The sequence below is a fragment of the Ovis canadensis genome, chromosome 4, assembly GCF_042477335.2.
Source record: "Ovis canadensis isolate MfBH-ARS-UI-01 breed Bighorn chromosome 4, ARS-UI_OviCan_v2, whole genome shotgun sequence".
In the NCBI taxonomy this organism is placed as follows: domain Eukaryota; kingdom Metazoa; phylum Chordata; class Mammalia; order Artiodactyla; family Bovidae; genus Ovis; species Ovis canadensis.
Window position 1 is genome coordinate 14572444 of NC_091248.1, and position 72089 is coordinate 14644532.

A 72089-nucleotide genomic window follows, 5' to 3' on the forward strand; every position below is an offset into this window, starting at 1 on the left:
TGCTTCACTGGGGCTGCGATTGCCCCTTCCAGCCATTATGGCTCTGGCTGCCTGTCACTGGAAAGGGATGGTCTGCAGCCAGCTATTTCTGTTCCATCCTTTGTTCTGTGTGAAGTCCTGGTGGTGTCTTATGTTAGAGCTTTTTGCGTGGTAGCTATCCCACAGTCTGGTATGCTAGCCCAAGTTAGTTCACTCTGGTTACACTCAGGGCATTCTGGTCCAATTCTTAAAAAGCACTGCAGCCCACGCCTCCCTGCCGAGCCCCCACTTGCTAGTGGTGGATGCAGGCATCTGTGCTGCTTCTCTGCTGGGGGAGTTACCATTGGGCTCGTAATCTGTTGGTTTTAATTATTTATTTATTTTTCTTCCTTGTTATGCTGCCCTCTGCCCTTCCAAGGCTCGCCACAGACTCAGCAGTGAGAGTGTTTCCTGGTGTTTGGAAACTTCTCTCTTCTTAAGACTCCCTTCCCGGGACGAGACTCCTTTCCCAGGATGGAGCTCCCTCCCTACCTCCTTTGTCTCTTTTTTCATCTTTTATATTTTTTCCTGCCTGTTTTTGAAGACAATGATCTGCTTTTCTGGATGCCTGATGTCCTCTGCCAGCATTCAGAAGTTGTTTTGTGGAATTTACTCAGCGTTGAAATGTTCTTTTGATGAATTTGTGTGGGAGAAAGTGGTCTACCTGCCCTATTCCTCCGCCATCTTAGGACCGCCCCTCCACTCCAGTACTCTTGTCTAGAAAATTCCATGGATGAAGGAGCCTGGTGGGCTTCAGTTCATGGGGTCACAAAGAGTTGGACATGACTGAGTGACTTCACAACTCAGTAACTAAATATGTTGAGAATATTTTCACATGCTTGTTGGACATTTGTAAATTTTGTGTTGTATCTGATTTGACTTTTTGTCTTTATTGTTTCTTTTCTGTACCTTTTCTTTTCACTTTATTGACAATGTTTTTAATATAAAAATATTTTAAATTTTGAGGAAGTTCAATTTAGCAATTTATTTATTTATTTATTGTCACTTATGTTTTTGTTTCCCTATCTAATAATCTACTGCCAAATTCAAGGCCATGAAATTTAAGGCCTGTGTTTTTCTTTTAAGAGTTTTATAGCTTATGCTCTTTCATTAAGGTCCTTGTTCACTTTCTGAGTTAACTGTTGTATATAATATGAGGCAAGTGTCCAATCCCATAATTTTACTTGTGAAATCCCAGTTGTCCTGGCATCACTTATTTGAAGAAGAATCTATTCTTTCTCCAATGAATATTAAGAGAATCGTAACCTCAGAAGCACTATGATGATGGTGAGGTACAAGTTGGGAGAAATCAAAGCCTGTATAGGGCACAGCTACATAGTCAAAATGTATTTTGAATCTTCCATTAGTGAGAAATAAGCTTGTTGTTATTGTGTTATTGTTGTTCAGTCACTAAGTCATGTCCAAGTCTTTGCCACCACATGGACTGACTGCATCCAAGAAATTAAAAGACACTTACTCTTTGGAAGAAAAGTTATGACCAACTTAGTATATTCAAAAGCAGAGACATTACTTTGCCGACTAAGGTCCGTCTAGTCTAGTCAAGGCTATAGTTTCTCCTGTGGTCATGTATGGATGTGACAGTTGGACTGTGAAGAAGGCTGAGCACCGAAGAATTGATGCTTTTGAACTGTGGTGTTGGAGAAGACTCTTGAGAGTCCCTTGGACTACAAGGAGATCCAACCAGTCCATTCTGAAGGAGATCAGCCCTGGGTGTACTTTGGAAGGAATGATGCTAAAGCTGAAGCTCCAGTACTTTGGCCACCTCATACGAAGAGTTGACTCATTGGAAAAGACTCTGATGCTGGGAGGGATTGGGGGCAGGAGGAGAAGTGGGCGACGGAGGATGAGATGGTTGGATGGCATCAGTGACTCGATGGATGTGAGTCTGAATGAACTCCGGGAGATGGTGATGGACAGGGAGGCCTGGCATGCTGCGATTCATGGGGTTGCAAAGAGTCGGACATGACTGAATGAGCTGAACTCAACTGGACTGGAACATGCCAGGCTTCCCTGCCCTTCACTGTCGAGTGGAGTTTGCTCACACTCATGTCCATTGAGTCAGTGATGCCATCTGACCATCTCATCCTCTGCTGCCCTCTTCTCCACTAGCCTTCAAACATTCCCAGCATCAGGGTCTTTTCCAGTGAGTCAGCTCTTCATGTCAGGTGGCCAAAGCACTGGACCTTCAGCTTCAGCATCAGTCCTTCCAATGAATATTCAGGGTTGATTTCCTTCAGGATTGACTGGTTGTATCTTGCTGTCTGAAGGACTCTCAGGAGTCTTCCCCAGCACCTCAATTTGAAAGGACAATTCTTCGGCACTTTGTCTTCTTTATGGTCCAACTCTCACATCCATACCTGGCTACTGGAAAAACCATGGCTTTGACTATGTGGACTTTTGTTGGCAAAGTGATGTCTCTGGCTTTGAATATGCTGCCTAGTTTTATCATAACTTACTCCAGTACTTTGGCCGCCTCATGCGAAGATTTGACTCATCAGAAAAGACTCTGATGCTGGGAGGGATTGAGGGCAGGAGGAGAAGGGGATGACAGAGGATGAGATGGCTGGATGGCATCACTGACTCGATGGACATGGGTCTGAGTACACTCTGGGAGTTGGTGATGGACAGGGAGGCCTGGCATGCTGCGATTCATGGGGTCGCAAAGAGTTGGACACGATTGAGCGACTGAACTGAACTGATCCCACGGAGCAAGTGCATTTTAATTTCATGGGTGCAGTCACCATAAAGCAAAGATTTTGGAGCCCAAGAAAGTGAAATCTTTCACTGCTTCCACTTCAGCTCCTTCTGCATCAAGTATTATTATTCTTAACCTGTGTCCTTAAAGCCAAGATGGGTATTTACCAAAATTAGTGAAAATATCATCCTTTTCATAAACAGATATTTTTAGAAAACATATCATCCAAAAATTCTTTTTAGATTCAGTAATAAATATAAACATCTGAGCATATTCTATATTTGAAAAGCCAATGGAAGCTGTTTTCTATCAATAAAATCAATAGTGTAAATATAAAATAAAGTTTATAGTGCAAATATTGTAAAGTACCAAATAAACAGTATAACTATAGTTTAGCAGCCATATGTTTAGAAACATAAGAATATATATATATATATACCTTCATAGGAAAATTTTAAAAATTAAATACAGATTAATAAAAGTAAATATATTGCTGTATAATTTCCCCTTGTTGATTTATGTATTTTATATCCACATAAAATATTTTTAAATGGTATTGTTTGTTTTTTAAGATTAAATGTGTAAAGTTGATAATACAAATGCCCTAAAGCTTTAGGGAAATAATATACAATCAATATACCACCTGGGACAGAGTTCAGAGTTAAAATGTAATTAGTTGAACTGCAGTCATCAAGGCAGCACTTCAGTCATATTCTCTAGTTTTCATACCCTTAAGGTCATGATGGCATATATTTGTGATAAAGTTTGGTGACAGGATTTACTTTTCAGGCTTGATCTTATCTTTGGTATCTCTGAGTTTTCTCAACACGTTGGAAAATCATAAACTATGAAATAATTAATGAAAATAACTGGGCATTTTTACTACCCTTTTCAGGTGTGTTTCTATTAAGTACTAAGCGGCAGCATTGCTGGAGTTCATTAATCTTAGTAAAGAGTTCTTCACTAAATGACTCATTCAAGTTCTTCTCTATCTACATGAATTGACTCATGTCTCTTTTGTTTTACTTTAAAAAGAGAATACAAAGATCCAGTAATCTTTGTGGGAGACAGACACATGTGTAGAACAAAGTGTCCACAAAGAACCACTTTTTGGCTGAGAAGGTTTATGGAGTTATATCAAATTCTTTCTTTCAAATAAATTTTATCCTAATTTTCTCATTGGATATTCACCATAAAGTCCAAAACGGAGAATTCTCCTTTTGGCAAAAGGGAAGATTATAACAAAGTGAGCCTTGTCTTCAAGATTTTCCTGTAATTTTCTAGAAATAAAGTGACATTAACAACAATATTTATAAATATTAGGAATATAACCTATAGTAATTGTGAGTGATAAATATGAAAGTTCATCTGTGTACAGAGGGGATGAAAAAAATAAGTCATGTCTATAAAAGTAGGTGGTAAAATAAAGCAAACATCATAAGAAAAAATAAAATGGGGAAATAAATTATAAAGAAATAGGCATGTACTACATAGCAGAGGTTGATAAATCCACCTTCACTAAAGAAGGATGTATTAACTGATAATGAGGTTGAATTTATAGATCCAAGCAGTTTTTGGAAGAGTCATACTGAATAATGTTAATGTTATGCATTTGCTATTAATATTTATTTGGAACCTTAAAGTCACTGTTATATTAAACAATCTTGGAAAATTATTCTCATAACCTTGCACAGAGCATTTTAAATTGACAGAATGTGGCTGGAATAATATAGTCATAATCAATATTTGCAGTGGTGCTGAGACCTTACAAACTATTGTTACAGAGGATCTGTGTGGGGCCCTAAATGGGAAACCTTAAAAAAGAAAAGAGAAGGGCTACCTTTACTGTCGGAAACTAAGATGGCGCCTGGAGGAAGAGATAGGGGCGTGTCTATGTAGTTTGTCAAAACTTTTGATTGGCTCTCTTGATTTCCCTACACATGGACAGCGCATGATCACCATAGACTCCTGTTATAATGATGGCACATGATGATTTGACCTTTAAAGCGATTGGTGCAACTATGGAAAGTCCCTCACATCACCCCCCACCCCTTGCCTTTATAAGCTGGGAGCTTGCGAGAATAAAGCGGAACTGCTCAGATGGAACACCTGTCGGTCCGAATGTTTCTCGCTCACTGAGGGGCTGGTTTGGCGGACAGCAGGCTCACTTTTCCTCGGGACCCCTCAGCTCTGCTGAGGGAAGTTCCACTGCTTCTCTCTTTCTGCGGAGCAACACCCCCCCACACACCCCCCCCACCCCCCGCCGCAGATCTGTTGTGGACATGGTCTTCGGAAGATATCTTTCTTACAAGTTCATCATGTGGGAATCAGAAAACTATAGTGTTGTGAGAAAATCTACAGGAAAATAAGGAAACATGCATCTTAAACCAAGTGTTCTAATGAAATTGTACAATGTTTCTGTTGTGTGGCTTCTAGAAGAAGGGATTTCTGCATTGTCTTCCCCAATGTGTCTACCAGTTGATAGATGTCCATGCTGTGCTGGATTTTCACAAACATATCAGGTGTTTGAAATAATAACAATTATTCATAATTCTAATATATAAAAAGGTAAATATCTGTTCTACCATGTCTTACAGCATTGGAATTCATTATTGAAGTATCTAGTTCCAATCTAATGATTTATAATTTATATTAATATTCTTATCTTACTATAGAGGAAATACATTGTGATCAGTAATAATCAAGAAATATTCTGGTGTCCCATTTGAAATAGGTGTTTTCCAGCCACTTTTCTTTGGAAGAACTAAAAAGTTAATTCAAAATGGCAGAGTATATATTTGATCCATTCTGAAGCCTCTATGCTTTCTCCAGTATTTTCACAGTTCTTATTTTTGCCACCCAAATTCCAAAATCTGCTACAATGGAAAAAAATAAGAGTTTTCTGTTCAATATTGTTTCAACTATGGTCATAGGAAGCATAGCACATATTTTGTTTTGAAACTTCTGGTGAATAACACATGAAGAATACATTTAAATATTTTCAAAATTAATTCAACATAAGTGAAAAAGTTTAGTATGTCTTATAGCATAGCTGCAGAATGGGTTGAGAATTTGGAATAACTAGGAATAAGAAAGGAATTGAAAGGAGATAGAACAACCTAAAGAATATTATATTAACAATTTTTTCAGAAATGTTACCATTATACAAATTAGCATATAAGTTAAAAGTCTCATAGCTCAGGACGTGAGGCAGGTAAGAAACTGTGGAACCTAATGACATGTTTTTCTCCAATACATGTAATTGGATTGTCATAGCAGGTGTTTTCACAAAGCTCAGATTCATGCAAATGCCATGTCTCCTGAAAACAGCTGGTAATAATGAATTTTATTATTTGAAATAAAGCAGGATCTAATCTGTTTTATTTCTTTGTTTCTGAAGATCATACACAATGAGAATTATTATTGGCTGTATAATTGACATATAAGTGAACATTAGCATTTGAAATAAAGCAGAAATATAGCATTTGCAGAAACACTGTAAACAGAGGCCCAGTGAGCTTCTCAACACATTTTCTACTCTTCTGCCTATTTCAAAGTTTAGTTTTACTCTTCTGGATGAAAATTGATATTTTCTCCAGAGGAACCAAATAAACCAGAGTGCTGAGATCACTTTCATTCTCTTGGGCTTCTCAGAATATCCTCAGCCCCAGCTGCACCTGTTCCTGGTCTTCCTGACCATCTACACAGTCACTGTGCTGGGGAAGCTGGGCATGATCCTGATCATCAAGTCCAGTTCCAGGCTCCGCACACCAATGTACTTCTTTCTCAGCCCCGTATCCTTCATTGATTTCTGTTACTCGACAGTAGTTACACCCAAGCTACTAGAAAACTTGGTTGTGGAAGACAGAACCATCTCCTTTACAGGATGCCTCATACAATTCTTTGTGTATTTGTGGTAACAGAGACATTCCTGTTGGCAGTGATGGCATATGACTGATTTATGGCCGTTTGTAACCCTCTTCTGTACGCCACTGTGATGTCCCAGAAGCTTTGTTCCTTGTTGATGTCTGCATTATACTCTTGCAGTAATACATATACTTTTTATCAACATTATCCTTTTGCGGGCTTAAGACTTTATTAATTTCATAAGAAACACTTTGACTTTTGGAAGATTCCCAGGCAAACAAAGACAAATTTGAAATATATTTAACTTAAATAGTTCATAATATGGTATAGTTTAAATATAATTGATAATATAACCAGATATAAATTATTTTCTATGTGCTAGTGCAAGAAAATAATACAAATGTTGGAAATATAAAGTATACCTATCACTTAAGTTTTTCCATGTACATCATTGTGGTTGTACATTTTAAAATTTATTTATCTATCTCTTTTACTAGAAATTTTACTTAGGTAATTTTCAATTCATTTTAAGTTACAGTATCTTTAAACCAGTTCTCCCATGTATAGTATAATATAACGACCAACAAATTGATTATGATTTAGTGTACAGATTTCATTAAAGCATTAGCTATTTATGATGAAAAAGAAACATTTATGAACTCCAGTAGGTTGCAACAACAGCTATTTTTGAAATAGTGACTTTACTGAGGCAGCTCTGATGATATGAGACAGGTCACTCGATGTTCAGAGGTGAGCTAATCGGACCAACTAATCTTCAGCCTACAGACCTGTATGTAAATCATCCTCCTTGGACCATTCTTATGTTGGAAACAATCAAGTCCCTGTTTGGGTCTCATCTATGTTTGGGTCAAAGTTAAAAAAAAAAAAAAAAAGGCTAAACTCAAAGGCAAGGTTTGAAAATCTTTGCTTCTTGTAGAGCTGTTATGTCTTATGTCAGGGGTATAGGGTGACATGAAGAAGTTGGCTCAACATTTGTGCATGTGTGATGCGTGCCTTCTCAGTCAGGTCTGACACTGTGATGCCATAGACTGTAACCCCTCACTCTCCTCTGTTCATGGAATTTTCCAGGCAAGAATACTGGAGTGGGTCACCATTTCCTCCTCCAGGGGAACTTCCGAAAGCAGGAATCAAATCCAGGTCTATCAGGATTGAACCAGAATCTCTGGCGTCTCCTCCATTAGCAAGCAGATTCTTTACCACTAGCACCACCTGGAAAGCCCTGGCTCAATATTCACCAAAGATTAATTAAAACATTTACCTCATCAAAGATATTCTTTCTTGATAATTCCAGGTAATTCTATAGCAAATAGCAGAGAATTCATGCCTATGACTTGTTTTACCTAAGGTTTTAATAATTCATGGGTCACTGGATTGCTTTAAGCAAATGACTGCTGCTAAGTCGCATCAGTCGTGTCCGACTCTGTGCAACCCCATAGACGGCAGCCCACCAATCTCCGCCGTCCCTGGGATTCTCCAGGCAAGAACACTGGAGTTGGTTGCCATTTCCTTCTCCAATGACTGATTGAGATTAAATATAAGAATTTGCCTTTCCTATTTGTGTCTTACTAATGGGGCTTCCCTGGTGGCTCAGACAGTAAAATGTCTGACTGCAATGCGGGAGACCCAGGTTCATTCCCTGGGTTGGGAATATCCCCTGGAGGAAGAAATGGAAACCCACTCCAGTACTCTTGCCAGGAGAATTCTATGGACAGAGGGGCCTGGTGTGCTACAGTCCATGGGGTTGCAAAGAGTCAGACACAACTGAGAGACTTCAGTTCACTTCACTTCACTTCAATCATGATTAAGGTTTATAAGCAGAAAGTAGGGAGGGACCATGTGTTGTAGTTATAATTCAACATATTAAATATTATGTTTCCTTCCATGATTTATTAGAGTTTTCCATGAAAATTATTTACCATAATTATTTATACTAAATCATATGTCTTTTATTGTTTATGAATATACAACAAAATTCCCGACCCTCTTTATTCATGGCAATAGAGATAGAAATTTAACTTTTGTTTGTCATCCAAGGGTCATAACCAAATGTTCCTATCCAGTATAGGGAGCCCAGTCTGGTGGTCTGTGATGACCCAGAGGAATGGAATGAGGAGAGGAGAGGGAGCCTAGAAAGGGAAGGGATGCATGTATAATCATGGCTGATTAGCATTGTTGTACGGCAGAAACCCAGAGAAGGCAATGGCATCCCACTCCAGTACTCTTGCCTGGAAAATCCCATGAATGGAGGAGCCTGGTAGGCTGCCGTCCATGGGGTCGCTAAGAGTTTAACATGACTGAGCGACTTCACTTTCACTTTTCACTTGTATGCATTGGAGAAGGAAATGGCAACCCACTCCAGTGTTCTTGCCTGGAGAATCCCAGGGACGGGGGAGCCTGGTGGGCTGCCGTCTATAGGGTTGCACAGAGTCGGACACCACTGAAGAGACTTAGCAGCAGCAGCAGCAGCAGCATGGCAGAAACCAGCAGAGCGCTACAAAAATTAAAAAGAAAAATCCGAAACAAAAATAGTGTGCTGTGTGTCTCTGTGTAGTTTAATAAAGATCTGTTACTAATACAAAAATGATTTAGAAAATTTGATAATGCATCATGTAATGTCTGACAAATTCAGTATTGTTTTAAGATAATAATTAAAATACACTGTTTTTTAAAATTTTTATTTTTACTTTATTTTACTTTACAATACTGTATTGGTTTTGCCATACATTGACATGAATCCACCACGGGTGTACATGCGTTCCCAAACATGAACCCTCTTCCCACCTCCCTCCCCATAACATCTCCCTGGGTCATCCCCGTGCACCAGCCCCAAGCATGCTGTATCCTGCATCGGACATAGACTGGTGATTCGTTTCCTACATGATAGTATACATGTTTCAATGCCATTCTCCCAAATAATTCCACCCTCTCCTTCTCCCTCAGAGTCCAAAAGTCCACTCTACACATCGGTGTCTCCTTTGCTGTCTTGCATACAGGGTCATCATTGCCATCTTTCTAAATTCCATATATATGTGTTAGGATACTGTATTGATGTTTTTCTTTCTGGCTTACTTCACTCTGTATAATCGGCTCCATTTTCATCCATCTCGTTAGAAATGATTGCAGTGTATTCTTTTATATGGCTGAGTAATACTCCATTGTGTATATGTACCACAGCTTTATTATCCATTCATCTGCTGATGAACATCTAGGTTGCTTCCATGTTCTGGCTATTATAAACAGTGCTGTGGTGAACACCGGGGTACATGTGTCTCTTTCAATTCTGGTTTCCTCGGTGTGTATGCCCAGCTGTGGGATTGCTGGGTCATAAGGCAGTTCTATTTGCAATTTTTAAAGGAATCTCCACACTGTTTTCCATAGTGGCTGTACTAGTTTGCATTCCCACCAACAGTATAGGAGGGTTCCCTTTTCTTCATACCCTCTCCAGCATTTACTGCTTGCAGACTTTTGTATCACAGCCATTCTGACTGGTGTGAAGTGGTACCTCGTTGTGGTTTTGATTTGCATTTCTCTAATAATGAGTGATGTTGAACATCTTTTCATGTGTTTGTTAGCCATCCGTATGTCTTTTTGGAGAATATCTATTTAGTTCTTTGGCCCATTTTTTGATTGGGTCGTTTATTTTTCTGGAATTGAGCTGCATAAGTTGCTTGTATATTTTTGAGATTAGTTGTTTGTCAGTTGCTTCATTTGCTATTATTTTCTCCCATTCAGAAGTCTGTCTTTTCACCTTGCTTATATTTTCCTTTGTTGTGCAGAAAGTTTTAATTTTAATTAGATCCCATTTGTTTATTTTTGCTTTTATTTCCAGAATTCTTGGAGGTGGATCATAGAGGATCTTGCTGTGATTTATGTCGGAGAGTGTTTTGCCTATGTTCTCCTCTAGGAGTTTTATAGTTTCTGGTCTTACATTTAGATCTTTAATCCATTTTGAGTTTATTTTTGTGTGTGATGTTAGAAAGTGATCTAGTTTCATTCTTTTACAAGCGGATGACCAGTTTTCCCAGCACCACTTGTTAAAAGATTGTCTTTAAGCAATTAAGGAAACAATTCCATTCACCATTGCAACAAAAAGAATAAAATACTTAGGAATATATCTACCTAAAGAAACTAAAGACCTATATATAGAAAACTATAAACACTGATGAAAGAAATCAAAGTGGACACTAATAGATGGAGAAATATACCACGCTCATGGATTGAAAGAATCAATATAGTGAAGATGAGTAAACTACCCAAAGCAATCTACAGATTCAATGCAATCCCTATCAAGCTACCAGCGATATTTTTCACAGAGCTAGAACAAATAATTTCAAGACTTGTATAGAAATACAAAAAACCTCGAATAGCCAAAGCAATCTTGAGAAAGCAGAATGGAACTGGAGGAATCAACTTGCCTGACTTCAGGCTCTACTACAAAGCCACAGTCATCAAGACAGTATGGTACTGGCGCAAAGACAGAAATGTAGATCAATGGAACAAAATAGAAAGCCCAGAGATAAATCCACACACCTATGGACATCTTATCTTTGACAAAGGAGGCAAGCATATGCAATGGAGTAAAGAAAATATGCTGTTTTAAATATCAAATTTGAAGTTATGTAACTTGTAATTTGGTTCTCAGATTTTTATATTAAGTAGAAAGAAAACAAAATAGAAAAGGATTAAATAGTTGCAAAATCTTTTTAGTATAGATTATTTTTGCTTGGTAAATGCTCTTGAATAGGCAGTTTATTTATATAAATGCAATGCAAACTTTCTTCCAAAAATTCTTAGGTTTCACTTTCAATCTAAAAATAAACATTTTAACTATGAAGCTCAATGCATTGATATATTAGATAACATAGGTTAGTTCACTAATGGTTATATTAAGTAACATTTATGAACTACTGTTTCTATAGATGGATTTACATGCTACTTATCTTTAAAACTTTTGGATGTAGCAAGTATAAATATAACTTTTCTTCTTTGAAAGACCATTACTAAATGGTTACTGAGGATGCATACAATACTGCCATGAATTTTACAGTTTAATGTTCACTTCTTTCTGGAGCAATAATTATAAAACCTGGATCTGGTGCATGATGTATACATGCCAATGTTAATAAGTTGACTAAGTAAAGAAGGCAACAGCCAATATACTGATTGATACTAGGCACGTATCTTACTACATTATTCTATTACAAGACATTTTCCTTACATAACTGAAGTTACATAGCTAAAGTTACATAACTAAAGTTTCTGTACGTAACTAAAGTGTGTTAGGGGCTCAGTTATGTCCAACTGTTTGTGAGTCCATAGACTGCCGCCTGTGCTTCCTCTGGTGACCTGCTATACAGAGGACACAGGAGACCTGGGTTCAGTCCCTGGGTGGAGAAGATGCCCTGGAGAATCCAATGGACAAAAGAGCCTGGTGGGCTACAGTCCACAGGTACACAGAGTCATACACGACTGAAGTGATTGAGCATGCACACATGGACTGTAGCCCGCCAAGCTCCTCTGACCATGGAATTCTCCAGGCAAGTACACTGGAGTGGGTGGCACTTCTCTTCCCCAGGTGATCTTTCCCCATTGGTCAAACCCACATCTCCTGCATTGAAGGTAAATTCTTTACCTTCTGAGCCACCAGGGAAGCCCTTACATAAGGGAAATTCAGAATCAAAAATGTAAAAAGTTTAAAAATATAAAATCTACTAGATTTAATAAGAAATCATTAAAACAGCTTTTGATTCATGTTTATAGAAAGATAGTTTCTTGATCTGTGATACCTATCTGCATTCCTCCATATTCTACTAATATAGCATCCTCCAGTCCTAAAGATGGTACTCTTCCAGTGTGATCATTACTGTGAAATATCTTGATTTATTTTTTTTTTTTTATTTTGTTAAAATCAATACTTCAATACTTGAAAAGAAATATTTTCCTACTATAACCTTCTAGTCAGGTTTATGTTTTCCCAAAGAAATTCAAGCAAGAAGTGGTAATTTGGGGGAAGACTTTCAAAGATGAGTATTTGGACAATATCTTAGCCTTAAACACAGACCAAGCATCATGTGAATAGAAAATTGGATTCCAATAATCAATGGTCTGTAGTAATATTATGATTTATAAATTATCCTTTGTGGATGACTATAATAGAGTGTTCACTGAATCAAATATCTTGAAAAATTGGGTGTCTGATGAAGAATAATGCCATGAAAGTTGTGGTGATCACAGGAAATGGGAGAAAATGAGGTATGGGTTCTTTTGATTGTCCTGGGGAGCTTGCAGTAGGAAACGACAAAATTTTGGGCATCAACACTTTGGCAAAAATTACTTTGAAAGAAGTTGAAATATCTTATGGTAGCCCTAAAAGATGGAGAAGGAAACAGCAACCCTCTCCAGTACTCTTGTCTAGAAAATCCCATGGATGGAGGAGCCTGGTGTCCATGGGGTCGCAAAAAGTTGGACACGACTGAGATACTTCACTTTCAATCTTTTTCTTCAAGCCACTAGGAAAGTTCCCTAAATTTCTCAGTGGGAATACTGTGTGTCAGGGACTATATAGTCCTCAACATTATAAAATAATTTTTTTATCAAATGATCTGTGGCATTCTGCAATATTGTTGGCATTCCAGTCTATTTTGATATTTTCTCCCAATTGCTTGTTGATGTCTGTTAGGATACAGTCTGATTTTGTATCAGACAAAAGAAATACTTCTCCCTTTGAAAAACTTTTTTCAGCAATCTGCCTCGGTACATTAACAATTTATTTTAATATCTCTCTGGCATAGACTCTTGAACCTTAACATTTCTCTGGCAAATATTTTTCTGTAGTTTAACTTGTTTCTTCACATTTTTCGTTTGTTTTTCTTTCTCACTGTACTTGTAGTTGTTTAAAAATAACAAATTCTGTAAATAAAACCATTTAGTCATTTATTCTTTAAATGAGCATTTGGCATTTACCACTTTCACAAATCTTTAAGTATGAATTTTAAATAATTCTGTTTTTTTAACAAAAAAGATACCATATCACAAATATTTAAGACATCCATTTTTTAAACTATATTTACATAATGCAATCCCCAACCTCTCTGTGGGAGCATACACAATCTGGGCTTCTCTATCTAGAAGCACTGTCAAATTTTATGAAATTAAGATCTTCAAGCTTTAACTTAACTAAATATTGGAGGATAAAAACACTGTTTTGAACCCTGGTCTGGGAAGATCCCACATGTCAAGTGGCAACTAAGCCTATGCACCATGACTACTGAGCCTGTGTTCTGGAGCCACGAGCCAAAAATAAATAAATAAATATTGAAAAAAAGAAACAAGTTAGTATCATATACACAGTCCTTGCTTTAACTAAAACTAGCATGCAATACTGAACAAAATTTGGAAGAAAGGAATTTAAAATTACAAAGTAATACTCTATAGAATTAATAAACTTGTTGCACTAATTATCTTTGGTCTACATGGACTTCAACTATCTTTATCATTTATATTTGACTCACTAATAAGCATACTAAGAAATCTGTAAAATAGCAAAAAAATAAAAAATCAAAACCTTCTATTTCAAATGATTCTCTTTTAAGATGTTCCTTTGATTGGATTTACAAGCATATTTGTTGATTCCTTCCCTGACAAAGCTTCAGTTGAAATATCAGGCCAACTGCATTGATGTGGTGACAATAGATGCTCTAACAAGTAAGTAGATATTTTCTTTATTTCTTAGCCATATATTAAAAATAGCTTACATTTGTAAATTGGAACCTCAATTAGCTGGTGAGTTATAGGTTGCCCATTTGGCTAAATCTTCCAAAATTAGCTGCACCAGATTTGCCAATCCCTTCGAATAATTTGTAATCTTTGTCTTCCAATGCCCCTACATATGTGTATATCAAAATTTCCTACACAGGAAACTGCGTGTGTGTGAATGAGTATGTCCGTATGTTCAGTTGTGTATTACTTTTTGAGACCCCATAGACTGTAGCCCTCCAGGCTCCTCTGTCCATTGAATTGTCCAGGTAAGGATACTGGAGTAGTTGCAATTTCCTCCTCCAAAGACTCTATGTAGTATCATCTTATTGGGTCAATATTTTATATGGCCTTATTTTTTCTTTCTTGATACATATGTCACATAGTTGTGACATAAAGGAGTAGGTGCAGGGATCACATGGATGAATTAAAAATATTAGTGCTATCACCTCTGTGACTGTAGTACAGAAATATAGCTGGATCTATCAGCAGTATCATCAATAAGTCAGTCAGTTCAGTCACTCAGTCATGTTTGCCTCTTTGTGATGCCATGGGCTTCAGAATGCTAGGCTTCCCTGTCCATCACCAACTTCTGGAGCTTACTCAAACTCATGTCCATTGAGTCAGTGATGCCATTCAACAATCTCATCCTCTGTCAGCCCCTTGTCCTCCTGCCTTCAATCTTTCCCAGCTTCAGGGTCTTTTCCAATGAGTCAGTTCTTTGCATCAGGTGGCCAAAATATTGGAGCTTCAGCTTCAGCATCAGTCCTTCCAATGAATATTCAGGATTGATTTCCTTTAGAATGGACTGGGTGGATCTCCTTGCTGTCCAAGCTAGGATCATGACACCTAATCAATATCCACTCTACCAACCCACAGCTGATGGCACTCATACTCAGAGCATGACGATTAATAAGCCTAACTGGCTAAATGCAAAAATATGTATAGTATAATGTTGTGTGTTTTGTACAGTGTAATGTTGTGTGTTTCCATATCAATATATGTGGAGATATATAAGACAAAAAGCACATTGTATCAGCCATAATTTGGGTTACGTTCATTGGAAAATATACTAACATAATTTTTTATGATTTTAAAAAGTATAGCTTCTGTATGGTCTTCCCAAGTAGCACTAGTGGTAAAGAACCCTCCTGCCAATGCAGGAGACATAAAGAGACAGGAGTTCAATTCCTGAGTCAGAAAGATCCCTGGAGGAGAGCATGGCAATCTGCTCCAGTATTCTTGCCTGGAGAATCCCATGGACAGGGGAACCTGGTGGGCTACAGTCCATGGAGTCACAAAGACTCCAACACGACTGAAGTGACTTAGCATGCACAAACACAGCCTCTGTATGGAGGTTAATTATTTTTAAAAACATCAGAAATAGGTCAATGACAAAAGAAATCATACTGTAAATTACAGAAGAGGAATTTTCCTTTAGTTATTCTGTCTATAGCTCATGACAATAAACTCTGTAAGAATTCTTCAGGGTTTGAGTCCCTAGGCTTAGGTGGTTAGATATAAAACAAATTAAAACACCATCAGGAAGCATAATTTCTAGGTCTGCCTATTACTCAAGAACATGTTCATTCTCATTCTGTAATTTCTTGACTGTTGCAAAAATTACAGATTATATTTCTTGCTATTGTTATTAACTATATTTTGCAAGAATCATCAACTTTCTGATTCAAGGACTGGAAACATTTAAACAAACATTTCAATTTTGATATAAAATTTATATGCAGCATATTAATGTTAGCAAGGAATCCATCATAGAAATACACCAAGGATATCTGGCATTTGGTGAGTTGATTTAACCTAGGATCATCCTTTCACTCTGATCTGAGGGATATGGACCCAGAAGAATTTTGGCAGAGGAAACCTATATGAACTGAAAACAGCAATATACAGGCTAAATTCTATTTTTATTAGTCACAAGACCATCATACATGTGCAGTTATATGTTAAACCCCAGAGAAATTTACTAAAATATTTTTCTTTATATGTTAAAAATGTTTAATCTTTCCCAGGCCAATTCTGCTGTTATCATATGACTGCCATAACCCAATCAATGATTTGTTTAGTTTTTTTTTTCTTTTTTAGTTTCCTCTATGTAGCCTGTGTTCTCATATAATTATATTCTATCTTGGGGATATTTAATACTCTAAGCATTATACTCATTCAGGAATCATTTATATACAATACTACTATTGATAAATACTATTCTTTCTTATTTTCCAGATAAAGAAACTAAAGTTCTAAAGAATAAAACTAATTTCCCATAATCAAATTTACTCAAGTTGTCAAGCTAAGACTTCAACCTGACACTTCATAACATTCCTGGGTATACGCTGATCACACTGCCTTCACTAGCTTAGGTTGAGCAATCTTGGACTTCTTTCACTCCACCTTCTCATGTTTCACTGCTCAATTTTAATTCTTCTTTATTTTTATCTTTTAAATCAAGATCCATGGTTCTGAGTGAAGGAAATCAGAGCTCTGTGACCATGTTCATCCTCTTGGGCTTCTCAGAATATCCACACTTCCTGGCACCCCTTTTCCTGCTGTTCTTGACCATTTACACAGTCACTCTGGTGGGGAACCTTGGCATACTAGTGGTCATAAGGACAAGTCTCAAACTCCACACACCCATGTACTTTTTTCTTAGCCATTTATCCTTTTTGGATATTTGTTCTTCCAGTGTATTTACACCCAAACTCCTAGATAGCTTGGTAGTGAAAGACAGAGTTATCTCTTTCAAAGGATTCATGGCACAGTTTTTCTTTGGCTGTACATTTGTGATTATGGAGATGTCCATGCTAGCAGCGATGGCCTATGACAGGTTTGTGGCTGTTTGTAACCCCCTGCTTTACACAGTAACTGTGTCTCCTAAGCTCTGCTGCCTCCTGGTCGCTGGGACTTACACGTGGGGTGGAACGTGTACTTGACAATCACATGTTCCCTTTGGGAGCTGTCCTTCTGCAGTTCTATATCATACATCACTTTGGCTGTGAATATTCTGCCATCATCTCTGCTTCCTGTTCTGACACACATTTCAGTCAGCTGATGTGTTTCATCATTTTTACACTCAATGAAGTGTGTAGCTTCCTGATTATCCTCACTTCCTATGTTTTCATAGATGTCACAATCATCAAGATGCCTTCAGCTACTGGACTCTGAAAAGCCTTCTCCACCTGTGCCTCCCACCTGACCACCATCACCATTTTCCATGGGACTGTCCTGTTCCTTTATGGTGTACCCAACTACAAAAGCTCATGGCTCCTCGTCAAAGTAGCCACTGTGTTTTTTACTGTCACGATTCCTATGCTGAACCCTCTTATCTATAGCCTTAGGAATAAAGATGTGAAAGAGACAGCCAGGAGTTTGATAACTATGAAACTGCTTTCTCCCTCAATATAATTCACAAGTCCAATAGGCAGTTGAATTAAAGTCAAGCTGTGAATAACTCAAATAAACATGTTTATGTTCATATTATGCCTAATAATTTTCTTATATATTTCTGATGCTAGTTTACCTTTAAGTAAATATATGATTATGTTTCAAATAAATTGTGTGTTGCATTTTAAATTTTTTTTGATGGTCAGGATGAGCTACAATGATTTCTGAGTTAATATAGAAATAATACATTATGAAACTCAGAGTGATGAAATATATATATTATTAGAGACTCATTCCTTATGCTACAGTTTATGTTGTGATTTGTAACACTGCTGCAAACACAGATCATAACTCTGTTTAGTGTCAGGGTTAAGGTTAGGGTTAGGGTTAAATTTGCACTCAGGTTCTCATAACTAACTCTTTTGATTCAGTTCTATAGAATGGAACGTTTAACTTTTCTCAAAACTTTATTTTACTCCAGGTAAAATTAAGACTTTTGAGTTTGCATTATAAATATATTACCTGATTTTAAGCAAGAAGATCCTGAAAATAATAGCTAGTCTCTGTATGCATCACTAACTTTTTGAATACCAGTATAATATAGTTTAATAAAAGATGTTTAAGATGATACTGAATACTGAGAAAAAGTTAAATGTATTTCTAAGGAGATATAATGATTACTCAGTGATAAAGCCCAAGTTAAGAATTGCTCTATCTTCTCTTCTTCTAACATATATATTCATTCATGTCTCAGCTTTGCACTCATAATGCAAACAAGAAGAAATGCTATTTATCAATAATGAAGTATGAAAAAATTATAATAGATTAACAGAGATGTTTTTGAATAACGACCTAATCATGAATCTACCTCATTCAGTTTCATAAGTCTTTCTTATATTCCTTTGAGGTACCTACCATTACCACATATTCTTTATGATAACTTTGAAGTAAATCTCACTACCCATTACAGCAACTTCTGACATCTTTTCTTCCCTGTAAGTGGATCCTGTTTATCCTTGACCATTTCATTTTCATATAGACTTCAGTATTTATTTTGTTCATTCTTTTAAACCCTGAGACTCTTAGGGGCTCTAAAATTTATGTCACTTGTTCTTTAGCTCTGCATGATAAAGCATGCTCAACTATAGTCATGGTCCACTGGAGAAGGGAATAGCAAACCACTTCAGTATTCTTGCCTTGAGAACCCCATGAACAGCATGAAAAGGCAAAATGATAGGATACTAAAAGAGGAACTCCCCAGGTCAGTAGGTGCCCAATATGCTACTGGAGATCAGTGGAGAAATACCTCCAGAAAGAATGAAGGGATGGAGCCAAAGCAAAAACAATACCCAGCTGTGGATGTGACTGGTGATAGAAGCAATGTCCGATGCTGTAAAGAGCAATATTGCATAGGAACCTGGAATGTCAGGTCCATGAATCAAGGCAAATTGGAAGTGGTTAAACAGGAGATGGCAAGAGTGAATGTTGACATTCTAAGAATCAGCGAATTAAATGGACTGGAATGAGTGAATTTAACTCAGATGACCATTATATCTACTACTGCGGCCAGGAATCCCTTAGAAGAAATGGAGTAGCCATCATGGTCAACAAAGGAGTCCAAAATGCAGTACTTGGATGCAATCTCAAAAAAGACAGAATGATCTCTGTTCGTTTCCAAGGCAAACCATTCAGTATCACAGTAATCCAAGTTTATGCCCCAACCAGTAATGCTAAAGAAGCAGAAGTTGAACGGTTCTATGAAGACCTACAAGACCTTTTAGTGCTAACACCCAAAAAAGATGTTCTTTTCTTTTTAGGGGACTGGAATGCAAAAGTAGGAAGTCAAGAAACACCTGGAGTAACAGGCAAATTTGGCCTTGGAATACAGAATGAAGCAGGCAAAGGCTAATAGATTTTTGCCTAGACAACGCACTGGTCATAGCAAACAGCCCCTTCCAACAACACAAGAGAAGACTCTACACATGAACATCACCAGATGGTCAACACTGAAATCCGATTGATTATATTCTTTGCAGCCAAAGATGGAGAAGCTCTATACAGGCAGCAAAAACAAGACCGGGAGCTGACTGTGGCTCAGATCATGAACTCCTTATTGCCAAATTCAGACTTAAAATGAAAAAAGGATGGAAAACTACTAGACCATTCAGGTATGACCTAAATCAAATCCCTTATGAGTATACAGTGGAACCGAGAAATAGATTTAAGGGACTAGATCTGATAAATAGAGTACCTGAAGAACTATGGAATGAGGTTCGTGACACTGTACAGGAGACAGGGATCAGATCATCCCCATGGAAAGAAATGCAAAAAAGCAAAATGGCTGTCTGGGGAGGACTTACAATAGCTGTGAAAATAACAGAAGCTAAAAGCAAATGAGAAAAGGAAGGACATAAGCATCTGAATGCAGAGTTCCAAAAAATAGCAAGGAGAGATAAGAAAGCCTCCCTCAGTGATCAGTGCAAAGAAATAGAGAGAAAAAAAAAAAAAAAAAAACAGAATGGGAAAGACTAGAGATCGCTTCAAGAAAATCAGACATACCAAGGGAACATTTCATGCAAAGATGGGCTCGATAAAGGACAGAAATGGTATGGACCTAACAGAAGCAGAAGATATTTAGAAGAGATGGCAAGAATACACAGAAGAACCATACAAAAAAGATTTGCATGACCAAGAGAATCACGATGGTGCGATCACTCACCTGGAGCCAGACATCCTGGAATGTGAAGTCAAGTGGGCCTTAGGAAGCATCAGTATGAACAAAGCTAGTGGAGGTGATAGAATTTCAGTTGAGCTATTTCAAATCCTGAAAAATGATGTTGTAAAAGTGCTGCACTCAATATGCCAGCAAATTTGGAAAACTCAGCAGTGGCCACAGGACTGGAAAAGAGTCTTCATTCCAATCCCAAAGACAGGCAATGCCAAAGAATACTCAATTGTACTCATCTCACACGCTAGTAAAGTAATGCTCAAAATTCTCCAAGCCAGGCTTCAGCAATACGTGAACCATGAACTTCCGGATGTTCAAGCTGGTTTTATCAAAGGCAGAGGAACCAGAGATCAAATTGCCAACATCTGCTCGATCATAGAAAAAGTAAACGAGTTTCAGAGAAACATCTATTTCTGCCTTATTGACTATGCTGAAGCCTTTGACTGTGTGGATTACAATAAACTGTGGAAAATTCTGAAAGAGATGGGAATACAAGACCACCTGACCTGCCTCTTGAGAAACCTCTATGCAGGTCAGGAAGCAACAGTTAGAACTGGACATGGAACAACAGACTGGTTCCAAATAGGAAAAGGAGTACATCAAGGCTGTATATTGTCACCCTGCTTATTTAACTTCTATGTAGAATATATCATGAGAAATGCTGAACTGGAAGAAGCACAAGCTGGAATCAAGATTGCCAGGAGAAATATCAATAACTTCAGATATGCAGATGACACCACCCTTATAGCAGAAAGTGAAGAGGAACTAAAAAGCCTCTTGACGGAAGTGAAAGTGGAGAGAGAAAAAGCTGGCTTAAAGCTCAACATTCAGAAAACGAAGATCATGGCATCTGGTCCCATCACTTCATGGGAAATAGATGGGGCAACAGTGGAAACAATGTCAGACTTTATATTTTGGGTCTCCAAAATCACTGCAGATGGTGACTGCAGCCATGAAATTAAAAGACGCTTACTCCTTGGAAGAAAAGTTATGACCAACTTAGATAGCATATTCAAAAGCAGAGACATTACTTTGCCAACAAAAGTCCGTCTAGTCAAGGCTGTGGTTTTTCCAGTGGTCCTGTATGGATGTGAGAGTTGGACTGTGAAGAAAGCTGAGTGCTTAAGAATTGATGCTTTTGACCTGTGGTGTTGGAGAAGACCTTGAGAGTCCCTTGGACTGCAAGGAAATCCAACCAGTTCATTCTAAAGGAGATTAGTCCTGGGTGTTCCTTGGAAGGAATGATGCTAAAGCTGAAACTTCATTTCTTTGGCCACTTCATCCAAAGAGTTGACTCATTGGAAAAGACCCTGATGCTGTGAAGGATTGGTGGCAGTAGGAGAAGGGGACGACAGAGGATGAGATGGCTGGATGGCATCACCAATTCGATGGACGTAGGTCTGAGTGAACTGCGGGAGTTGATGATGGACAGGGAGGCCTGGCATGCTGCAATTCATGGGGTCGCAAAGAGTTGAAGACTATTGAGTGACTAAACTGAACTGAACTGACATATAAGAGTGTGGGCTTCTCTGGTGGCTCAAATGGTAAAAAGTCTACCTGCAATGCAGAAGACCTGGGTTCAATCCCTAGATTGGGAAGATTCCCTGGAAAAGGGAATGGTCAGCCATTCCAGCAGTCTTGCCTGGGGATTTCCATGGAAAAAGGAGCCTGGCAGACTACAGTCCATGGGGGCCCAAAGAGTCAGGCATGACAGAGTGATGAACACTTTCACTTTCTTGTTAGAGTATAGAATGTCAGAAATAGGTTATCATTGTGAAAAATATGGACTGCTGACCATGAATACTAGAAATGGATTGCCTTTGGTGTAATTAAGGTATTCAGGGATTACAGCTTAGCTATCAACAGTTTATTGATAATCCTTATCAGGAGACCTGTGTTTGATCCCTGGGTCAGGAAGATCCCTATAGAAGGAAATGGCAACTCACTTCAGTTTTCTTGAGTGGAGAATTCCATGGACAGAGGAGCCTGGCAGGCTACAGCCCATGGGGTTGCAAAGAGCTGGACATGACCGAGAGACTAACACATACACATACATGCGTGCATGAGTAAGTCTTGCAAATTATACTTTAAAAAGTCATTTTTATTTGCTACCATTAGAATACAATGATGCAATTAATATTTTTATATATACTCATTTATGCAACACTACTGCATTCTGTTATTATTTTTTCATATTTTGGTTGCAGATTCCTTATAATTTTCTATATACAGAATCTAGCTGGCAAATAAAGACCGTTTTACTTTCTAATTTCCAGTAATTATAATTTTCTTTCCTCATTCAGCAAAAATTTAAAACAAGATGTTGAATAAAAGTGGTTGAAGACATTATTTTTTTGGTTGTTGTTATACACAGGGTCAGTAGAAAATTAAATTATTTTACTTTATGTAGAATTTTTTTTCTATTTTCTGTTTTTACATTAAACATAATGCTAGCTAGAGGTATTTTTGTAGATGATCCTCATCAGATTGAAGGAATTTTCTTATATATTTTGTTTGCTGCTATACAGGTAATTATTTTGGTCCCCCCCGTCCCAAGTCATTATTTATTTTTCTATCATATACTGTGATATTTTATTTTCTAATATTTTATTCAGTATTTCTGTAATGAAGTACATTATTTATCTTGATATTTTCTCTCTCTTTTTTTTTTAAACAACATTGTCTGGTTTTGTTGTTGATGGTTGTTGGTTAGTACTAAGTCATATCTCTTTTACAACTCCATGGACGGTAGCCTGCCAAGTTCCTCTATCTATGAGATTCTCCAGGCAAGTATACTGGAGTGGATTGCCATTTCCTTCTCCAGGGGATCTTCCTGATCCAGGGATAAAACATGTGTCCTTTGCCTGGCAGATGGATTCTTTGCCTCTGAACCACCAGGGTAACCCATGAAACACCAGAGATGTCCAAAAACTCAGAAAATGATCAGAAATATTGGTGGTGGCCTCTCCTCACTGTAGGGGACACTCACATCCTTTCTTTTCTGGTGTGCCTCTCTGCCTTGCTTCGATCATAACTAAACAGTTTCTCTGCCTGCTCTCCCACTTGTGCTATATCTCTAAAATAAACTTCATACCTTCATTTAAAATTTTTGCCTCATTGAGAAATGTATTTTTTACTGGGAACAAAAAAATATATGTATACTGATGATTGCCAGTAACCTGCATGTCAGCTATCAGTTTTTAAACTAGAGAGTTATGATTCACACATTCTAAGCTAATTAATCATTTTCAGGTTTTGCACTTTGTTGATTGAATTGTCTTTGCCTCTTCAACCAAATCCTTATCTCCCGAGGGTCAGGAAGCAGGCAGAAGAATTTTATCATTGTGCTTGCACAGTGCTGGGTTCTAGATATTTGTAGCTGAAAATCAAATCCAGAAATCTTTGGTTTCTATCATAGAGGTTTCTTAGAACCTCTGTCAGAATCACCTAGAAAATCAGTTGAACTCATGGATATTTGGCAGAGAAACCAGGAATGTTCATTTTAAACAAGCCTCTTAGAATATTCTTATGTACATAGATGTTTGGGAATTAGAGAGCTGTCACGTACAAATAAACACAATCCTAAGTACATGTTTCACACAAGGTATAGGCAAGATAGTAACAGCATCAAGTTTAAATAACTTGATTTCCAGTCTTCTTTCCTCTTGTAGCCCCTCCTCCCCTTCCTGTCTGAATCATTCTCCTGGAGCAAAATTCTAATCAAGTCCTTCCTTCAACCAAAACCTTTCCAATTGTGAGACTATAAAACCCATGATCATAAGCTTATCCTTTAAGAATCTTTATGGCCCAATTGTAATCAAATGACATAACTTTTTAAATAAGAGCACAAATTCTGGGGCCAGACCGACTGAATTCAAATCCCAGTGCCTCTAGTTTGAGTATGATCTATATTAATGGGATGAAGAAAAAGTGTTGCATATATCTCTTATTGCTCTGTTTATTCAAATAACCATACATTTTTTGTGCTGTTTATTACTTAAATGCTTGACAGAATTTACCATTTAATAATATGTGCCTGGGGTTCTTCTTGTGGGAAGATTTTTAACCGAAAATTCAATTTCATAAGAAGATAGAGGCTATTCTTATTTTGTATTTCATCTTTGGTAATTTTATTTGTATGGTTCAAATGATTTTTCTACATCAACTAAGTAGTCAATTTTTTGGAAGAAAATTATACATAATTCTCCCTAATTATTTTTTCTACATTGACAGAATCTATAATGAAGTCCCATTTTTTTTTCTTGAGTAGCAATTGTGTTATCATCTGTTATTTTCAATCAATTTATCTAAAAGATGATTTATTTTATGTATCATTTTAAACATCAGAATGTTAGTTTTACTCAATCCTTTATTTGTATTTCACTGTCCATTTTCTATTTTTGATCACCATTCTCATCTTTTCCTCCTTCTATTTATTGTGAGATTAAAAACTATGTTTTTTTTATCTTCTTAAGATGGAGTCACAGATCATCAAGTTTCTTCTCTTAAGTGAAACATTCAAGCAAGTAGGTGCTATTTTAATTAGAATGAGGTATTAATAGAGATATTACAAAAATGTTGACCTCATGAGTGACGAGTAGAACTCTAAACTAGTTCTTAAGGTTCCCCACCATTTGGTGTACACATATCTTCAACTAGCCATTCACTTATACATTAATCCGGGAGCTGCTAGCAAATAATTTTTAATTACAACTAGTTTTAAATCGGTTGATTATAAGAAAAGAAGACTATCCTGATCGGTGTGTCTCATATAATCCAATGATTTGTTAAAAATTCTTGAATCCCTCTTTAAAGAGATGTACGGGAGAAATATCCATAACCTCAGATATGCAGATGACACCACCCTTATGGCAGAAAGTGAAGAGGAGCTAAAAAGCCTCTTGATGAAAGTGAAAGAGGAGAGTGAAAAAGTTGGCTTAAAGCTCAACATTCAGAAAACTAAGATCATGGCATCAGGTCCCATCACTTCATGTGAAGTAGATGGGGAAACAGTAGAAACAGTGTCAGACTTTATTTTTTTTTTGGGGGGGGGGCTCCAAAATCACTGCAGATGGTGACTGCAGCCATGAAATTAAAAGACGCTTTATCCTTGCAAGAAAAGTTATGATCAACCTAGATAGTATGTTCAAAAGCAGAGACATTACTTTGCCGACTAAGGTCTGTCTAGTCAAGGCTATGGTTTTCCTGTGGTCACGTATGGATGTGAGAGCTGGACTATGAAAAAGGCTGAGCGCTGAAGAATTGATGCTTTTAAACTGTGGTGTTGGAGAAGACTCTTGAGAATCCTTTGGACTGCAAGGAGATCCAACCAGTCCATTCTGAAGGAGATCAACCCTGGGATTTCTTTAGAAGGAATGTTGCTAAAGCTGAAGCTCCAGTTCTTTGGCCACCTTATGTGAAGTGTTCATTCATTGGAAAAGACTCTGATGCTGGGAGGGATTGGGGGCAGGAGGAGAAGAGAACGACCAAGGATGAGATGGCTGGAAGGCATCACGGACTCGATGGACGTGAGTCTGAATGAACTCCAGGAGATGGTGATGGACAGGGAGGCCTGGCATGCTGTGATTCATGGGGTCGCAAAGAGTCGGGCACGACTGAGTGACTGAACTGAACTGATATATAATTTATAAATATAAATTATATCACTTTGTTTCTTCTAACATTATATATATTTTATATTATATATTGGTGGCTGAGACAGTAAAGAATCTGTCTGCTGTAGACCTGGCTTTGATCTCTGAGTTTGGAAGATCCCCTGGAGAAGGGAATGGCAATCCACTCCAGTATTCTTACCTGGAGAATCACAGAGAAAGCTGGTGGCCTGCAGTCCATGGTTTTTCAGAGTCATACTTGAGAAAGCAACTAACACTCACTTATAATTTTAGATATATATCCAAAAGATTTAGCTGCTAAGTCATACTGGAGTGGGTTGCTATCTCCTTCTCCAGGGGATCTTCCCAACCTAGGGATTGAACTCAGGTCTGCTGCATTGCAGGTGGTCTCCTGCATTGCAGGTGCATTATTTACTGTCTCAGGCATCAGGGAGGACCACAGCAATACTGGGGTGGGTTGCCATTTCCTTCTCAAGGGAATCTTCCCCACCCAGGAATTGAACCTGTGTCTCCTGTGTCTCTTACACTGAAGGTGGATTCTTTACCATTAAGCAACTGTGGAATTCTTTTTGTGTGTGTGTGTGTGGGTTTATTTTTTAATTTTTTTTTATTTTTTAAATTTTAAAATCTTTAATTCTTACATGCGTTCCCAAACATGACCCCCCCTCCCACCTCCCTCCCCACAACATCTCTCTGGGTCATCCCCATGCACCAGCCCCAAGCATGCTGCACCGTACGTCAGACATGTTGGTGATCTAAAATTACATGTACAAATAATTAATATAAGTTAATTAGATTCAATTAATGAATGAAATGTCAATATAAATGTCAATATAAAAACCCAAAAATTATCCCAGGAGGCAGTGTAAACTTAATGGAGTCTTTGATGGAAGGTACATGATTATTTCATGAATAGGATTCCATAATTAATTTAAGCACAAGATAGAAGGCATGAACTAGTTACAATTTAAGATTTATGCCAGTTTACAAACTTTGTGGGTGCTTAATTCTTTAATATGACTAGAATATAAAAATATTATACTGAGATTTATATGGCACTTTTACACATCATGTGATCTCCTTGATCCTTTGTGTAACTGTTAGAAACATAACATAGTACTCTGCTTCTTTTTGGCATCTCAAAATTTTGAGATTTACAATTTCTTTTGTGTTCCAAATGTATATTTCAGTTGTATATTAAAAATACTAAGAGTTGAATTTTAAATGATAGCATGAATAGTATGTATTTTAGTGGTTCTCATAATTTATCATGCATCAGAAATCACCTGGAGTGTTGGATAAATCACAAATTGTGGGCTACATTCCAGAGTTTTTGATTCAGGCAGTTGGAGATGGGAGTTTAGAATTTGCATCCCTAGCATATTTTTAGGTGTCCCTGCTGCTGCTGGTTTGAGGACCATACCTGGAGAAAATATACCAACTCCACAGAGACATATGAAATTTCTGCCTTCTCTGTTTCTCTGTTTTATTCATTTCTATTTTTCAGGAATAATGCTTGGCCCTTTGTTCAACAGGAATCATGCTGCTATCAGAAGGAAATCAGAGTATCATACCCACACTTATTCTCCTGGTTTTCTCAGAATACCAGAACTCTGGGTCCCACTTTTCCTTGTTTTCTTGTCTATCTACACAGTCACTGTGGTGGGGAATTTAGGCATGATCATAATCACCAAGGTCAATTCAAAACTCCACACGATCATGTACTTTTTCCTTAGTCACTTGTCCTTTGTTGATTTCTGTTTTTCTACTGTAGTTACACCCAAACTGTTTGAGAATTTGATTGTGGAGGACAGAACCAACTCTTTCTCTGATTGCATTGTGCAATTTTGTTTTGCTTGCCTATTTGGTGTAGCAGACACTTTCATGTTAGCAGCAATGTGCTATGACCACATTGTGGCAGTCTGAAACCCCTTGCTCTATACCTCTGCGATGTGTCCGAAGTGGTGTGCTCTCTTGATGGCTGGGTCTTACTCATGTGGTGTAGTGTGCTCCATGACACTCACATATTTCCTTTTTGCATTATCCTATTGCAAGTCTAGCACCATAAATAATTCTATCGGTGACCACTCTGTAATTGTTTCTGTCTTTTGCTCAGATCCCTGTATCAGTCAGATGTTATGTTTTATTATCACCATATTTAATGAGGTGAGCAGCCTGGTGATTATTCTGATGTTCTATATATTCATTTTTATCACTGTTATGAGGATGCTTTCTGCAAGTGAGCACTGGAAAACCTTTTCCACCTCTGCTTCCCACCTGACAGCCATCAGCATCTTCCATGGAACCATCCTTTTCCTTTACTGCATTCCTAATCCAAAAACTTCTTGGCTCACAATCAAAGTGACTTCTGTGTTTTACACAATAGCGATTCCTATTCTGAACCCCTTGACCAACAGCTTGAGGAACAAAGCAGTAACAAATACATTCACAAGGTTAGTTTTCTCAAAACCACTTTGTCACTCCACATAATATTTTTTAATTCATTATTTTATTTCTGAAAAAAATTGATATCCTATACTACAGATTGTTCAGTTCTTGTGATATAACTGATGATTCAAATCTTTTGATAAATATAAAGCTTTAAGTTAATATATCTATGGCAGGATAGAATTTTATTGATGATTATTGATTTTTGCTTACATCAATGTTTAGTAAAATAGCTGTGCTGCTGCCGCTGCTAAGTCACTTCAGTCGTGTCCGACTCTGTGCGCCCCCATAGACAGCAGCCCACCAGGCTCCCCCATCCCTGGGATTCTCCAGCAAGAACACTGGAGTGGGTTGCCATTTCCTTCTCCAATGCATGAAAGTGAAAAGTGAAAGTGAAGTCACTCAATTGTGTCCGACTCTTAGCGACCCCATGGGCTACAGCCTACCAGGCTCCTGCATCCATGGGGTTTTCCAGGCAAGAGTACTGGAGTGGGGTGCCATTGCCTTCTCTGAAAATTGCTGTAAACCATATGTAAATCAAAAAAAAATTTTTTTTTAATTTAAACCTCTATCCATTAATAGAGGAATTTTATTTTTTATTTAATTTTTAATTTTTATTTTTACTTTATTTTACTTTACAATACTGTATTGGTTTTGCCATACAATCAAAAATTTTTAAAATGACTGCTTTTTGTAGTATTTATAAATTATTTTTGAGTGAATTCAAATGTACTAAAAGTTTATGGGTATATGATGAAATAAGCTATTTTTTTCTGCTTTGGCCAGTTGGCATGTACATCATAAAAAAATGATTAAGGAGAAAGTTCAAGCTTCATACGAAGAAGGCATAAAACTGTTCATGACATACTCTTAAAAACACAAGTCTGGGAAAATTAGACAGGAGGGCAACATGGACTCCAAGAACTAATCAATCAAACACACAGTAACAATAAAATATGAGTAACCAATCAACAACACAATTATTCCAATCATACAATGACCAAGTATTGTCTTAGACTAAAGTGTTTAGGCATGCATGACAGCAATCTGTTCTTCACTATATCATAGAGTTTGCTCATACTCATGTCCATTAAGTCAGTGAAGTTATCCAACTATCTCATCCTCTGTTGCCCACTTCTCTGCCTGCCCTCAACCTTTCCCAGCATCAGAGTCTTTTCCAATGAGTCAACTCTTCTCAACTGGTGGCCAAAGTGTCGGAGCTTTAGCTTCAGCCTCAGTCCTTCCAATGAGAATTCAGGGTTGATCTCCTGTAGGACTGACCTGGTTTGATGTCTTTGCTGTTCAAGGGACTCTCAAGAGTTTTCTCCAGCACCACAATTTGACAGCAACAATTTGGCACTCAGTCTTCTTTATGGTCCAACACTCACATCTATACATGACTATTGGAAAAAACATAACTTTGACCATATGGACCTTTGTCAACAAAGTGATGCCTCTGCTTTTTAATACACTGTCTAGGATTGTCATAGCTTTCTTTCCAAGGAATCATAGATGAATGAATCATAGATGTAAACACAAAAATGAAAACTGAAAAATATTTAGCATAAAACAGAAAAAATCTTTCAAAAGTTATGATGATAATTCTTTGAACGAACATAAAAAGGATGGATCTTTAAAAAACAATAAAAGGAGCTTCATTGCCATCAAAAATGTTTGGTAAAAGATTCTTAAGCATAAATGACAACATTAATAAAGTGAAAATACAATCCATAGATTGTGAGTAAGTATTTGCAAAACTTATATTTGATAAATGATTTCAATGTAAAACATACAGAGGAAGTCTTTATACTCAATACAAGAAAAAAAGCCTACTTAAAGTTTTGATGAACTATCTGAGCACACATTTGACAAAAGAGAACACACAAATAAACACATGAAAAAAATAGTAAGTATAGCTAGTCATCAATGACATTCTTATTAAAATTAAAACTTAAACCATGAGGAGAAACTACTATACTCCATTTAGAATAGCTAAAATAAATAATAGTTTCAAATACTGGTGAAAATGTGTAGCAAGTTAAATGCTTATGCATTTCAGATAAGAGTACAGGGTTAAATAACTTTGAAAATAGTTTACCAGTATCTTATGATGTTACACAAGCACGTCCCAGACTATTATGCTACAGAAACTGTGATAGCAGTTTAAGCCTCAAAGTTGGTGGCAATTTGTTGTGCAGCATGGAAAACTAACATCCAACAAGGTTGCTAGCTCTGGGTGACTAGGGTGTAGATACTGGCTCCAAAGTTAGTCCAGAGTACAGAGGTGTCAGCAATGGGAGGAAGATGTATTGTGGAACTCAAGCCTATCTCAGTGAGAGAATAACCATGCAGACCTGTGGGATTTTGGATCAAGACCATACTATGTACAAAAATTCTATGCCTGGTGGGAAACAGCCTCTAGTGTGTTATGGCTTCCTGTTAGAGTCTGGCAAGTGTTAGTCAGGTTGTCAGGAGCCTAGGGGAAGCATTTGTTGCTACTGTTTAGTCGCTAAATTGTGTTCAAATCTTTTGTATATCTACAGACTGCATCCCACCAGGCTCCTCTGTCCAACAGATTTCCCAGGCAAGACTACTGGAGTGGGTGGCCATTTCCTTCACCAAGTGTTATTCCCAACTCCAGGCAAGGATAGAACCTACATCTCCTGCACTGCAGATGAATTTTTTTTTTTTTAACCACTGAACCACCAGGCAAGTCAGTGGTCTAATTTTGTGATATTTCACTGTAGTAGAACCAGTAGATTGATTGACACTCCGAGGTTTTAGAGACTTAAACATGTTTCCAAAATGCATTTGCCATTTTTAAGACGCTGTGTTATTTAATTGTATTAATGCAAGCTAGGAAGTGTGCATTGCTTATTTTTAGAAGAAAACATAATTTAGTTTCAGTAAAGAACATCACTGTTTCTGGAGACAATAATATTTACTTAGGTTAAGCAACAAAATCAGAGACCAAGGTATACTGCTTATACATCTCAAAACACATGTACTTCATACACAGAATGGGAAAGAAAAATCACACAGTAAATATATATAATAGCAGTTAATATCTCTGAACAGTTTCATTTTAGCTTATTTATCTTTCGTTTTGGGTTTTACTGTAGTCATCAAGTTTTCTTATTCAGTTCATGTATTTTTTGTAATTAATTTTAAAAGAAATTCATGAAATAGACTATTTGAGGTGTCATCTCCAGTGATTCAGGAAAACAACAACAACAACAACAACTACCGTCTTGCAAATTGCCACATAAAAAAAGCATTCTAGATAATTTCTTGATATGTGATATAAAAACAAGTAGCTCGAGCAATTCTCTGGGGTCTAAATCCCCAAGGTCATGGAAGCATACGTAAGCTCTACATTTTGTCCAGAGAAATCAGATTCAGCTTCCAAATCTCTCTGCTTCTTCCTTTCTCTGAGTTTTTCTGGATATTCAGAAAGAAGTATATTCCAGTCACATTAAATTTTTGTGAGCTCCTGCTATATTGATTAGCTCCTTAATGTTTTACATGATATTTGAATTCTAAGTGGGAACTGCCCTGGAGACAGTTAACAGTAGGAATGGGATCTTCGAGTGAGTTGGTTTCAGGTGGGATGATATATCTTGTTTCTTTTCTCTCCTTTGGGGAACTCTGACATCCTGAAACCTCTAAAGCAGTGGACACTCTTTGTCAGTCTTTGTGTGATAATGTCTCCTGAGTCCATTTCCCTGAGGGTGAGCTTTGATATCCTCCCCCTTTACTCGGGTATCCTCCTGATTTTTGCTCTGAGGATATCCACACTGTGCTTATCAGAGTAGTCACAATGAAATTTTTAAAAAGAATGTTATAATGCCTGGTAATTCAAGACCTCAAAATTGAGTCGAAAGAAGATAAGAATCATAAGTATAAAATAATAATAAACACCATAATATACAATTCCATTTTTTTGAAAGTAATGTCTGCAAGTATGTCAAGGGTGTGGAAAATATGGCTGAAGTGAAAAGGAAAAGTGTCCTCGTGATAGTAATTTTCATGAAATGCTTTATATATTGTTCAAGTGCTTCATCAGTATGTAAAAAAAAGAGGAAATTACAGGCATTATATTCTGAGATTACTGACATGAGCAGAGAAGGTTGAAAACTGGAGAATAAAGCTAGGATAAGGGTTTAGGTAAAACTGGAGCAGAGAAATTTAGATTTGATAAATTAATTAGTAGGGAGAAATTAAAGTTTTTAAGAGTCAGAAACTGTCATAATAACCACAGTAATCAAGAAAAGAAGAAATTGATTTTCTCACAGTGCAGGTTAGCAGCATCACAGGGAAGTTGGCTGAGCCTAGGTGACCACAAGCTTAAAAAGGGATGATTAACAAAAGTCAGATAATTATGAGAAAACACAGGGGAAACAGAGACAATTTATTGAAGGATGGAGATCGATGAATTAACATGAACAGGGCCAAGAAGCAATTCAGAAAAAGAGCTGAGCTACTCTTTGACATCACAAATTGTTCCTGCAGTTTTGTTGCTGCCAACTTCGAAGCTTGATCTTTTTTTAGATTGTTTAAAATAATATGTGTTTAAAAATAACACCAATTATTCAGAGTATTAAGAATTAAAATGGATGAGGGCGGGAAAGCCTATATATTCTGAACCGAATAACTGTCAGACTTTGGGCTAATTATATTAATGTCATTTCCTAACTTAATACTTATACACCTACAAAATATATATTATCATGTCATTATTACTGATAAAGGAGTTGAGGCTCATAAAATCTGAATGATTCACCAAAGATCATATAGTAAATGCCAAAGCTTGGAACTGAATTTAAATCTGTGTTTCCAACTCCTTGCTTCTTTCATTGTGTCAGTCTGTCTGTCACTAACTCTTTTTCACTTCCCACCCATCCCCTTTTCTGCATACAGGAAACACATTTTTTGAGTGTCAAAAGTACCATAAAGCTATTCAAGAAATAATGAATTATTTCTCCCTTCACATGGTCATATAGAACTAAAATTGCATCTGTGTTTATCAGAGTCGAACTAATAGTCCCTTTATTAATGAATATTTCAGATGTGTGTTTGTTATTGGTTAACTTATTTTAAAATCTTTGCTAAATAAATATATTCTGTTGTTATAAACTGCTTACCAGTACAAGATGCTTTTGCTTTCTCAAAATAATGTATACAAATAATGATTATATAACTCAAAGCAAGATTATTAGTTTTAATCAAACTCAATATTCCTGTCACCAGAACTTTCGAGACTGATAATTTAACCACTTCTGTTTATTAGTGTATTCTCTGATTTTCTTGAGAAACAGTATAGAATGTGAAAGAGTTGAGCAAAATATATTTAAGTTACTCTGTAATTCAGATTTTCTATAAGCATTTAATGCTATAATGTTCTTAATAAATTTATTAGGTTAAAAGTATTGATAGCAAGTTAAGAGATATTGATCAAAGAATGTAAAAGACTATATTGACAGCATCAGTGGCACTATGTGAGAAAAACGATAAACAGTCAAACAGGAAAAAAAAAAAAAACAGTGAGGGTGCTATGAACTATAATGCAGCGTCATTGCTTCACCAGGTCGCTGCACTGACACAAAGCCAACAATTTCAGCATCAAACTGAAATCTTTGGAAAACTTGAAGATAGGGCTTTATTTCCTTCAGTGTTCATTTATGTTTTCCAAACTGTGAAAATTCTTGTGGTGACTCATGACCTCTTCCTTTCCGATGATCTTCAGTTTGAACATAATGATAGAAGCACTATGGCCTCTAAAAATATTACTCCTGTTTTTCTTAAAAAAAAAATTGAGTGTTATGTTTTCATTTATTGTTATGTTACTCCCGCTAAACAGCACAGACCTTCAGAATGGTGGAACTATGAAAACCATGTTTTCTTACAACACTATAGAAAATATTTCTCTCTCACTCTACATTAAATTCAATTTCTGTCACTCATGATCAACTTCAAACCTAACTCATCACTAGCAGGCTGCGTTAATTCAAACAAGTGTCTTAAATCATATGTGCTTCCATTTCCTTTTGCAAAACATGAGACTGGTTGTTTTGAAATTCAAAGTTTTATTTAGTGGTCAAAACTAATGTACCAATATTTTAACACAATGCCTGCCACACAATAAATGTAATATCCATGGATTGTCATCATTATCATTGTTATCATTTTATTATCACTGTCTCAGATTTTCTCCAACAACAATATGTGATTTGCTGAAGGAAATCAGAGTGCCAGGGCCACCTTCACCCTCTTGGGATTCTCAGAATGTTTTGACCTCCAGGTTCCCTTGTTCCTGGTTTTCCTCACCGTCTATGCAGTCATCGTGGTGGGGAACCTAGGCATGATCACCATCATCAGGACCAGTCCCAAACTCCATACCCTCATGTACTTTTTTCTCAGTCACGTGTCATTTGTTGATTTCTGCTATTCCACCACAGTTACACTCAAACTCTTGGAGAATTTGATTGTGAAAGAAAGAACCATCTCTTTTACGGGGTGCATCATGCAATTCTTCTCGGCTTGTATGTTTGCAGCGGTAGAGGCATTTATGTTGGCAGTGATGGCCTATGACTGATTTGTGGCCATTTGTAAGCCTCTACTGTACACAGTGGTCATGTCCCAAGAGCTCTGTGCATTGTTAGTGGCCTGTCCCTACACGTAGGGTGTAGTCTCCTCCCTGGTACTCACCTGTTCTCTCCAGACATTATCCTTCTCTGGGTCTAACATCATAAATATTTTTTCTCTGTGAGCACTCTGCCATTGTCTTCATCTCTTGCTCTAACCCCTTCATCAGCCAAGTGCTCTCTTTTGCTATCGCCATATTCAATGAGGTGAGCAGCCTAGTAATTATCCTCACTACTTATATTTCCATTTTTGCCACTGTCATAAAAATGCCCTCAGCTGGGATTCACTGAAAAGCCTTCTCTACTTGTGCCTCCCATCTGACCACCAACACCATGTTCTATGGGACTGTCCTGTTCCTTTACTGTGTACCCAGCTCCAAAAACTGATGGCTCATGGTCAAAGTAGGTTCTGTGTTTTATACAGTCATTAGTCCCATGCGGAACCCTCTGATCTATAGCCTCAGGAACAAAGATGTGAAAGAGAGTGTCAGGAAATTAATGAATCACTTAATACAATTTGGTTGAAGATCTATATTTCCAACAGAAATGTGATCTATTATATAGTGCTGATTAAATCTTCTTGTAGAAATGATGACTCAAATTATATAGTCAATTCACTAGATCATAAATTTAGAGTCATATATTGGCTGTTTGATCTCTTAGTTTTTGTTCAGTTCAATGACAAATAAAATAGCTGTATATCATGTGTGTGTGTGTGTGTGTGTGTTATAAAATGATGTGTGTTGTGGGTGTATGAAAAGAAAAACTGTGAGTTGCTCAGTCATGTCTGACTCTTTGCCACCCCATGGACTGTAGCCTGCTAGGTTCTTCTGTCCATGGAAGTCTCCAGGAAAGAATAATGGAGTGGGTAGCCATTGCCTTCTCCAGGAGATCTTCCTGACCCGGGGATTAAACCTGGGTTTCCTGCATTTCAGGGAGATTTTTCAACTTCTGAGCCAACATGGAAGCATTGTGCAAAGAAATCCAACCAGTCCATTCTAGAGAAGATCAGTCCTGGGTGTTCTTTGGAAGGAATGATGCTAAAGCTGAAACTCCAGTACTTTGGCCACCTCATGTGAAGAGTTGACTCATTGGAAAAGACTCTGATGCTGGGAGGTATAAGGTGCAGGAGGAGAAGGGGACGACAGAGGATGAGATGGCTGGATGGCATCAATGACTCGATGGACGTGAGTCTGAGTGAACTCCGGGAGTTTCTGATGGACAGGGAGGCCTGAAGTGTTGCAGTTCATGGGGTTGTAAAGAGTCAGACACGACTGAGCAACTGAACTGAACTGAACTGAACTGAACTGAGGCCTCCCTGTCCATCACCATCTCCCAGAGTTCACTCAAACTGACGTCCATCGAGTCAGTGATGCCATCCAGCCATCTCATCCTCTGTTGTCCCCTTCTACTCCTACCCTCAATCCTGCCAAGCATCAGAGTATTTTCCAATGGTCACCTCTTCCCATGAGGTGCCCAAAGTACTGGAGTTTCAGCTGTAGCATCATTCCTTCCAAAGAACACCCAGAACTGATCTCCTTTAAAATGGACTGGTTGGATCTCCTTGCAGTCCAAGGGACTCTCGAGTCTTCTCCAACACCACAGTTCAAAAGCATCAATTCTTCAGTGCTCAGCTTTCTTCACAGTCCAACTCTCACATCCATACATGACCACTGGGAAAACAATAGCCTTGACTAAATGGACCTTTGTTGGCAAAGTAATGTCTCTGCTTTTGAATATGCTATCTAGGTTGGTCATAACTTTTCTTCCAAGGAGTAAGTGACTTTTAATTTCATGACTGCAGTCACCATCTGCAGTGATTTTGGAGCTCCCCCAAAATAGTCTGACACTGTTTCCACTGTTTCCCCATCTATTTCTCGTGAAGTGATGGGACCAGATATTTGATATGGTTTAAATTTTCTGTGACATTCTTGAATGAAGGTCTTACTGTCTGTCAGAGTCAGATAATCTGGAGATATGTCGACCTTTAAAGTGTTAGTCACTCAGTCGTGTCAGACTCTTTGTGACCTCATGGACTGTAGGTCCACCAGGAACCTATGTCCATGGAATTTTCCAGGCAAGAATACTGAATTGGGTAGCCATTCCCTTCTCCAAGGGATCTTTCTGACCCAGGCATCAAACCCAGGTCTCCCATATTCCAGAGAGATTCTTTACCATATCCCTAGTATAGCTGAGGTATATCTACGTGTACAAGTTCCTTCCAGGGAGATACTGGTAAATTGGGATGGGAGGCCCACAGATAATTGAATAAGTCTATTTTAATTTTATAATTCCATTTATAGGACTTAAAATATTCTTACCTTTAGTTCACATCCACTAGACCTCATAATAACAGCCAGTATGTAGATCAAATGAATCTTTAGATGCTCTGATACAGGGTGGTCAAAAAGAGAGAGATTACCTAACCAGATTACACATTTATATTCTCTAAATTAACAACAACCCACCAACACTTCATTTTTCTTGGACAATATATCTCAAAAAATGATTTGTACCATGTTTGTGCTCATAAATAATGGTTTTAAAATATTGTGTGTAAATTGAGAAAACATAGCACAGGTGAAAACCCCTGAAGTCTTTTATTAAAAAATAAAAAAAAAATTCTTCATAAGTTCTTTCCAGCATGATTCTGTGTAAGAGGTCAGTTTCTCACAAATGCCCCCTGTGGAAGCCAGAGAATCTTCTTGGGCTTTAATTTCATTCTGAAATATTTCTGCACAAAGACACTCTACAATGATAGTTAGAAAAATCTAAGAAACAGTGTTTTTTTAATTTTTGAAACTGTAATCAATAATTACATGAATTTTACATGTTTCTTCAAATATATCTGTATTATTTAGACATGCTGATTCAGTGCTTTAGCATCAGATTCTATAGCAGAAACCCACAAAATAGATACCCATTAAGAATGTATACAGATGAATGCTCTTTACTTCTAGTGTGATATGTATCTTCTTTATAGATCAGCACCCTAGTATTCACAGCCATTTTATATTCTTTCTTAAAATCTATTATATACATGTATTCAAGCCACATACCATATCTTCAGTTAATTTTTATTTTGTTAATTATTGATGTCTAATAAACACTCAAAAATGTTATCTACTCTTTTTGTTTCTTCCTTTTTCTTTGCTTCATTCTCTCTCTCTCTCTCTTTCTCCATTTGTGTCCCAAACATTAGGTAAGTGTTTTAGATAACACAGATGGAAGGCAGAATCCTTTAGCAAAGATTGTTCACAATCTCATACTGTAGGCCATGATTTCACAAACAGGACGATATCAAATAGAATGATTAAAGGAAATGGTTGTCTAGGAACTATAAAAAGGAACATTTAATCAGAACGAAGAAGGGAAGGAGTTGACAGCTAATTATTAAAGAAAACTATGCAATTTAACAAGGCACTTTAAATTGCTTTCAGTTTTGGATTTCTTAATTCTAAAAAGGTGTGTGTATGTGTGCGTGTGGATGTTCAGTCACATTCAACTCTTTGTGACCCCAGGGACAACAGCCTGCCAGTCTCCTCTGTACATGGAAGTTTCCAAGCAGGAATATTGGAGCAAGTTCCCATTTCCTACTCCAGGGGCTCTACCTGACACAAGGATTGAATTCAAGTCTCTTGCATCTCTTGCATTGGCAGGCAGATTGTTTACCACTGAGCCACTGGAAATTTCCTGAAAAGGTATACAGCTGCTCAACTCAAGACCTCTGTAAGTGTCAAATCATCTTCCTAAAATCATTTCCTTCCCAAATTTATTTTTGAATCTGACAATTAATATCTCCATTCAAGAAAACATTTCTTCTGCACACTGTGTTTTAACATTTGTTCCTAGATTTTTAACCCTGTTTTTTTTTTTCAATTAATGAAAGTCTTAAACTTTATTATGAATTGTATGTGTGGTTAGTTAATAATTGTTTCTTTATTCATCTAGATTATAAGGTTCTTTTTTTATACAAACTAATCAGTTTTTCAAGAAATGTAAATCACTTAGAGGCAGGCAAAGAATAATTACATAGTTGATAAATATCAATATACTTGAAATAATAATGTTTGAATAAATGGATATACACAAAAAACATGATATAATTTGAAGAGCCAGGAAGTTCTGCACAGGGAAAGTTTCATAGATAAGGTCAAGACATATAATAAGCATGATGAGTTTTTAAAACTGCAACAATTTCTTATAGCTGAACTTTAGTATAGCTACTCATTTATTAAATAATTTGATAAAATTATATTTCTCATGTGTTATACCATATAATTTTGCAAAAGTAATTACTATATGTGTGTGCATATATGTGATATAAATCTTTGAAGTCGTCTTTTATTTTTAGTTTTCCTAGGACATTTTTCACATCCTTGTCCCATATACTATAAATCAGAGGATTTAACATTGGAATCATAAAAGTGTAAAACAATGAAGTCATTTTGTCTTGATCTAAAGAGTAGATTGAACTTGGCCTAAAGTACATGAAAAGCAGAGTCCCCTGGAAAACTGCCACAGCAGTTAGGTGGGAGATGCAGGTGGAGAAAGCTTTGAACCTCCTCTCAGCATAATGGATCTTTGAGATTACAAGAATGATATAACAATAAGAGACAAGAACTCCTGAAATCGAGCTCAATTCAATAACTCCAAAAACAATAAATACTGTCAATTCATTGACCTGTGTATCAGAGCGGGAAAGAAGGTAGAGTGGAGGTAAGTCACAAGAGAAGTGGTTAATCTCATTTGACCCACAAAAGCATAAGTGGAATGTTAATGTCGTGTGTATCAGAGCATCTACCATCCCCATCATGTAAACCTCAGCCCTGAGCAGGGAGCACACCCTGCTGGACATGCTGACCTCATAAACCAAGGGGGTGCTAACGGCCTTGTACCAGTCATAGGCCATCACTGCCAGCAGGAGACACTCAGAATCTGCAAAAGGTACAGGCAATCAAGAACTGTAGGGCACAGCGATAGAAGGGGGTTGGTTTGTTCTTGGCCAAAACGTCAACCAGCATCTTGGACCCAATTCCTGTGGAATAGCAGACGTTACACAAGGAAAGGTAGCTGAGGAAAAAGAACACTGGTGTTTGAAGGTGGGGATCCACTCTAATCAAAATTATCATTCCACGATTTCCCAGAAGATTCATGTAATAAACAAGTAGCAACATGGCAAATAAGGTCACTTTCACTTCCAGATTACTGGTAATCCCCAAGAAAATGAATTCAGTCACAGAGGAGCAATTTTCTTTCTCCATTCTTTAATTTTTCTTATCTAAAATTTTGACAAAATGATCAGGAAAATTATAGATAAACATATGGACATCTGCAAAATATCTGTAAAGCAGAGCACAGTCTCTTTGTGTATATGTCATTTTATACTCAGAAAATTACTTAATCATGTACCTACTTTTTGAAGGAACATTGTTACCTACCTGGAAAAGTAAAAACAAACAAAAAACTGTAATACACATTGAAAAAGTTTTATCTAAGTCTGCATGTCATTATGATGTATATAAAACTTTATGAGTTTTTCATTTTCCTAGGTTTTTGCTTTCTTACCTCTGGAGATATAATTGGAAGAATTAATGTCTTATTTTATGTTCAAAATACCACAGAAGAGACACCAGTGTTTGAGGCCTGGCTGTCAGTTATAGGATTAAGCATTGTCCATCTCTGGAAATAGTCATTTGGACACAAAAATTTGTTACCATTGTTATGTTTCTCATAAGAACAGCTCAGGTAATGTTGGTTTAAAATTATTTTCTATACATTCTAGAGTACATCAGCAACTATTCATAAGAGAAATTATTATGTTACCGTCCTGGTCTAAGTGACCTTCAGCATTTGGTAGACATAAAATAAGCATTGTTGGCCTTTACTACAGAAATGTGTTTCTGCTTTGCCACAGTTCTCATTACCGATCTCTGCAGCACCCTGGTGCCAGAGGATGGATCCCTTGACCAGCCAAAGAAAAATTATACAAAGAAGTGAAAACAACATAATTTAGCACACACATTTGTGTCTCTTAGATTTTGATTGACTTTTATATTGAAAAAAAGAAAATGAGATAAGGTATAATAAACACTTCTGATATGTAGAGTCTCCTCCTCGTGTGTATGTATCTGCATGTGCTGTGTCTGCATGTATGCACGTCTGTTGATATAAGAATTAGCATATTGGTGACAGATTTTCCTTAAGTATATATTGGCAAATAATTTACTTGGAGTTAATTTTGCACATATTGCTATTTATAGTGTTCTACCTATATTATTTTTGAAATAAAATAGAAAACCTAAAATGCATGTATATACTTCCTCAATGACAAAGAGTAAAGGCTTTCCTGTGAATCTAAATTAAAAGAAAATAATTAAACAATTGTTTTATAGATGTTAGAGACAGATTCTTCCAGTTCTGAGAAGAAAATAGTTTCTGACTTTTAAATTCATGAGTTTATTATATTGAATTGGTAAGCATAAGTAATTAATTGATAAATCTCTCATTTTGTTTTAATCCTAAGTTTTTCTCCTATATTCTTAAATCTGGAGACTCAAGAACACATCTGGAATGGGCAGGTCTTTCTGTCCTTGCTACTGATTTCTGAAAAAAAAAAAAAAAGTTAACCTTTTATTTTCAGAGAAGGTAATGGCACCCCACTCCAGTACTCTTGCCTGAAAAGTCCCATGGATGGAGGAGCCTAGTGGGCTGCAGTCCTTTGGGTGGCGAAGAGTCGGACAAGACTGAGAGACTTCTCTTTCACTTTTCATTTTCATACATTGGAGAAGGAAATGGCAACCCACTCCAGTGTTCTTGCCTAGAGAATCTCAGGGACGGTGCAGCCTAGTGGAATGCCATCTATGGGATCGCACAGAGTCGGACATGACTGAAGTGACTTATCAGCAGTAACAGCAGCAATCTTTTATTTTGCCAGGTAGCATTTGGACTTAAGTCTCTGAAGTGTCCACCATCTGGCTCAGTGTTTGCTAACATTTGGTTAATTATATTTTCTGCTCTGTATTTTCCCCTGTGAAAACAGTAACAACCTTTGAAAAATTAAGCTTTATTTCTTCACTATTGTCAACATATTGATCTGACAGTAAGAAAAATACAGATTATGTTTATTTCAACCTTGCAGTTAACCTGAATCTAAATCCTCCTTACCTAGTCAAAGCAAAGATAAGAGGAATTGCAAGATTTCCCCACTTAGTGATTCACAACTTCCTGATTCACCTGCAGTGACACAAGAGGAACCCCAAGTTTCCCATCACAACACTAGTAGAGACACTAGCCCATTGATGCAACTCCAGAGGATTCCCAATATGAGCTTACCCCACCACAATTCAAGAGCAGCACTCTACCACCACAAGACAGGAAGCCTCAGATCACAACTAAGCAGAAGGTGCACCCTGCCACAAATAGATAGGAGCTTTCTGCACATCACAACTAGAAAAAGCTACCCTTCTCATTACAACCATGGAGGAGTCTCCCAACTCCCAATTTGAGAAGAGTGCTCTAGCACATCTAGAGAAGAGCCCAACTACCACGATTAAAGAGAAGTTCCCCTGTCACAACTAGAAAGGAGACGAGCCAACCCATAGCAAATTAAGAGCGCACTCCCACTGCAATTAGAATGGAGCCCATGCTGCATCTAGAGTGTAGCCTACACATTGCACTTAGACAGGGACTAGCCTGCACATCGCTACTACAGAGGATCTGTCCCACTGCAGCTCCAGAGGAGTCTCCACCACAACTCTAAAGGAACCCTGAATCACATGCTGCAACTCAAGAGGCACCCCAAATTCCCTGCTGAAATTTCACAGGATCCCTAGACTGGAACAAGAAAAGGGGTCACTGGACCAAATGATGGAGTGGCTCCCCAGCCAAAACTGAAGCAAATTCCCCAGGCACGACTAGAGTGGTGTCCCCTGGGATATCACACTGAGAAAGAAGACCTTGTTCATCCAATGGAGATAAGCTCCCTAAAAGAACTCTAGTTGAGGCCCTCAAAACTAGAGAACAGTAATCTAACTAACATTAATGAGGAACCCATAGCACCAAAAGCAGAGAGGACCTCCCCCATGGAGATACACACATCCTAACTGGAGAGGACACAGCCTCACCCCTAGAGAGGAGCCCTACACAACTTGAGAGGAACCCACTGGACATCACACAGAGAGAGGAACCTCTCTTCTGCTAATACAGATGAACTTCACACCACAAGGAGAGAAGAGCTTGCACACCACCATTGGAAAGAATTGAAACCCCCACAACTACAGAGTTGACCCAGACCACAAAGAGAGAGTAATCCCTTGCCAAAACTAAGGAGCAGCCATCCATCACTGCAACAAGACAGGAGCCCCCCCCCTCCCCGCACATCCCTGCTAGAGACGAGTCTCCCCAAGAGAACTTGAGAGGAGGCCTCAACACAAGTCACCAGGAACCCTGAGTACCAACCAAGCTCAGAAAGAACCCCGAGTTTCCCACCATGACTCCAGTGGAATCTTGCATCCCACACTGGAACTCCAGAGGAACACTGATTTCCTGCTGCAATTGGAGAGGAGTTCTGAGTCCCCTGCAGCAACTCTAGAGGAAACCCTGAGTTTCCAGCAACAACTAGAGAGGAACTCCGTGTTTCTTCTGCAATTCGAGAGGAGGTCCAACTCCCCTGCTGCAACTTGAGAGGAAACACAATTTCCTTACCTCAACTTGAGGGGAGTCCTGATTCCCCTGTTGCCACTTGAGAGGAATCCTGAGATCGCCATCACAACTCAAGACGAACCCTGAGATTCCTGCCACAAGTTGAAACAATAATGAGTTCCCCTCAACTAGAGATAAGGCCTGATTCCTCTGCAGCAACTTGAATGGAACATGTGACCCCAGATGCGGGGTCTGGGGTGTGGTGTCACCCAGAGACTGTGCATGTGTGACCTAAGGTACAGAGTCTGGAGAGAAGTGTCACCCTAGAAACTGTGGAAATATGACTCCAGGTGCAGGGTTAGGATGGGATCATGCTGGAAATGTGAACCCAGGTGCATGGTCTGAGGGGGAGTCAACATGGAGATTATTGACGTGTGACTCCAGGTATAAGGTCTGGGAGATGGGGTTACCCTGGGCTGTGGATATGTGATCCTAGTTGCTCAGTCTGGTGGGTGGGGTCACCCTGGAGACTGTGGACATGTGACCCCAGGCACAGCGTCTGCAGAGGGGTGTCACCAATAGAAACTGTGCAAATATGACCCAAGGTCCAGAATTGAGGGGGGTCACCCTGGATACTGTGGACATTGACCCCAGATGTAGGGTCTAGGAGGTGGGGTACCCTAGAGACTTCGGATATGCGACTCCAGATACAGGGTTTGTGAAGTGGGGTATCCTAGGAGACTGTGTACACGTGTCCCCTGGTACAGGTTCTGGGAGGTGGGTTCATTTCTGGGACAGTGAACATGTGGCTTAAAGTGCAATGTCTGGGAAAAAGGCTGACCCTGGAGACTGTGGACTTGTGACAACATGTATATGGCCTGGGAGGGGGTAACCATGGAGACTATATACATGTGACCACAGGTGTAGGGTCTGGATGGAGGGTCACCTTGATACTGTGGATGTGAACCCAGATGCTGGGTCTCAGAGCTGGGGTAACCCTGGAGACTGGATGTTGGAACTCAGGTACAGGGTCTTGGTGGTGGGATCACCCTGGGGACTGTGGACATGTGACCCAAAATGCAGTGTCTGGGGAAGAGTCTGACTCTGGAGAATGTGGACATGTGACCCGTATATATGGTCTGGGAGGAGGTCATCGTGGATACTGCAGACATTTAACACCAGGTGCAGATGGTGATTGCAGCCGTGACACTAAAAGACACTTACTCCTTGGAAGGAAAGTTATGACCAACATAGATAGCATATTAAAAACAGAGATATTACTTTGCCAACAAAGATCCGTCTAGTCAAGGCTATGATTTTTCCAGTGGTCATGTATGGATGTGAGAGTTGGACTGTGAAGAAAGCTCAGCACTGAAGAATTGATGCTTACCAGTTCATCCTAAGGGAGAACAGTCCTGGGTGTTCATTGGAAGGACTGATGCTGAGGCTGAAACTCCAATATTTTGGCCAACTCATGTGAAGAATTGATTCATTGGAAAATACCCTGATGCTGGGAGGGATTGGGGGCAGGAGGAGAAGGGGACGGCAGAGGATAAAATGGCTGGATTGCATCACCAACTCAATGGACATGAGTTTAGGTGAACTCCAGGAGTTGGTGATGGACAGGGAGGCCTGGCATGCTGTGATTCATGGGGTCGCAAAGAGTCAGACACGACTGAGTGACTGAACTGAACTGAACTGATAGGGCCTGTGAGGGGGTCACAATGGAGACTGTGACCATGTGACTCAAGTACAAGGTCTGGGGAGAATTGTCATCCTGGGGACTGTGGACGTGTGATCTCAGATGCAGCATTTGAAGGGGGTCACCCTAAAGCCTTTGACATGTGACACTAGATGCAGGGTCTGGGAAGGGATTACCCTGGAGACTGAGGACATGTGAACCCAGTACTGGGTCTTGGAAGCAAGGTAACCTGGAAGACTATGTATGTGACCACAAGTGTAGGGTCTGGGAGGTGGGATCACCCTGGGGACTGTGGACGTGTGACTCAAAGTGAAGCATTTGGGGAGGGGGCTATCCTTGGAGACTGCACATGTGCTCCAAGGCGAACGATCTGAGAGGGGATCATCAAGGAGACTGTGGACTTGCAACTACAGTAATTGGGTCTGGGAGTTGTGGTTACCCTGGGGATGGCGGACATGTGATCCCAGGTGCAGGGTCTGGTGGGTGGGGTCACCCTGGACACTGTGGATGTGTGACCCCAGGAATAGGATCTTGGAGGTAAGGTCACTTGGGGCCTGTAAACTTGTGACCCCAAGTGCAGAGTCGGGGAGGTGGGATCACCCTAGAGACTGTAGACATGTTATCTCAGGTTCAGGATCTGGGAGGGGTTTACCCTGGGCCATGGATGTGAGAATCCAGGTACAGAGTCTGGGAGGCTGTAACAGCCTCCAGCCACTGTCCTGGAAACAGTGGACATGTGGCCCCATGTGTAGTGACTGAGCAGGAGGTTACCCTGGAGGCTGTGGACTTGTGATCTCAGGTGCTTGGACCAGTGTTGTAGGATCACCCTGAAACCTATGGATGTGTGACCACAGGTTCAGTGTCTTTGGTGGTGTCACCCTGGAGACTATGGACCTGTGACCAGATGTTCAGAGTCTGGGAATGGTGGTAACCCCGGAGACTGTGGAGGTGTGACCATAGGTAAAAGTTCTGATGAGGTGGGGTTACCCTAGAGACTGGACATGTGACTCAAGGTACAAGTTCTGGTGAAGTGCGGTCAGCTTGGAGACACGGACATGTGACCCCATGTGCAGAGTTTGGGAGTGAGTTTACCCTTGAAACTGAAAATGTGACCCCAGATACAGAGTCTTGGAGGGGAGTCACCAAGGAGACTCTGGACTTGTGACCTACGTGCAGGTATTTCGAAGGGGTCACCCTGCAGCCTGTGGACATGTGACATCAGGTTTAGGGTTTGATGTGTGGGATCACCGTGGACACTGTGGAGTTTTGAAACCTGGTACAGGTTTTGTGAGGTGGGTTCACACTTGAGATGGGACATGTGACCCTATGTATATCGATTTGGAAGGGTGTCACCCTGGATATGGTGGACATGTGACCTCAGGTACACAGTCTGTGGGGGGGTTTACCCTAGAAATTGTGGTCATATGACCCCAAGTACAGGGTTTGGGCTGGGGTGTCAGCCTGGAGACTCTGGACATGTTACCCCAGAAGCAGAATCTGGAAGTGAGTCAACTTGGAGATTCTGGACATGTGATTCCAGGAACAGTGTGTGTCACCCTATAGACAGTAGAAATGTTACCCCAGGTGCATGTTTGGGAGGGGGTCACCCTGAAGACTGTGAAGGTGTGACCACAGGTGCATGGTCTGCAAGTGTGGTCTCTCTGGAGACAGTGGACATGTGACCCCAGGTAAAGGGTCTTGGAGGTGGGGTTACCCTGGAGAATGTGGACATGTTACCTCAGGTGCAGGGTCTGGGAGGAATTTACCCTGGTGACCATGGATGTTAGAATACAGGTGCACCGTCTGGGAGTTTTGGTCACCGTAGAGACAGTGGATGTGACCCCAGTACAGTGTCAGGGAGGTTGGCTCAGCCTGGAGAATGTGGATGTGTCAACTCCATACAGTATGTGGGGAGGATTGTCACCCTGGAGACTGGACATGTAACCTCACATACAGGGTCTGGTAGCATGGTCACAGTAGAGACTGGAAATTTGACCCCATGTGTAGTATCTGTGAGGGAAGGTTACCCTGGTGACTGTGGATGTGTGATCCCAAGTGCTTGAACTGTAGTTGTGGGGTCACATTGAAGTCTGTGAACATGTGACCACAGGTTCAGTGTCCTGGACGGTGTCACCCTGGAGACTGTGGTCATGTGACCCCCAGGTACAGGGCCTGGGAGGATGGTCACAGAAGACTGTGGAAATGTAACCCCAGGTGTAGTGTCTATGAGGCAAGGTCACCCTGAAGTCTGTGGATATGTGACCACGGGTTCAGTGTCCTGAGTGGTGTCACCCTGGAGACTATGGACGTGTGACTAGATGTTCACCGTCTGGGAGTGGTGGTCACTCAGAAGACTGTGGAGGTGTGACCACAGGTAAAAGTTCTGATGAGGTAGGGTCACCCTGGAGACTGTGGACATGTAACCCAGGGTGCAAGTACTGGTGAGGTGCAGTCACCCTGGAGGCTTTGGTGGCGTGACCCCAGGTGCAGGGTCTGGGAGGTTTATCACCCCAGAGACTCTGGAGGTTTGACCTCAGGTGCAGGGTCTGAGAGGGGCGGTTACTATGGAAACTAGAAATGTGACCCCAGGTCATGGTGGGGTGTCATCAAGTACACTCTGGATGTATGACCCAGGTGCAGGTATTTCAAATGGGTCACCCTAGGGCCTGTGGACCTGTTACCCTAGGTGAAGGGTCTGGGAGGTAGGGTCACCCTGGAGACTGTGAATGTGTGACCCCCGGTTTAGGACCTGGTGAGAAGGTTCTCCCTGGAGACTAACATGTGACCCCAGGTGCAGGGTTTGCTGATGTGGGGCACCTTGCTGACTGTGGACTTGTGACCCCAGTTGCAGGACCAGAGAGGAGGTTTACCCTGGAAACTGCGGATGTGTGACCCCAGGTATAGTGTCTGGGAGGTGGAGTCAGGCTGGAGACTGGATATGAGACACCATGTATATGGTCTAGGAAAGGGGTCACCCTGGAGATGGTGGAAATATGAGCTCCCTCCGTGAGGGAGTCCACTGGTGACTGTGGCCATGTGGGTACAGGGTCTAGGGTAGGGTGCCAGCCTGGAGATGCTGGGCATGTTACCACAGGTGCAGGCTCTTGAAGGAGGTCACCCTGGAGCTTCTGCACATCTTATTCCAGGTACAGCCTCTGGGTACATGTGTCACCCTATAAACAGTGGAAATGTGGCCCCAGGTGCAGGTTCAGGAAGGGGTCACCCTGGAGACTGTGAACATGTGACCCCAAGTGCATGGTCTGAGAGGCGTTGTCTCCCTGGAGACAGTGGACTTGTGACTCCATGCAAAGGGTCTGGGACGTGGGGTCACTTGGGGACTGTGGACATGTGACCCCAAGTACAGGGTCTGGGAGGGGTCTCCCTGGGGACTGAAGACATGTGACTTCAGGCACATGGTCTGGGATTGTGTCTTGGGAAACTATGGACATGTGAACCCAAATGCAGGATTTGGTGGGGGGTCACATAGGAGATTTTGGGTATGGGAACCCAGGTGCTGTGTGTGGGGGTTCTTGCCCTGGACTGTGGATGTATGGCCCCAGGTTCAGGGTCTGGGAGGGGTGTCACCCTCAAAACTGCATGTTTTACCCCAGGTGCACTGTGTTTGGAGGTGGGTCACCTTGGAGACTGTCGATGTGTGATTGCAGGTGCAGGCTTTGTAAGGGTGTCACACCGGAGACTGCAGATATTTGACCCCAGGTACAGAGTCTGGGTGGGGGGTCACGCTGTGGAAGTATGATCCCAGGTGCACGGTCTGGGAGGGAGGTAATGCTGGAGACTGTGGACATGTGACACCAGGTGCAGGATTGGGCAGGGATGTCACCATGGAAATTATGGAAGTGTGACCCCAGGTACAGAGGCTGGGAAAGGGTGTCAGCCTGGATGCTGTGGATGTGTGAACCAGGTACAGGGTCTGGGAAAGGGCATCAATCTGGAGGCTGTGGATGTGTGAACCAGGTACAGGGTCTGGGAAAGGGTGTCAACCTGGAAACTGGACATGTGAACCTAATTTCAGGGTCTGGGAGGACAGTCACAGTAGAGACTTTGGATATGTGACCTCAAGTACAGTGCCTGGGAGAGGACACCCTGGGATTTGAAGGTATGTGATCTCAGGAAAAGGTTCTGGGAGGATGTCAACCTGGAAACTGGACATGTGACCCCAGGTGTAGGTCTGTTAGGAGTGGTTACCATGGATTGTAGACATATGGTCCCCAGTGCTCAGACTGGTGTGGTGGGGTCACCCTGAACTCTGTGGATGTGTGACCACAGGTACAGGTCCTGGGGGTGTGTTCCCTGGAGACTATGGATATGTGACCACAGCTAAAAGTTCTGATGAGGTGGGTTCACCATGGAGCCTGCAGACATGTAATACAAGGTAAAGGGTTTGGAAGCTGGGGTCACCCTGAAGACTGTGGACGTGTGACTTCATGTACAGGGACAGGATAGGGGTCATGTAGGAGACTTTGGGATATGTGAACCCAGCTGCAGTGATTGGGAGAAGACAGTGGACATGTGATCACAGGTACAGTGATGCCACCATAGAGACAGTGGAAGTATGACTAGGTGCAGGTTCGGGAGGGGCTCTCCAGATTCCTGGAGATTGTGGAAGTGTGACCCAGGTACAAGGACTGTAGATGTGAGACCCCATATGCAGAGTTTGGGGAGGGAGCTCATTCGAAAGACTGTGGACATATGTCCCCAGGGACCTGGTCTGAGAGGTGGGATCACCCTGGAGACTGTGAACATGTTACCTCAGGTGCAGGGTCTGGGAGTGGTTTACCATGGAGACCATGGACCTGAGAACCCAGGTGCCAGGTCTGTGAAGTTTGGTCACTGTGGTCGTGATACCACAGTACAGGGTCAGGGAGGTTGGGTCATCTGGAGAATGTGGGCGTGTGACCCTATGTACAAGTCTGGGGAGGACTCTCCATGGTGGACTGTGGACATGTGACCCCAGATGCAGGTTGTGGCAGGGGGTGTTACAATGGAGACCGTGGACAGATGACCACAGGTGCAGGGTCTGGAAGGGATGTCACCCTGGAGACTGTGGACTTGGAATTCAAGTGCATAGTCTGGAGGGTGTTAACAAAGGAGACTTTGGATATGTGAACCCTGTGCACTGTTTGGGAGTCCTCTCCGTGAAGACTGTGGATGTGCGACCCCAGGTTCAGGGTTTGGGACGGTGTCGCCATGGAGACTGTGGACATGTAACCCCAGGTATAGGGTCTGGGAGGGGTTCACCCTGGAGATTGTGGATGTGTGACCCCAGGTGCAGGGTTTGGGAAGTAGGGTCACTCTTGGGATTGCTGACAGGTTACCTCAGGTGCCTGGTGTGGGAAAGAGTCACCTTGTAGACCATGCACTTGCAATCCTAGGTTCAGGGTCAGGAAGGTGTTATCACCCTGAAAACTGTGGTCATGTGACCCCAGGTACAGGGTCTGGAGGTGTGTTTATCCAGGCGACTGTTGACGTGTGACCCCAGGTAAAGTGTCTGGGGTGGTTTGGCACCCTGTAGACTCTGGACATGTTACCAATGTGCAGGGTCTGGGAGCAGGTCACCGTGGAGATTGTGGACGTGTAACCCCAGGTACAGGGTCTGGGAAGGTTAAACCCTAGGGATTGTGGACATGTGACTCCGGGTCTAGGAAGTGGGGTCACTCTGAGGAGTGTGGAAGTGTAACCCTATGTGCAGGGACTTGAGAGGTTACTCACCCTGGAGTCAGTGACATCTGACCCTAGGTACATCATCTGGGAGGTGAGGTCACCTGGAAATGGTGTATATGTTACCCTAGGAGCAAAGTCTGTGAGGTAGGTCACACTGTGGACATGTGACACCAGGTGCTGTATCTGGGTAGGGAATCACCCTGGATATTGTGGAAGTATGATAACAGGTACAGGGTCTGGGAGGGTTGTCACCCTGGAGATTGGATGTGTGACCCATGTACAGTGTCTGGGAAAGGGTATCACCCTGGAGACTGTGGGCATGTGGCCCTGGGTACAGCATATGAGAGGAAGGTCACAGAAGAGACTGTGGACCTGTGAACCCAAAAACATGCTTGGGAGGGGTCACCTTGGGGACTGAAGACTTGTGACCTCAGGTACAAGGTCTGAGAATTTGTCACCCTGGAAACTGGACATGTCACATCAGGTGTAGGGTTTGTGAGGGCAGGTTACCCTAAAGACTATGGACAGGTGATCCCAGCTGCTCAAACAGGTGTGGTCAGTCACCCTGAAGTCTGTGGACATGTGACCACAGGTACAGGGTCTAGGCGTGTGTCACCCTGGCGACTGTGGAAATGTGACCAGAGCTAAAAGTTCTGATGAGGTGGGGTCACCCTAGAGACTGTGTATGTGTGACCCCACATGTAGATTCTGGGAGGGGAAGTTACCCTGGAAACTTGAAATGTGATCCCAGGTACACAGTCAGGGAGGGGTGTCATCAAGGAGACTGTGGACATGTGACCCCAGGTGCAAATACTTCTGAAGGTTCAACCTGGAGTCTGTGGAAGTGTGACCCCAGGTGAAGGATCTGGGAAAAGCTTACCCTGGAGACCGTGGATGTGAGAAGCCAGGTGCAGGGTCTGGGAGGATGGTTATCCTGAAGACTATGATTGTGATACTCCAGTACAGGGTCAGGGAGGTTGGGTCACCCTAGAGAATGTGGACGTGTGACCCCATGTACACAATCTGGGGGGTACTGTCACCCTGGAGACTGTGGTTAGGTGACCACAGGTGAAGGGTCTGGTAGGTGGGTGTTACAATGGAGACTGTGGATGTATAACCCCAGGAACAAGGTCTGGGAGGGTTGTTATCCTGGAGAGTGTGCACGTTTGACCCCAGGTGCTGGGTGTATGGAGACAGGTCACCTTGGAGACTGTTGACATGTGACTCCAGGTGCAGGCTCTGGGGAGGGAGCTCACCTGGGAGACTGTTAGACATATGGCCCCAGGCATATGGTCTGGGATGTGGGGTCATCTTAGAGATAATGGACATGTGACCCCAGGTGTAGGGTCTGAGAGGGTAAGTTCCCTGTATACTGTGGTTGCAAGGCCCTAGTACAGGGACAGGGAGGTTGGGTCACCCTGGAGAATGTGGATGTGAACATCTTGTACAAAATATGGGTGGGTATTGTCACCCTGGAGACTATGGACACATAACCCCAGGTACAGGACCTCTGGTGGAGGCCATGCTGGAGATTCTGGACATGTGACACCAGGTTCAGGATCTGGGAAGGGCTGTAACATAGGACATTACGGAAGTGTGACCCCCATGTACAGGGTCTGGGAAGGTGTCACTTGGGAGGCTGAAGATATTTCTTCCCAAGTACAGGGTCTGGGAGGGGTTCACCCTAAAGACTGTGGACATGTGTCCCAGGTACAGGGTCTGGGAGGTGGGTTCACACTGGACACTGTGGACATGTGACCCCAAGTGCAGGTTCTGTGAGGTGGTGTCCCCCAGAGACCATACATGTGACCCTAGGTATAGGGCCTGGGAGGTGTGGTCCCCCTGAGGACTGTGGATGTGTGATTCAAAGTGCACGGTTTGGGGAGGCAGTTCTCCCTGCACACTATGGATGCGTGATCCTATGTGCATGGTATGGGAGGCGGTCACCATAGAGACTGTGGACCTGTGAATCCAGATATAGTGTGTAGGACTTGGGGTTATATTGCCAATTGTGGACATGTGATCCCAGGTGCAGGGTTTGGGATGTAGGGTCACTCTGGAGATTGTGCAGCTGTGACCCTAGGTACAGGATCTGGGGAGAAGTGCCACCCTAGAGATTTTGGAAATGTGACCCCAGGTGCAGGGTTGGGTGGGAGTCAACCTGGAAACAGTGGTCGTATGATCCCAGAGCATGGTCTATGAGGGAGTCACCATGGAGACTATGGAAGTGTGACCCCATGTACAGTGTTTGTGAAGGGGTGTCAGCCTAGGCATTATGGAAATGTGACCCCAGGTCCAGGGTCAAAAGGAAGTCACCCTGGATACTGTGGACATGTGACCCCAGACGCAGGGTATAGAGGTGCCATCACCCTGGAGACTTTGGGTATGGGGCCCCAGGTGCTGGGTCTGTGAGCTGGGGTCTCCCTGGAGATTGAGTACACGTGTCCTCTGTTACAGGTTCTGGGAGGTGGGTTCATTGGGAACTGTGGATGTGTGACACAAAGTGCAGTGTCTGGGGAAGAGGCTGACCCAGGAGACTGTGGACTTGCAACAATATGTATATGATCTGGGAGGGGGCAACCCAGGAGACTATGTACATGTTACTCCAGGTACAGGGTCTGGGAGGTGGGTCACCCTGGTGACTGTGGACATGTGACTCCAGTTACTGGGTCTTGGAGGTGGGGTCATCCTGGAGACTGTGGACATGTGACTAAAAGTCTGGGGTTTGGGAATAGGGCTCTACCTTGATAAGTGAAAGTGAAAGTGAAGTTGTGCCCAACTCTTTGCGACTCCATGGACTGTAGACCATCAGGCTTCCCAGTCCATGGACTTCTCCAGGCAAGAGTACTGGAGTCGGTTGGCATTTCCTTCTCCAGGAGATCTTCCCGACACAGCGATCGAACCCAGTCTCCTACATTGCAGGCAGATGCTTTACCATCTGAGCCACATTGACTGAGCGACTGAACTGAATTAAAATGGTCTGGGAAGGGGTCACCATGGAGACTGTGGATGTGTGACGCCAGGTATATGGTCTGGGAGGTGGAGTTACCCTAGACTGTGGGATGTGTGATCGTAGTTGCTCGGTCTGGGGGTCAGGATCACCTTAGAAACTGTGGATGTGTGACCCCCAGGTATAGTATCTGTGGAGGGGTGTCACCCTGGACACTGTGGAAATGTGTCCCCAGGTCCAGGGTTGAAGGGGTCACCCTGGATACTGTGGACATATAACCCCAAGTGCAGGGTCTAGGAAGTGGGATCACCCTGGTGTCTTTGGACATGCAACCCTAGATGAAGGGTCTGTGAGGTGGGCTATCCCTGGATACTTTGTATGCTTGTCCCCCAGTACAGATTCTGGGATGTGCACATGAGAGACACAAAGTGCAGTGTCTGGGGAAGAGACTGACAGTGGAAAGTATAGACATGTATCCCAGCGTATATGGTCTGGGATGGGGTCATCATGGAGACTGGACATGTAACCTCAGGTGCAGGGTATGAACAGTGGGCTCACTCTTGGGATTATTGACTCTTGGGTTACCCTGGGTGCATGGTCTGGGATAGAGTCACCTTGGAGACTGTGGACATGTGACCCTGGTTGCGGGGTGTGGGAGGTGCTGTCACCTCACACACTGTGGTTATGGAACCCAAGGCACAGGGCCTGGAGGTGGGCTCATCCAGGAGACTGGGACATGTGACCCCAGCTAAAGTGTCTGGGGTGGTTTGTCACCCTGTAAACTCTGGAACAGTTACCAATATGCAGGATATGGGAGGGGGTCACCTGTAGGAGACAGGCCTACTTAAAGTCCTGGCAAGAGAGTTAATCAAACTTGCTGAGAAGACATGAGTCAGCATGTCACTCCTAAAGGAATCCAAGAAGGAACAAAAAATATCTTAAATGCAGGATGTATGCCTGGGGTTGGAAAGCCATCAACAGACTGTTCCTATTTCTTTCTCCAGTTAAGTTCAGTTCAGTCGCTCAGTCATGTCCGACTCTTTGCGACCCCATGAGTCACAGAATGCCGGGCCTCCCTGTCCATCACCAGCTCCCAGAGTTCACTCAGACTCACATCCATCGAGTCAGTGATGCCATCCAGCCATCTCATCCTCTGTCGTTCCCTTCTCCTCCTGCCTCCAATCCCTCCCAGCGTCAGAGTCTTTTCCAATGAGTGAGTACTTCCTATGAGGTGGCCAAAGTACTGGAGTTTCAGCTTTAGCATCATTCCTTCCAAAGTAATCCCAGGGCTGATCTCCTTCAGAATCGACTGGTTGGAGCTCCTTGCAGTCCAAGGGGCTCTCAAGAGTCTTCTCCAACACCACAGTTCAAAAGCATCAATTCTTCAGCGCTCAGCTTTCTTCACAGTCCAAATCTCACATCCATACATGACCACAGGAAAAACCATAGCCTTGACTAGATGGACTTTTGTTGGCAAAGTAATGTCTCTGCTTTTCAATATGCTATCTAGGTTGGTCATAACTTTTCTTCCAAGGAGTAAGTGTCTTTTAATTTCATGGCTGCAGTCACCATCTGCAGTGATTTTGGAGCCCCCAAAAATAAAGTCTGACACTGTTGCAATTGTTTCCCCATCTACTTGCCATGAAGTGATGGGACCAGATGCCATGATCTTCGTTTTCTGAATGTTGAGCTTTAAGACAACTTTTTCACTCTCCCCTTTCACTTTCATTAAGAGGCTTTTTAGTTCCTCTTCACTTTCTGCCATAAGGGTGGTGTCAACTGCATATTTGAGATTACTGATATTTCTCCCGGCAATCTTGATTCCAGCTTGTACTTCTTCCAGCCCAGCATTTCTCATGATGTACTCTGCATAGAAGTTAAATAAGCAGGGTGACAATATACAGCCTTGACGTACTCCTTTTCCTATTTGGAACCAGTCTGTTGTTCCATGTCCAGTTCTAACTGTTGCTTCCTGACCTGCATAAAGATTTCTCAAGAGGCAGGTCAGGTAGTCTGGTATTCACATCTCTTTCAGAATTTTCCACAGTTTATTGTGAACCACACAGTCAAAGGCTTCAGCATAGTCAATAAAGCAGAAATAGATGTTTTTCTGGAACTCTCTTGCTTTTTCTGTGATCCAGCAGATGTTTGCAATTTGATCTCTGGTTCCTCTGCCTTTTCTAAAACCAGCTTGAACATCTGGAAGTTCACGGTTCATGTATTGCTGAAGCCTGGCTTGGAGAATTTTGAGGATTACTTTACTAGCTGTGAGATGAGTGCAATTGTGTGGTAGTTTGAGCATTCTTTGGCATTGTGTTTCTTTGTGATTGGAATGAAAACTGACCTTTTTCAGTCCTGCGGCCACTGCTGAGTTTTCCAAATTTGCTGGCATGTTGAGTGCAGCACTTTCACAGAATCATCTTTCAGGATTTGAAATAGCTCAACTGAAATTCCATCATCTCCACCAGCTTTATTCTTTGTGATTCTTTCTAAGGCCCACTTGACTTCACATTCCAGGATGTCTGGCTCTAGGTGACTGATCACACCATCATGATTCTCTTGGTCGTGAAGATCTATTTTGTATAGTTCTTCTGTGTATTATTGCCACCTCTTATTAATATCTTCTGCTTTTGTTAGGTCCATACCATTTCTGTATTTTATCAAGCCCATCTTTGCGTGAACTATTCCCTTGGTGTCTCTAATTTTCTTGATGAGATCTCTAGTCTTTCCCATTCTGTTATTTTCCTCTATTTCTTTGCATTGATCACTGAGGAGAGCTTTCTTATCTCTTCTTTTTATTCTTTGGAACTCTGCATTTAGATGCTTGTATCTTTCCTTTTCTCCTTTGCTTTTCGCTTCTCTTCACAGCTATTTGTAAAGCTTCCTCCGACAGCCATTTTGCTTTTTTTTGCATTTCTTTTCCATGGGGGTCGTCTTGATCCCTGTCTCCTGTACAATGTCATGAACCTCATTCCATAATTCATCAGGCACTCTATCAGATCTAGTCCCTTAAATCTATTTCTCCCTTCTACTGTATAATCATAAGGGATTTGACTTAGGTCATACCTGAATGGTCTAGTGGTATTCCCTACTTTCTTCAATTTGAATCTGAATTTGGCAATAAGGAGTTCATGATCTGCGCCACAGTCAGCTCCTGGTCTTGCTTTTGCTGACTATATAGAGCTTCTCCATCTTTGGCTGCAAATAATATAATCAATCTGATTTTGGTGGTGACCATCTGGTGATGTCCTTGTTTAGAGTCCTCTCTTGTGTTGTTGGAAGAGGCTGTTTGCTATGACCAGTGCATTTTCTTGGCAAAACTCTATTAGTCTTTGCCTTGCTTCATTCTGCATTCCAAGGCCAATTTTGCCTGTTACTCCACGTGTTTCTTGACTTCCTACTTTTGCATTCCAGTCCCCTATAATGAAAAGGACATATTTTTTGGGTGTTAGTTCTAAAAGGTCTTGTAGGTCTTCATAAAACCGTTCAACTTCAGCTTCTTCAGCGTTACTTGTTGGGGCATAGACTTGGATTACTGTGATATTGAATGGTTTGCCTTGGAAACGAATAGAGATCATTCTGTCATTTTTGAGGTTGCATCCAAGTACTGCATTTCAGACTCTTTTGTTGACCATGATGGTTACTCCATTTCTTCTAAATGATTCCTGCCTGCAGTAGTAGGTATAATGGTCATCTGAGATAAATTCAGCCATTCCAGTCCATTTTAGTTCGCTGATTCCTAGAATGTCAACATTCACTTTTGCCATCTCCTGTTTGACCGCTTCCAATTTGCCTTGATTCATGGACCTGACATTCCAAGTTCCTATGCAATATTGTTCTTTACAGCATCGGACCTTGGTTCTATCACCAGTCATATCCACAACTGGGTATTGTTTTGCTTTGGCTCCATCCCTTCATTCTTCCTGGAGCTATTTCTCCACTGATCTCCAGTAGTATATTGGGCACCTACTGACCTAGGGAGGTCCTCTTTCAGTATCCTATAATTTTGCCTTTTTCTACTGTTCATGGGGTTTTCAAGGCAAGAATACTGAAGTGGTTTGTCATTCCCTTCTCCAGTGGACCACAGTGTGTCAGACCTCTCTACCATGCCCGCCCGTTTTGGGTAGCCCCACAGGGCATGGCTAAGTTTCATTGAGTTAGACAAGGCTGTAGTCCTAGTGTGATTAGATTAACTAATTTTTTGTGATTATGGTTTCAGTGTGTCTTCCCTTTTGCAACACCTAGGTCTTTGTCCTTGAGGCAGAAAAGCAGGGATACAAACATGCTAAATATTAACTGCACAAGATTGTCACTGAAGGCCATCTGACCTGCTATGCTCCTTTAAGCACGTACAAAGTAGTCTCAAAAAGTATAATAAAGCAGACATGTGATAAATTTGGGCACCTTCACCTCATGGTGGTGTTGATCCCCTGATCTCCACTGTAACTTTTTTGAATGTTTCTCATTCTTTTGCCATGCCGTGCTTTCAGGAACCTGTGCTGTTGAGCTGGACTCGACAGTCACCATGGAGACTACGGATGTGTAAGCCCAAGTACAGGGACTGGGAGGGGTAAACCTGAGGAGTGTGACCTGTGACCTGTGACCTGTGACCCCAGGTGTAAAGTGCTGGAGGTAGGATCACCCTGAAACTGTGGACTGGTGATCCCAGGTGCATGGTCTGGGAGGGGGGTCACCATAAGTTCTGGGAGGTGGGATTACTCTGGACTGTGAGCATGTGATCCTTGTTACTCAGTCTGGGGGGTGGGGTCACACTGGAGACTCTGGAAATGTAAGCCCAGGTACAGTTTTTGCAGGAGTGTCATACTAGATACTGTGGAAATGTGTCCCCTGGTCCAGGGTTGGGAGGGTGTCACACTGAATATTGTGGCCATGTGACTCCAGGTGAAGGGTCTAGCAGGTTGCATCACCTTAGAGACTGTGGCCATGTGACCCCGGGTGCAGGGTCAGGAGAGGGGTGTCAGCCTGGACTCCAGACATGTTACCCAAGGTGCAGGTTCTGAAAGTGGTCCACCTCGGAGATTCTGGACGTGTGATTCCATGTACATGGTGTTGAGAGGTGTGTCACCCTATAGACTGTGGTAATGTGATTGAGGTACAGAATGGGGAGGAGGTTACCATGGAGATTGTGAAGGTGTGACCATAGGTGTATGGTATGTGAAGTGCAGTGTCCCTGGAAAGAGTGGACATTTGACCTCAGGTACAAGGTTTGGAGAACTGGTGTCACCCTGGAGACTGGACATGTGACCCCAGGTACATGACTGGGAGGTAAAGTCACCCTGGAGATTGTGGGCATGTTCTCTCAGGTGCAGGGCATGAGAAGGTTTCACCCTGGAGACCATGGATGTGAGAACCCAGGTTCAGGGCATGAAAGTTGGGATCACTCGGGGACTGTGGACGTGTGACCCCATGTTCAGAGTCTGGGGAGGCTCTACCCAGGAGACTGTGAATATACGACCCTAGGTATATGACTAGAAGGTAGGGTCAGCCTGGAGGCTGTGGACATCCCCAAGATACCTGTCGCAACTCAAGAGTAACCTCGAGTTTCTCACCACAACTTGAGAAGAGCTCCATATTCTCCACCTCACCTAGAGACGAGGCCCAGATCCCATGCTTCGTCTCAAGAGGAATTCCGACTTTCCCCTCGCACCTCAAGAGGAGGCCTGTCTCATTTATTGAAACTTCAGAGGAGCCCCAAGGCTCGTGCTGCAATTCGAAAGGACAGCGAGTTCCCCCTCAACTCGAGATAAGGCCTGATTCCCCTGCACCAGCTAGAGTGGAAACCTGAGTATCCCCTCAGAACATGAAAGGAAGTCTGACTCCCTTGCTGCAACCTCTAGAAAAAGGCCCAGTTTTCCGCCTCAATTTGACAGATGGCCAGACACTGCTTTTACAACTCGAGATGAAAGTGAAGTTATATACCCTGAGATCCATGTCGCAACTGAAGAGGAATCCTGAATTTCCCGTCTCAACTCAAAATGAGGCCCTTTTACCCTGCAGCACCACAAGGTAAATCCTGAGTTCCCCCTTGAAATTCGAAAGGAAGCTTGAACCCCTTTTACAACTTGAGAGGAAAGTCGAGTTCCATGCCACAATATGAGATGAAGCCTGACTCCCCTGTTGAAACTCAATAGGAACCCAGATATCCCTGTTCCAACTGAGGAGGAACTATGAGGTTTCTGCCTGAACTCCAGATGAGGCCCTATTCCCCTGAAGCAACTCAAGAGGAATCCTGAGGTGCCCTTCACAACTTGAAAGGAGTCCTGACTGCCCTGAGGCACTATGAGAAGTTCCCTGAGGTCCCTGTTGCAAGTCGAGAGGAACCCCAAGCTTCAAACCACAAGTCCACAAAAACCATGAGATTCCCCTCTCAATGCAATATGAGGCCTTTCCCCTGCATTCCCTAGATAGCAATCCCAAGTTCCCTCTCAAAACTCAAAAGGAGGCTTGACACCCTTTATGCAAACAAGAGGTTCCCCAAGATACCTGTCACAACTAGAGAGGAACCTCGAGTATCTCACCACAATTCGAGAAAAGCCTTGTATTCTCCACCTAATCTCAAGATGAAGCCCAGATCCCCTGCTTCATCTCTAGAGGAATTCTGACGTTCCCTTCATACCTCAAGAGGAGGCCTGTATAACCTATTGAAACTTTAGAGGAACCCCGAGGTTCGTGCCTCAAGTCGAAAGGACACCGAGTTCCCCTCAACGTGAGATAAGGCCTGATTCCCCTGCACCGACTCTAGTGGAACCGCGAGTATCCCCTCACAACACAAAGGAAGGCCTGACTCCCCTGTTGCACCTCTAGAAAAGGCCCAAGTTCCCCACCTCAAATCGACAGGAGGACTGACACCCCTTTTACAACTCGAGAGAAAAACAGAGTTCCATGCTTCAAAATCTGACGAGGCCTGATTCCTCTGATGAAACTCAATAGGATCCCTGAGATCCCTGTTGCAACTGGAGAACAGACCTGAATTTCTCGCCTCAAGATGAGGCCCTATACCCCTGCGGCAACTCAAGAGGAATCCCAAGGTGCCGCTTGCAACTTGAAAGGAGGCCTAACTTTCCTGATGGAACATGAGAGGTTTCCTGAGGTTCCCATTGCTACCTGAGACAAACCCAAGGCTTCCAGCTGCAACTCGAGAAACATCACTAGATTCCCCACTCAGTGTGAGATGAGGCCCGATTCTAATGCAGTGACTCGAGATAAACCATGTGCTCCTCCTCTAAACTTGAAAGGAGACTTGACTTCCCTCAAAGTCAAGTCTCCTTTCGAGTTGGGAGGGGGAGCGTGGGAGGGTTCCCCTGAGTAGGAACCCCGAGATCCATGTTGCAACTGAAGAGGAACCCTGAGTTTCCCGTCTCAACTCGAAATGAGGCCCTTATTCCCCTGCAAGGACTTGAGAGGATGAGGTGGCCCATGCAACTTGAAAGGAGGCCTGACTGCCCTGAGGCAACATGAGAAGTTCCCCGAGGTTCCCGTCACATCTCGAGAGGAACTCAAAACATCCCGCCGCAACTTGAAAGACACCATGAGATTTCTGCCTCAAAGCAAAATGAGCCCCGATTCCCCTGCAGTGATTTGAGAGCAATCCCACGCTCCCCCTTGCAACTTGAAAGGAGACTTGACTTTCCTGAGGCAACACGAGATGTTCCCAGAAGTCCCCGTCACAACTCGAGAGTAACCCCAAGCTTCCTGCCGCGACTTGAGAAAAATCATGAGATTCCCTCCTCAATGCGAGATGAGGCCCTTTTCCCCTGCAGCACATCCAGAGCAATCCCAAGTTCCCTACTGAAACTTGAAAGGAGGTTTGACTCCCTTTATGCAACTCAAGAGGTTCCCCGAGATACCCATCCTCACTCAAGTGGAACCCTGGGTCTCCCGACACAACTCGAGAAGAGCCCCGTGTTCTCCAATTCATCTTCAGATGAGGGACAACTACTCAACTTGGACTCGACAGGAATCCCAATTTTCCCCTCACTTCAAGAGGAGTCCTGTCTCAACTATTGAAAATCGAGAGGAACCCTGCAGTATCTGCCACAAGTCGACAGGACACCAAGTTCATCTCAACTCAAGATAAGGACTGACTCCCATGCACTGACTTGAATGGAACCCCAAGTGTCCCCTCACAACATGAAGGGAGGTCTGACTCCCCGGTTGCACCCTAGAAAAAGTCAACATTCCCCACCTCAACTCAATAGGAGGCCTGACACCTCTTTTACAACTCGAAAGGAAAGCAGAATTCCATGCCTGAAAAAGAGATGAGCCCTGACTCCCCTGTAGAAACTCGATAGGAACCCCAAGATTCCTCTTGAAACTGGAAAGGAACCTTGAGTTTCCCACCTCAAATCAAGAAGTGGCCCTATTTCTCTGCAGCGGCTCTAGATGAATTCCGAGGTGCCCCTTGGAACTTGAAAGGGGGCCTGACTTCCCTGAGGCAACATGAGAGGTTTCCTGAGGTCCCTGTCACAATTCGAGAGGATCACAAACCTTCCTGCCACAACTCAAACATCACAAGATTCCCTGATCAATGAGATGAGGTGGGATTCCCCTGCAGTGACTTGAGAGCTCTCCCCCGCTCACCGTCACAACTCGAAATGAGACTAGACTTTCCCGAGGCAAGACAAGAGGCTCTCTAAGGTCCCCATTGCACCTTAAGTCCTGTGGCAACTCGAGAAAAACCACGAGATTCCCCCATCAGTGTGTGATGAGGCCCAATTTCCCTGCAGGGACTCGAGACCAATACTGAGCTCCCCATGTAACTCGAAAGGAAACTTGACTTATCTGAGGCAAGGAGAGAGGCTACCTGAGGTCCCCATCGAAACTCGAGTGTTCTGCTGTAACTCAAGAAACACCAGACATTCCCCGTTAAATACAAGATGAGGCCTGATTCCCCTGCAGGGACTCTGGAGCAATCCTATGCTCCCCCCGCCCCCAACTCGAAAGGAGAAGGACTTCGCTGAGGCAACACGAGAGGTTCCCTGAAGTCGCCCTTGCAACTTGAGAGGAACCCCAAACTTACTGCTGCAATTCGAGAAAAGCCACAAGATTCCTCCATTAACGCAATATGAGGCCTTTTCCCCCTGCAACGCCTCAAGAACAAACCACGTCCCTTCTTGAAACTAAATAGGAAGCTTGACTCCCTTTATGCAACTCAAGAGTAGAGATACCCATCACCACTCAAGTAGAACCACGAGTTTCCTACCACAACTTGAGAAGAACCCCGTGTCCCTCACTTCATCTTGAGATGAGGGCTAATTCCCCTGCTTCAACTCGAGGGCAATCCCAACTTTCCCCTCGCAACTCAAGAGGAGACCTTTCTCACCTATTGAAACTCAAGAGGAACCCCAAGATTCCTGCCATAAGTCAAAAGTACACCAAGTTCCCCCTCAACTCAAGATAAGGCCTGATTCCCCTGCACTGACTTGAATGGAACACTGAGTATCCCCTCACAACAGGAAGGGAGGTCTGACTCCCTTGTTGCACCTCCAGAAAAAGCCTCAGCTTCCCACCTCAATTGGACAGGAGATCTGACACCCCTTTTACAACTCGAGAGGAAAGCAGAGTTCCATGCCTGAACACGAGCCGAGGCTTGACACCCAGTTGAAACTCGATAGGAATCCCAAGATGCCTGTCCCAAGTGGAAAGGAATCCTGCTTCAACTTGAGATGAGGTCCTATTCCCCAGCAACGACTTGAAAGCAATCCTATGCTCCCTCGTGCATCTTGAAAGGAGACTTAACTTCCCTGAGGCAAGATGAGAGGCTCCCTGAGGTCCCTGTCACAACTCAAGAGGAACACCAAGCTTCCCACCGTAACTGGGAAAAACCACAAGATTACCCCTTAACTCGAGATGAGGCCCTATTCCCCTGCAGCAACTAGAATGGAACCCCAGATATGCCATCACTACATGAACAGACGTCTGACTCCACTGTTGAACCTACAAAAAGGCCCAAGTTCTCCACCTCAACGTGAGAGGAGACCTGACACCCATTTTACAACTTGGGAGGAAAGCAGAGATCCATGCCTCATTGAGACGAGGCCTCACTCCCTTGTTGAAACTCGATAGGAACCAAGAGATCCTGGGGCAATTGAAGAGGAGACCTGAGTTTCCCGCCTCAACTCAAGATGAAGCCCAATTCCCCTGAAGCAACTTGAGAGAAATTCCGAAGTGCCCCTCACAGCTTGAAAGGAGGCCTGACTTCTCTGAAGTAACAGGTGAGCTTCCCTGGGGTCCCCATCTCAACTCGAGAGGAACCCCAAGCTTCCCATCACAACTCGAGAAAAACCACAAGATTCCCCCCTCACCACGAAATGAGGGCCTATTCAGCTGCAGTGACTCGAGAAGAATCCCGAGGTGTCCCACACAACTCAAAAGGAAGCCTGACGTCTCTGAGGCAACATGAGAGGTTCCCTGACATCCCCATTGCAACTCGAGAGGATCCCAAACCTTCCCACCACAATTCAAGAAACACAAAGAGATTCTCCCCTCAACGTAAGATCAGGCCCTTTTCCCCAGCAACGCCTCGAGAGCAATACCGACTTCTCTCTCAAAACTCGATAGGAGGGCTTTACACCATTTATGGAACTCAAGAGATTCCCTGAGATTATGTCACCACTCGAAAGGAACACTGAGTCTCCTGTCACAACTCAAGAAGGGCCCCGTATTCCCCACCTCATCTCGAGATGAGGGCCTATTCCTCTGCTTTGACTCATTGGAAACACAACTTTCCACTAGCACATCAAGAGGAGGCCTTTCTCACCTACTGAAACCCGAGAGGAACCCCGTGGTTCCTGCCACAAATCAAAAGGACACCGAGTTCCCCCTCAGATTGAGACAAGGCCTGATTCCTCTGCACCAACTCAAATGGAACCACTACTATCTCCTCACACCACGAAGGGAGGCCTGACTCTCCTGTTGCACATCTAGAAAAAGCCCAAATTCCCCACCTGAACCTGACAGAAGTCCTGACATCCCTTTTACAACTCGAAAGGAAAGAGGAGTTACATGCCTCAAAACAAGATGAAGGTGACTCACTTGTTGAAATGAGATAGGAACTCTGAGATCCCTGTCGCAAATAGAGAGGAACCCTGAGTTTCATACCTCCACTCGAGATGAGGCCCTATTCCCCTGAAGGGACTCGAGAGGAATCATGAGGTGTCCCCTGCAACTGGAAAGGAAGTCTGACTTCCCTGGAGCAACATGAGAGGCACCCAGAGGACCATGTCGCAACATGAGAGGAACTCAAAGCTTCCTGCCACAACTCGAGAAACATCAGGAAATTCCCCCCTGAATGAGAGATAAGGCCCAATTCTCTTGTAGTGACTCGAGAGCAATCCCACCCACCCCTCACACCTCAAAAGGAGACTTGATTTCCCTGAGGCAAGATGAGAGGTTCCCTGAGGCCCCCATCACAACTCGAGAGGAACCTCATGCTTCAGGCCGCAACTCAAGAAAAACCACGAGATTCCCCCTTCAAAGCTAGATGAGGCTTTTTTCCCCTGCAGAGACTTGAAAGCAATCCAGAGTTCCTAATTGAAATGCGAACGAAGGCTTGACTCTCTTTATGAAATTCAAGAGGTTCCTAGAATTACCTGTCGCAACTCGAGAGGAATCCCTAGTTTCCTGCTGCAGCTTGAGAAGAGCCCCGTGTTGCCCACCTCATCTTGAGAGGAGGGACGATTCCCCTGCTTTAACTCAAGAGGAATCCTGACTTTCCCCTCGCACCTCAAGAGCAGGCCTGTCTCACCTGTTCAAACTAGAGAGGAACCCTGCTTTTCCTGCCACAAGGCGAAAGGATAACCAGTTTTCCTTCAGCTCGAGATAAGGCCTGATTCCCCTTCACCAACTTGGATGGAACATAGAGTATCCCGTCACAATAGGAAAGGAGGTCTGACTCCCCTGATGCACCTCCAAAAAAGCCCAAGTTCCCTGCCTCAACTGGATAGGAGGCCTGACTTCCCTTTTACAACTTGACAGGACAGCGGAGTTCCATGTCTCAACATGAGACAAGGCATGACTCCCCTGTTGAAACTAGATAGGAACCCCAAGATCCCTGTCACAACTGGAGAGGAACCCTGAATTTCCAAACTCAACTCGAAACAAGGTCCTATTCCCTTGCAGCAACTTGAGAGGAATTCCGAGGTGTCCCTTGCAACTTGAAAGGAGGCCTGACTTTCTTGACACAATATGAGAGGTTCCCTGAGGTCACCGTTGGAACTCGATAGGAACACAAGGTTCCACCACCAACTTGAGAAACACCAGGAGATTTCCCCTTCATGCGAGATATGGCCCGATTACCCTGCAATGACTCGAGTGCAATCCTGCTCTCCTTCTTGCAACTCGAAAGAGACTTGACTTTCCTGAGGCAGCAGGAAATGTTCCCTGAGGTCCCCATCACGACTCTAGAGGAACACCAATGTTCCTGCCACGACTTGAGAAAAACCATGAGATTCCCCTCCTCAATGCTAGATGAGGCCATTTTCCCCTGCAGCACCTGGAGGTCAATCCTGAGTTCCCCCTCGAAACTCAAAAGGAGGCTTGACCCCCCTTTTACAACTCGAGAGGAAAGTCGAGTTGCATGACACAACATGAGACGAACCCTGACTCCCGTGTTGAAACTCAATAGGAACCCCGAGATCCTTGTTACAACTGGAGGGGAACCCTGAAATTCCCACCTCAATTCGAGAAGGGTCCCTAATCTCCTGCAACGACTCGAGAGGAATCCCGACGTGCTCCTTGCAACTTGAAAGGAGGTTTGATTTTCCTGAGGCAACATGAGAGGTTCCCTGAGTTCCCTGTCTCAACTTCAGATGATTCCAAAGCGTCCTGCCGCAACTCGAGAAACAACACGAGATTCCCCCCTCACTTCAAGATGAGGCCCCATTCCCCTGCGGTGACTCGAGAGCAATCCCGTGCTCCCCCTTGCAACTCGAAAAGAGACATGACTTCCCTGAGGCAACATGAGATGTTTCCTGAAGTCCCTGTCACTCCTCGAGAGGAATCCCATGCTTCCCGCTGCAACTCGAGAAAAATCATGAGATTACGCTGTTATCGCAAGATGAGCCCCCTTTCTCCTGCAGCGCTTCAAGAACAATCCCAAGTTCCCTCTCAAAACTCAATAGGAAGCTTGACTCCCTTTATGCAACTCAAGGTATGGGTCACTACTAGAAAGGAACCCTGAGTTTCCCACCACAACTGGGGAAGAGCCCTATGTTCCCCACCTCATCTTGAGATGAGGACCGATTCCCTGCTTCGTCTCAAGAAGAATCCCGACTTTCCCCTAGTACTTCAAGAGCAGGCCTGTCTCATATATTGCAAATCAAGAGGAACCCCGAGGATCCTGCCACAAGTTATAAGCGCACCGACTTTCCCCTCAGGTTGAGATAAGTCCTTGTTCCCCTGCACCTACTCGAATGGAACCCTGGTATCCCCTCACAAGAAGAAAGGATGTCTGACTCCTTGTTGCACCTACAAAAAAGCCCAACTTCCCAGCCTAAACACGACAGGAGGCCTGAGATCCCATTTACATCTCGAGAGGAAAGTGGAGATCCATGCCTCAACACGAGACGATTCCTGTCTCCCCTGCTGAAAGTCGATTGGAATCCCAAGATCCCTGTCTCAACTGGAGAGGAGCCCTGAGTTTCCAGCCTTAACTCGAGATGAGGCCCAATTCCCCTGCAGAGACTCAAGAGATTTCCTGAGGTGACACTCGAAACTTAAAACGAGGGCTGACTTCCCTGAGGCAACATGAGAGGTTCCCTGAGATCCCCATCGTAACTCAAGAGGAACACTAAGCTTCCTTCTGCAAATAGAGAAAAACCATGAGATTCCCCCATCAACCCGAGATGAGGCCCTTTAACCCTGAAATGCCTCAAGAGCAATCCCGAGTTCTCACTCAAACTGTTAAGGAGGCTTGACTCTCTTTATGCAACTAAAGAGGTTCCCGGAGATACCCATCAGCACATGAGAGCAACCCCGAGTTTCCCACCACAACTCGAGAAGAACCCCATGTCCCTCACTTCATCTCGAGATGAGGGTTGATTCCCCTGCTTCGACTTAACAGGAATCCCAACTGTCCCCTAGCACCTTGAGAGGTGGCCTGTCTCACCTATTGAAACTCTAGAGGAATCCTGCGGTTTCCGCTGCAATTCAAAAGGACACCAAATTCTCCCTCAATTTGAGATAAGGCATGATTCCTCTGCACTGACTCAAATGGAACCCCGCATATCTCCTCACAACAAGAAGGGAGGTCTGACTCCCCTGTTACACCTCTAAAAAGGCCCAAGTTCCCCGCCTCAACTCGACAGGAGGCCTGACACCCCTTTTACAACTCAAGAGGAAAGCAGAATTTCATGCCTAAACATGAGAGGAGGACTGACTCCCCTTTTGAAACTGGATAGGAATCCTGAGATTCCTGTCTCAACTTAAGAGGAGCCCTGAGTTTCCCGCCTTAACTCTAGATGAAGCCCGAGTTCCCTGCAGCAACTCGAGAGAAATCCCGAGGTAACTCTTGGAACTTGAAAGGAGGCCTGACTTACCTGAAGCAACATGAGAGGTTTCCAGAGGTCCCCGTTGCAACTCGAGATGAACCCAAAGTTTCCCGCTGCAACTTGAAAAACACCTCGAGATTCTTCCTTCAATGCGAGATGAGGGCCAATTTCCCTGCAGTGCCTTGAGAGCAATTCCCTATCCCTCTCTCAACTTGAAAGACTTGACTTCCCTGAGGCAACAGGAGAGGTTCCCTGAGGTCCCAATCACAAGTCGAGAGGAACCCCAAGCTTCCCGTCCCAACTCGAGAAAAACCATTCTCCTCAATGAGAGATGAGGCCCTTTTCCCCTGAAGCACCTCAAGAACAATCCCGAGTTCCCGCTTGAAACTTGAAATGAGGCTTCATTACCTTTACGCAACTCAAGAGGTTCCCCGAGATACCCGTTGTTACTAGAGAGGAACTCCGAGTTTCCTGCCACAATGCGAGAAGAGCCTCCTGTTCCCCACCTCATTGTGAGATGAGGGCCGATTTCCTTACTTAGACTTGAGAGGAATCCCGAGTTTCCCCTAGCACCTCAAGAGCAGGCCTGTCTCACCTATTGAAACTCTAGAGGAACCCTGTGGTTCCTGCCACAGTTCAAAAGGACACCGAGTTCCCCCTCAACATGGGACAGTGCCTGATTCCCCTACACCGACTCAAATGGAACCCCGAGGATCCCCTCACTACATGAAGGGAGGTCTGACTCCCCTGTTGCGCCTCTAGAAAAAGCCCAAGTTCCCCACCTGAACCTGACAGGAGGTCTGAAACCCCTTTAACGACATGAGAGGAAAGCGGAATTCCATACCTCAACATGAGCCGAGGTCTGACTCCCCTGTTGAAACTCGATAGGAACCCTGAGATCCTTCTTGCAACTGGAGAGGAAACCTCAGTTTCCCACCTAAACTAGCGAAGATACCCTATTCCTCTTCAGTGACTCAAGAGGAATCCCAAGGTACCCCTCGCAGCTTGAAAGGAGGCCTGTCTTCACTGAGGAATCATGAAAGGTTCCCTGAGAATTTCATCGCAACTCGAGAGGAACCCCAAGGTTCTCACTGCAACTCAAGGAAAACTGCAAGATTCCCACCTCAATGAGGTAGGGGACCTTTTCCTCTGCAGCACCTCGAGAGCAATTCCGAGTTCCCTCTCACAACTTGGAAGGAGGCTTGACTCCCTTTATGCAACTCAAGAGGTTCCCCCAAGTTACCCATTACAAGACGAGAGGAAGCCCGAGATCCCCACCACAACTTTAGAAGAGCCCCATGTTACCAAACTTATCTCAAGATTAGGACCAATTTCTCTGTCTCACAGCAAGTTCTGGGCTCCTCAGACTCCAGACCTCTGAGCGTGCTCCAAGGGCCTCAATTCCCGAGTCAGGACCTTCTGTCTCCCTGCACTTTCCAAGCCTTGCAAACACATCCCTAGGTCATCATGGTCCAACCCATGGGGAAGGAGGCTGTAGGACTGTGTCTGAGGGGGCCAGGTGCCATACTGGGATCATCTGGTGGAGGGAGCCTGGAACCTCCTGTGGGCCCCTGGTGAGGAGTGGCTGGACACCCACTGGCTGCAGAAATGCTGAAACGGGGAGCAAAGCTAGCTCTGGCAGAATGAAACAAACAGCAATGGGATGCCTTTGCAAGTAGTTGCTGGGCTGCCCTGCCTTAGGGCTCCCTGGTTGAAAAATGTGAATTTTGTTTCCTAGGCCTGGGATCCATGTGGGCACCCAGGGTGTTCTCCCTGCAGCATCTGAGCACAGTGCAGACAGACCTAGGCACAGTAGCTCTCTCTTGAAGAACAAACAAAAGGGAACAGCAATGTGGAGGTTGCTTTGACTTTCCCTGAAAGTGTGGGAGCCTTCACTGGGTGCAGGGCCTCAGGGCCCATTGCCACCAAAAATGACTTCTCAGCCAGTGTTTCCTGCCGGGTGTGACTCTCAGCCCACAGGCAGCTGGGGGTGCTATCTTCCTTAGAGGAAGGAAAGAAAGCCCCAGAGAGTGGATTTTCAGGCCTCTCTCTCACAGAAAGTGCTTGGCTCCTCAGACGCCAGAATTCCAGGCCTGGTCTGAGGGCCTCAATTCCCGAGTCAGGGCCTTGTGTCTCCCTGCACTTTCTGAGCTTTGCAAACACCTTCCTAGGTCAGTGCTGTCTTACCCATGGGGAAGGAGGCTGCAGGAGTGTGTCTGAGGGGCCGAGGAGCCATGCTGGGTTCACCTGGTTGATGGCGACTGACACACCCCATGGGGACCTGGAGAGGTCTGGCAGGCCGCCCCCTGGCTGCTGAAATGCCGAAGCAGGGAGCAAAGCTAGCTGTGTCAGAAGGAAGAAAACAACAACTGGAGGCATTTGCAATCATTGTTGGGCCACCCAGCTTTAGGGGTCCCCAGCAGAAAAATGTGAATTTTGGACCCTAGGCTCGGGATCCAGGTGGGCGCCCAGGGTTTCCTCCCTGCAGGATCTGAGCATGGTGCAGACAGACCTAGGATCGCTAGCTCTCTCCTGCAGAGCAAACGTAACAGAACAGACCTGTAGAGGTTGCCTTGATTTTCCCTGAGAGTGTGGGAGCCCTCCCTGTGTGCAGGGCCTCAGGGGCCATTGCCACTGTAAAATGGCCTCCCAGCTATTGCTTCCCAGGCAGGTGTGACTCTCGGCCCACAGGTGGCTGGGGATGCTATCTTCTTGGAGGCAGTAAAGGAAGCCCCAGAGAGTGGGTTTTCAGGCCTCTATCTCGCAGCAAGTACTTGGCTCCTCAGACACCAGACCTCTGGAAACCTCAATTCCCCAGTCAGGGCTGTATGTCTCCTTGCACTTTCCGAGGCTTGTAAAAACATTCCTAGGTCAGTATGGTTCTGCCTATGGGGAAAGAGGCTGTGACAGTGTGTCTGAGGGGGCCATGAGTCATTTTGAGGTCACCTAATCGAGGGCACCTGGCACCCCCATGGACCTAAAGCAAGGAGCTGTGGGCCGCCCAGTGGCTGCTGAAATGCCGAAGCAGCAAGCAAAGCTAGCTCTGTCAGAAGGAAGAAAACGGCAATGGGAGACAGTTGAGAGCAGATGTTGGGCCGCCCTACATTAGGGCTCCCTGGGAGAAAAATGAATTTTGGCCTCTAGGCCCGGGATGCAATTGGGTGTCCACGGTGTTCTCCCCACAGGATCCAAGCATGGTGCAGACAGATCTAGGCTCACGAGCTCTCTCCTGCAGAGCAAACGTGACAGAACAGCTGTGTGGAGGTTGCCTTCATGTTCCCTGGGAGTGTGGGAGACCTCCCTGGGCGCAGGGCCTCAGGGGCTACTGCCACTGAAAAATGACCTCCCAGTCAGCACTTTTCAGCTGAGTTTG

The 72089-nt window shown here is 42.7% G+C and overlaps 4 pseudogenes; 3 read left to right on the top strand and 1 right to left on the bottom strand.

Annotated features, from left to right (window-relative positions):
* The first annotated feature begins 5770 nt into the window (after positions 1-5770).
* On the top strand, positions 5771-17797 carry LOC138439072 (olfactory receptor 1165-like; annotated as a pseudogene).
* A 9880-nt stretch (positions 17798-27677) lies between these two features.
* LOC138439073 (olfactory receptor 5D13-like) lies at positions 27678-28627 on the top strand (annotated as a pseudogene).
* A 4315-nt stretch (positions 28628-32942) lies between these two features.
* On the top strand, positions 32943-35754 carry LOC138439074 (olfactory receptor 5D13-like; annotated as a pseudogene).
* A 3736-nt stretch (positions 35755-39490) lies between these two features.
* Positions 39491-40493, bottom strand: LOC138439076 (olfactory receptor 5W2-like; annotated as a pseudogene).
* Between the last annotated feature and the right edge of the window lie 31596 nt (positions 40494-72089).